The sequence below is a fragment of the Cetorhinus maximus genome, unplaced genomic scaffold (genome assembly GCF_964194155.1).
Source record: "Cetorhinus maximus unplaced genomic scaffold, sCetMax3.hap1.1 HAP1_SCAFFOLD_639, whole genome shotgun sequence".
Classification (NCBI taxonomy): domain Eukaryota; kingdom Metazoa; phylum Chordata; class Chondrichthyes; order Lamniformes; family Cetorhinidae; genus Cetorhinus; species Cetorhinus maximus.
Genome location: NW_027596581.1, coordinates 1 through 52849, shown reverse-complemented (window position 1 = coordinate 52849; position 52849 = coordinate 1). Strand labels below are relative to the sequence as shown.

The 52849-nt window shown below is 44.5% G+C and overlaps 1 protein-coding gene across 1 annotated transcript; it reads right to left on the bottom strand.

The window, feature by feature from the left end:
* Positions 1–6798: 6798 nt before the first annotated feature.
* On the bottom strand, positions 6799–29690 carry LOC144674372 (zinc-binding protein A33-like). Its single transcript, XM_078535774.1, has 6 exons — positions 29265–29690; positions 29079–29174; positions 28752–28985; positions 27672–27694; positions 23679–23797; positions 6799–7708 (listed from the first exon to the last, which is right to left on the bottom strand). The coding sequence occupies exons 1-6, from the start codon at positions 29673–29675 to the stop codon at positions 7158–7160; spliced, it is 1434 nt and encodes a 477-aa protein (XP_078391900.1). The 5' UTR covers positions 29676–29690; the 3' UTR covers positions 6799–7157.
* Positions 29691–52849: the final 23159 nt, after the last annotated feature.

The window sequence follows — 52849 nt, the reverse complement described above, 5'->3', positions numbered from 1 at the left end:
TGCATTAAACAAAATAGATCTGTGTTGCACTTTATGTGATGTCAAATTGGAACTGTCGTGTAATTTACCTTAACTTTATGAATAAAGTTTATATTTTGAAAACAATAGTATTACAGTTTCTAGTACCTATCGAACAGGAATTGACGTTTATCTCGGTGTGTGTCCCTGGGAACAGCCGGTAGAGCACAGGGTCCTGTGTCACGGAACTGCTCAGGAAGAATCTCGACAGAAACCAATGCATCTCATTCCAGACTTGCTTCGTAAAGTCACTTTGCAGCATTCAATCTGTCCTGTTTTCTATTTTATCACAGACCTTCCCTTCTGTTCATCTCCCCCCACCCACCCCACCAACCAACGCATCAACTATCTCACTAGCCACTTCTTTTATGACCCTAGGATGAAGTCCACAGGATCCGGGGATTTGTCAGCCCGCAGCTCCAACTGTTTGCTCAATACCACTTCCCTGGTGATTGCGATTTTCCTGAGTTCCTCACTCCCCTCCATTTCCTGAGATACAGTGATTTCTGGGAGGTTACTTCTATCCTCAATAATGAAGGTTAATGCAAAATATCGGTTGCATTCATCTGCCTTCTCATTATTTTCCATTATTAATTCCCAGACTCACTTTCTGTAGGATTAACGTTCATTTTGGTTAATAAAAACAAAAATTGCTGGAAAAACTCAGCAAGTCTGACAGCTTCTGTGCAGAGAAGGATAGAGTTAACGTTTCGAGTCCATGGTGACTCTTCTTCAGAACTGAAGAGAGGTAGAAATGTGGTGAAATATATACTGTTTAAGGGGGTGGGACAGATGAAGCTGGATAGTAGGTCAGTGATAGGTGGAGGCAAAGGAGATATTGCAATAGATGTCATAAACAAAAGGTCAAAGGGGTGTTGATGGTAGTGATGCTGGCTAAAGGAAGTGCTAATGGTGACATTAATGATAGAAAGCAGGATGAGCAAGTTACATTTGGCCCTAGTAGGGGTGGAGTCGGGGGAGGGAATGGTGTGGGAGAAAAGATCAAAATTGGCTAAAAGGTGGGGATAAAACAATGAATGGAAATACATTTTAAAAATAATAATAATGGGTAGGAAAAAATGTATGTTATAAATTAAAATTAAAAATTAGATATTTCAAAAAAAGGGGATTAAAATGGGTAAGGATGAAGGGGGGAGTTCATGATCTGAAGTTGTTGAACTCAATGTTAAGTCCAGCAGTCTGTAAAGTGCCTAATCAGAAGATGAGGTGCTGTTCCTCAACTTTGCGTTGAGCTTCACTGGAACATTGCAGCAGGCCAATAATGGACATGTGGGCATGAGAGTGGGATGGAGTGTTGAAATTGCAAGGGATAGGAATGTCTGGGTCATGCCTGCAGACAAACCAAATGTGTTCCACAAAGCGGTCACCCAGCCTGCCTCACTTGAAAGGAATATTTGGGCCCTTGGACGGTAAGGAGAGGGGGAAGTAAAGGGGCAGGCATTGCACCATCTGTGATTGCATGGGAAGGTGCCATGGGAGGGGTTTGAGGTGTTGGGGGTGATGGAGGATTGGACCAAGGTGTCCCGGAGGGAACAGTCCCTACGGAATGCCGACAAGGTGGGGTGGAGGGAGGATGTGTTTGGTGGTGGCATCATGCTGGAGCTGGCGGAAATGGCAGAATTTTTAAATCCTCTCTGCACCCTCCCTAGTTCCTCTATCCTTTTTAATAATAAATTGACGAGAGCCACGGCAGTTCTTTAAGTATGATCTAACCAAAGTTTGAAATAAATTTAGTTTAACTTCTCTAATTTTCAATTTGATCCCTTCAAAAAGAAGCCCTCCTGCTTGGTTTGTTTCTCTTCAGCTTTTCCCTCCTCAGTATTGACTGACTGACTGACTGTTTATTCTCACAGACACACGCACACAGATGCATATACGTATGCACACATGTACATATAAAGACACATGTCATCCATTTATAAATTGTGTTTCTGATTCTGAAGTTCAAACCATTAATGCGAATTATCAACTGCAGTGGGCCCAATACTGATCCTTGTCAAACACTATTTCTCACTTTCTGCCACTCTGAATAACTACCCTCTGCTTTCTACCTGCTAGCAATCCATTCGTCCTTTCTCCCCTGACTCCATATTTTCTCACTTTATTCGGTAGCCTATTGCAAGAGGCATTGTCAAAGGCATTTTGAAAATCCAGGTAACTTGCATCTACTACATTACCATTGTCTACTGTCTCTGTTAACTCCTCCAAAAAATTCATAACTTTGGTCAAGAAAGATTTTCCCTTTTGAAATCCACGCTAATGATTCGTTTTTTTTGTTAGAAGTTCTTCCTCTCTCTAGTGGGGATTACATTATTTCTTCTAGCACCAACATTAAGCTGACTGATCTACTATTCCCTAGGCACATTCTGTCCCGCTATCCACCAGTCCTCTAGCACTACACCTTTTCCTCAAAAAAATATTTTAAATCTGCAGTAATACCTCTGCTATCTGTTCCCTAGATTTATTTTAAATGTGTGGGTGTGAAACTTCTAGGGCAGGGTTTTATCCTCTTTGAGTTTGATTCGATACCTTTTCTCTTATTTTAATTGCACTTACCTGAAAACTTAGATCATCATTCAATATCATATCTACCTGTTCCAGCTCCCTGTTAAACACTGAAATTAAGTAATCATTTAACTTATTTAGAAAAATATACTTTATTCATAAAATATCTGAAAGGATGTTACAAAACATTTCTAAATCGCCATCACACAAAGTGCAATCAGATTAAACTTTTACACATGGATCACAAGGTGCTTCAATACAATCAATGAATATTACAATCATTTCAATCTGATCATGACAGTCAGACAGTGCAATGGTATTGGAATTATCAACCTACATCATGTTGCACTCTGAGGTGCTTCAATACAATAATGAGACATTTAGTATTCACTACATACATTCATTGTGAGCCATACAGCCAGAGGGGTCGAGTAATCATTTAATCTTTCTGCCCTGTCTCTATCCTTATCTGTGGCATTATCCTATCTATCCCTTAATGGTCCAATTTCCATTCCAGCCTCCTATTTTTATTTATGTGCCTGAAAAATATTTTATTTTTTACCTTCCTTTTCAGAGTTTGATGGTTCAGAGTGATATCAAATAGTTGAATTTACATATTAAAGTGAAAATTAAAGGAGAATGAAAGGCTATGTGAGGAGAGGGCCATGTAAGATCTAACAGGAGTGGAAAAGCATAGAAAAATAGTAGCAGGAGTAGCTCATTCGCCCATTGAGCCTCCTCCACGATTCAATATGATCATGCCTGATCCTCAATCTCAACGTCATAGTCCAGATCTCTACCCAGCCCCTTTAATGACTTTACTGTCTAGATATCTACCTATTTCCTTCTTCAACATATTCAGTGAATTGGCCTTCACAGCCCTCGGTGGCAGAGAATTCACCACCCTCTGTGCAAAGAGGTTTCTCCTCATTTCAGTACTGGATGGCCTACCCTGTATCCTAAGATTGAGACCCCTTGTTCTAGACCTCGCAGCCAGAGGAAACATCATTCCTGTATCCAGCCTGTCCAGCCCGGTCAGAATTTTACATGTTTCGATGAGATCCCCTCTCATTCTTATAACTCGTGTGAATACAGGCCTAATCGACCCAATGTCTTTTCACACGACAATCCCAGGAATCAGCCTGGTGAACCTTCGCTGCACTGCCTGTATGGCAACTTTTCTTTCTCCGCTCAGGAGATCAAATCTGCACACAATACTCCAGGTGTGGTCTCACCAAGGCCCTGTATAGCTGCAGGAATACATACTTTCCCCTTTACTCAAGTCCTTTCGCAACTGCTTGCTGCACGTGCATGCTTGCTTTCAGTGATTGGTATGCAAGGACACCCAGGTCCCCTTGTACATCAACATTTCCCAATCTGACACCATTTAAATAATAATCTGTCATTCTGTTTTTCCCACGGAAGTCGATAACTTCACACTTATCCACTTTATACTACATCTGACATGTATTTTCCCACTCACTCAACTCGTCTAAATTGCCTGGAAGCCTCTAAACATCCTACTCACTGCTCACATTCCTGCCTTCAAGAAGCCCCCGACCATTTGTGCATAAGTCTGCTATGTAAAGTAATTGAAGTTGGGCAGGCCATTTGGAATTCCATTGTCAAGTGGGTACTGTGTTAATTTGCTGGTTTTTTTTAAATTCTAAAATCTATTTTGTTCTGTTGCCTTAAAGTGGGATGTGTAGCTGGGAATCAGGTTAATATTAGGAATGTTAGGAGTTTGTATAGTAGTAAGTAATCTGTAGTCTGATTTATGTGTTTGAAATCTTTTATTTTGTTAATAAATACTCAAATTTAATTTTTAAGTCTTAGTGGACTCATTATTTCTGACCTTAGTGCACACATCTTCTCGTAATAAATACAAATTGTAAAACCATCGTGATTGAGCAACCAAATTTCCCGTGTGGATGTGGTCCGCCTGGGACACATCATCTGCCTTGTCATAACACCGACCCCTTGGAAACCACACTGTAAAACTACTCCAGCCTGAAAAATAGCCAATCACCATACCTGTTTCTGCTGCTGAGGCAAATTCATATTCATTCTGTCACTGTCCCTTTTATCCCATGGGCAACAAATTTTCGTGTTAGCCTATTATGTGACTTTTGTCAAATGCCTTTTTTGGAAGTCTGGAAATACCACATTAGCCATGTTACCCTATCAATCCTACCTGTTATCGCATTAGAAAAATCAATCAAGTTGGTTGGACACATTTCTTTTGAAATGGCTTTCCTTAAGTACTCCACACAATTGTCCACTTGTTTTTTAACTGTGCCCAAGGTTATCACTTCTAAAAGCTTTCCCAGCACAGGGGTTAAACTGTCTTAACTGGAGCTGCTGGATTTATTCTTAGACCATTTCTGAACAAGGATAAAACATTTACAATTCTCCAGTCCTCTGGCTCCTCTCCTGTACCTAAGGGGATTGGACAATTATGGCCAGTGCCTCTGCAGGGAAGTTTAATAGAAAATTTAGTAGAGAAGTACAAAATCATGGAAGGTTTTGAGAAAATATGGAGAAACTGTTTCCAGTGGCAGAGGGTTCAGCAACCAAAGGATACAGATATAAGCTTTTGCTTAAAAATATCCAGAGTGAGATTAATACAGATTTTCCCGCAGCCAGTTATTATCTGGAATGTACTGCCTGCCAGTGTGGTGGAAACAATATTCAAAACTAACTTTCAAAAAGGGATTGGTTGTGGGGGAAAAGGAACCGGACTGGGACCAGTTGAATAGCTCTATCAGAGTGCCTCTCTATACAGAGGGGGCTGACTGACCACAGTCTGTGCATTGTGATTTTATGATTTTGCATTGCTTCCCACCTGAAGCAGGCTGGCATTCCCACGGCACATCCAGGTCCCTATCCACGGTAGCGATGGCTGAAGTACCAGGGTAAACTTCAGGACCATTTACAGGCAACTGTCACTCCATTTACTCCAGCAAGAAGCTCTTCAAATCATCCAGGTGAATTTGGAATGGGGGCTGTAAGGAACCAGACTATGGACCAATGTGTAAATAAAACAAACAGCATGTTTCATTTCTGTTTCTCAGATTTAATGATGAACTGTGTCCTTTTTGAGAAAATTGCTTCTATTCCATTCATTTTCAGGTTCTTCTGGTTGAAGAACCAATTTACCAATGTAATTATGGACTCCCAATGTAAATTATAATTCTATATAAAAATGATAATATGAAAAGGTTACATGTACAGAGTTACATATTTTTAATAAAATAGGTAACTACATACTAGTGATTTAAGGACTATTTCACTGACAGGGAAAGTGGTGAGACAGAGCAGACAAACCAGAGATAAATGATAACTGTGACTCCACTTTCTTTTTTGGCAAAATATACTTTATTCCTAAAATATCTAAAAGAACATTTCAAAATGACCATCACAGAAATTGCAATGATATTCAAATGATCATGTTGCACTCGGAGGAGCTTCAGGACAAGAGAAAGCCCATGACAAACATTCTAATGCAGCAACTGAACTACTTTTCACGTGGTTAACACTGCCTGTTAATGGCATACATACCCGATCAGTTCACACATCACGTTCAATACAGACAGACTATCAAATGAGTATTCACAACAGTGTCACATCATTTACATGCTCAGTCTCAAAGCACGTTCACATTTTAACGTAAAACAAACCGGAAACACCCCTCCAATTTTATTACAGAGTACCCACTTGGATGTGACAGTCTGGGCAATATTTACAGGCGTGTACCAACCCAGTCCAGTTACTCAGTGTTATTGAAACATGGTGAGAGTTTGAAGAAAGTCAAGATGACAGTTTTATCGCGATGACAAGAAACAAACCAATTAGAGATTAACATAAACAGAAAATGATGGAAATACTCAGAAGGCCAGACAGCATGATAACGGCACTTGCTCACTGCCTGAGCCCAAATTGAAGACAGACGAGTATCACAGCAGCAGCTGGTCTCCCACCTCCCCTCCTACCGAAAGGAAATATCAGACTCACTGCTGAAAACCATGACAGCCGAAATGTCCATGACCGTGAAGAAGGGAGAGAATTCGGGAGGTTTGGGGGTGGAAATCTTGACAGCTGCTCATGCAGGAATAACACTCACTCCTGGGAATTTATACAAAGCGGGGAGTTTTGTTATTTCCCCCACTTCACTTCCTCTCCCTCTTGTGCTTTTCTCTCTCTCTCCCACCCTCTGGAGAAATTATTTCCTGGACCCCCCGGGAAAGACTCCCCGGACCCCAGTTTGAGAATCACTGAACTGATTCATCTCAAACAAGCTGATGTCCCACCACCTTCCGCCTGTGGAGCAACATTACAGGCAGGAAGGTCACCGGGTTCCTGCAGTTCACAGCTCATTCTACCCAGTAAGTTCTTCTCTACAATTGAGCTTCTATTTGTTTCTTCTCTCCCCCTCCTTCTTTCCCCCAGCCCTACAGAGGTCCTCGCTGATCTTTCAGTTCCCAGTTCCCACACAGGGTTTATAACCGGAATGTTAACCTGGCTTCTCTCTCCACCTGTGACTGAGACCCACACCCATCAGTTTACAGCTGGCAGGAGGCAGGGAGACGGTGTGAAATTATGGGATGGATCTGTTAGTGACCTTGAATCCCGCAGATTCTCAGCGGGGCCGAGTTTTTCCCGTCGTCATTCGGTCCCGGGCGGAAGATGGGAAAGATTCTCCCAGTGAAAGTGTGGGTGAAAGTGTGGAGATGGGACATGTTGTCCGCATTGTAAAATGACACCTGTCCACCCTCATAGTCCAGGAAAACCCCGATCTTCCGGGGATTCACACTCGGGGTGAGGGGGGTCCGTGAGGGGGAGGTGGCGGCTAAATAACCAAATCCGGGAAACAGCCTCACAACCCACAATCCGGACTCGGGGATCAGGGAGATTCTCCCTTTCCTGTTCACAGACTCTCGGGCCACTCCGAGCCACCACAGAGTCTCCTCCCCCACCTCCACCTCCCAGTAATGTCTCCCTGATGTGAATCCCTCTGATCCCAGGACACAGACCCAGGGATCAAACCTCTCCGGGGTTTCAGGGAGCGGCTGCCGTTTGTCTCCGAGTCTCACACTGGTCCGGTCCTCAGACAGGATGAGCCGGGGATTCGCTGTGTTCAGATCCAGAGTCAGAGAGGCTGGAGCTGGGGGAAAGTTAAAATAACACAGTCAGTGATTTAGAGAGAGGGGCTGGGGAGGGGGAGAGAGTGTGAGGAAGGGGGAGAGAGAGAGAGAGAGAGGGAGAGAGAGAGAGGGAGAGGGAGAGAGGGAGAGGGAGGGAGAGAGAGGGAGAGAGAGAGAGGGAGAGGGAGAGAGGGAGAGGGAGGGAGAGAGAGAAAGAGAGAGGGGGAGAGGGAGCTGGAAAGAGATGGAGGCGGGGGGGAGGTGAAGTTGAGGAGAGAAAATGGCAGCAGAGGAGGGAGCAGGAACGTGGAGAGGGAGAGTGTGGGTGGACTGATGGAGAGGAAGAGGTGGCAGAGAGTGAGAGCAGGAGGGTTTGAGAACATGGGAGCAGGAGAGAGAGAGACCAGCATGACAGAGATTGGGAGAGTGGGTAAGAAAGAGAGGGTGGAGTAAAGAGAGCAGGGGATGGTAGGAAGTGTGTGGGGATGTGAGAGTGAGATGAAGGGGTAGAGAGTGCAGGGGGGCAGGGAGAGTGCGAGGGTGAAAGTGAGATGGAGGGGTCTAGAGTGCAGGGTGGCTGGGAGAGAGGGTAGATGTGAGAGAGAGATGGAGGGGTAGAGAGTGCAGGGGGCAGGGAGAGTGAGATGGTGTGAGAGAGAGAACGAGATGGAGGGGTAGAGAGTGCAGGGGGGCAGGGAGAGTGTGATGGTGTGAGAGGCAGAACAAGATGGAGAGGTAGAGAGTGCAGGGGGCAGGGAGAGTTTAAAGGTGTGAGAGAGAGTGAGCAAGAACTGGAGGGTGAACGCAAATCGGGCAGAGTGAAAAAGAGAGAAGGGGAGGGCTTACAAGGGTGGGAGAGAGAATGTGAAGGTCTCAGAGAGAGTGGGAGACTGCTGAGAATGTGAACGAAAGCAGAACGGGGAGGGGCGAAAGTGCAGAAGAGGAAAGGGAGAGCGTGGGAGGAGGGGAGGGCTTGGGAGAGGTATAGCGGAATGATGAGGAAAGGGGGAAGGAGAGAGAGTGTCTGGATCGGTGGAAGAGAGGGCGAAATGGGCCTGACAGGGACAATGGGTGGGGAATGGAGGTAGAGGGCGGGAGGGACTGATATTAGATCGAGCAGGAGCATTGTTGAGAGGGTGAGTGCATGGCAGGAAGAGGGAGAGTGTGTGTGGAAGGGGAGAGAGAAAGATTGTGGGAAGGGCAGAGGTAATAATGAGAGCAGAAGTTACAGAGGCAAAGAGAAAGGGAGAGTGGGAGGTGAGTGAGAGAGTGTGGGGACAAGGGGAGTGAGAAAGTGTGGGTGGAGAGAAGGATGGGTGAGAAGAGGGAGAGCATAAGGACGGGAGAGCATGAGTGACAGGGTGTGCAAAGAGATAGTGACGCAGGGAGAGAGAGAGTATGAGAGAGGGAAGAGAGATTGTGAGAAGGAGAGCGGGAAGGGGAAAGATAAAGCTTGGGAGAAAGCGGGGAGGAAACAGCAGGCTGGAGAGAAAGAGAGCTGGAGAGAGTAGGTGGGGAGTGATACTTCTGCGAAACAGGTATGAAAGTGTCACCACACAGATTGTATACAATCTGATCCTGTAAGGTACCAAAGAAAATTAAATTACAAGAACGCTATGATTAGGAGCAGGGGTAGGCCATTCGGTCCCTCAAGCCTGCTCGACCATTCGACGAGATAATGGCTGATCTGATTGGATATATTCAATGACCCAGCCTCCACTGCTCACCGGGGAAGAGAATTCCAAACACTAACCACCCTCTGACAGAAAATAAATTCTCCTCATCTCAGTCTTAAATGGGAGACTCCTAATTTTAAAACTGCCCCCTAGTTCCAGATGTCTCTCCAAGGTAAATGTCCTCTTGGCACCCACCTTGTCAAATCCCCTCAGCGTCTTACACGTTTCAGTAAGATCACCTCTTATCCTTCTAAACTCCAATGAGTAAAGGCCAAACCTGTTCAACCTTTTATCATAAGATAATCCATTCATCCCAAGAATCAGTCGAGCAAATCTTCTCTGAACTGCGTCTTATGTAAGTATCTCATTTCTTAAGTAAGGAGAGCAAAATGGTACACAGACTTCAGATGCAGTCTCACTAAGATCCTGTACAGCTGTAGCAACAATTGCATAGTTTAATACTCGATTCCACTTGCAATAAACATGAACATTCCAGTTACCTTCCTAATCACTTGCTGTACCTGCAATTAATTTTTGTGATTCATGTACCAGATTGTCCAGATCCCTCTCTACTGTAGAGTTCTGCTGTCTCCCTTGGTACATTGCGAGGCCAGACCCCAAAATGTGTTACAGTCCCAGGCAAGACCCTCAAATTTGGTTATCATCTGCTTAGTGACCATTAACTTTTTTATGTTAGTCGACCAAATTTGAAATCCCAGTTGCTTACTAACAGGATAAATCCATAAGATTCCATGTTTTGAAACAAACAGAAGAATTTTACTAAACAAGAGTCAACAATGCAAACAGATAATATTATCTCTTATATTCTATCATAAAGAATTAACATGAGGTAAACATTAATTAACAGGAAAACTGCGGTCGAACACACCACAAACCACATGTTTAATGACAGACACGTGCAAGGCAAATCACATGAACCTGCTCATAATCTGCCCAAATGTCAATTATCACCATTAAAAACCCCCCAGAATAATGGAGGATCAAAGGACAAATATCAACAAGGAACTGCAACACAATATTTTTAGTTAAAAAAAAAGTACAAGAGAAATTAATGGGACTTAAAGGAGATAAATCCCCTGGACCTGATGATCTACATCCCAGAATGTTGAATGAGGTGGCTGTAGAGAAAGTCGGTGCATTGGTGGTCAACTTTCAAAATATGAGACACTCTGGAATTGTTCCTGCAGATTGGAAGGTGGCAAATGTAACCCCACTATTTAAGAAATGAGGAAGAGAGAAAACAGGGAATTACAGACCTGTTAGCCTAACATCAGTCGTAGGGGCAATGCTAGAGCCTAAAATAAAGGATGTGATAACAGGACACTTAGAAATAATGGGAAGCTTGGGCAGAATCAACATGGACTTGATGAAAGGGAAATCACGTTTAACAAACCCCTGTTGGAGTTTTTGGAGGATGTAACTACGAGAATAGGGAAGGGGTAACTGGAGGATGTCATTTATTCAGGTTTTCAGAAAGCTTTAGATACGGTCCCACACCAGAGGTTTGCAAACAAAATCAGAGCAAATGCAATTTGGTGGAATTTACTGGCATGGATTGAGAACTGGTTTATGAACAGAAAACACAGAGTAGAAATAAATTGGTCATTTCCAGGTGGACAGGCTGTGACTAGTGGGGTATCGCAAGGGTCAGTGCTTGGGCCCCAGATATTCACAATCCATATCAATGATTTGGATGTTGGGGTTAAATGTAATATTTCCAAGTTTGCAGATGGAAGTGTCAGTTGTGAGCAGGATGCAGAGATGATTGAAGGAGATTTGGAGAGGCTCAGTGAGTGGGTGAAACTGTGGCAGATGGAATTCAAGGTGGAGAAATGTGAGGATATCCACTTTTGTGGGAAAAACCGAAATGTAGGGTATTTCTTAAATGGAGAGAGGCTGGGAAATGTTAAGCATAAAAGGGACTTATGTGTCCATGTTCATGAGTGGACAAAAATGTGGCAGATGGAATTCAAGGTGGAGAAATGTGAGGATATCCACTTTTGTGGGAAAAACCAAAATGTAGGGTATTTCTTAAATGGAGAGAGGCTGGGAAATGTCAAGCATAATAGGGACTTTTGTGTCCATGTTCATGAGTCACTGAAAGCCGGTACAGCAAGGAATTTAGAAGGCAAATGCTATGTTCGCCTTTATTGCAAGATGATTTGGTTACAGGAGTAAAGGTGTCTTACTACAATTATATATAGCCTTGGTGAGACTGCATCTGGACTAATATGTGCAGCTTTGGTCTCCGAACATGAGGAAAGGTATATTTGCCATAGACTGAGTGAAATGAAGGTTCACAAATAAATTCCTGGAATGGAGGGATTGTCCTGAAGATGCAGAAAATTTGGATTTATTTTAAAGTGCCAGCTAGGACCAGCATCTAGGTTGCCAAAGCATACACAGACAATCACAGCCTTACATGAAAGCTAAAAACTTGTACAAAGGGTTCAGCTGTAAATTTGCAATTAGGAAATGGGAGACACACATGGGCAGGGACTCAGGATGACTCGATCAAGACATGGGGAAGGCCATTTAACACCGTCTGATAGCCTTGAACCACACCCAGTCAGCCCCCGTAAACCTTTTGTCTAGAACAAACGCACATTCTTTGTTCTCTCCCAAAAGGACAATGCCCAGTATCTGCACTGCAATTACTGTACAAGAACACAATGATCAGATTATTGTGCTGTGGCATTTGTCTAACTAGCACCATTAAGTTGTAACTGGTAGTAAAAAATATATTAACTGTGCTCAGTTGAATCTCGGTGGAGAAGCGCCTGGATTGCCCAGCGTTAGCTGCCCACATGTGTAATAAAGGAACCACTTGAATATTGCATCTGGACTCCGAGTGTTGAAATTTTGTACCAGTGTATTCCTCGGACCTTTCAGTCCTGTGAGCAAAGATTAAATAGACGGTTCCTTTGCTCTCTGGAGTTTAGAAAAATGAAAGGTGATCTCAGTCAAACATACAAAATTCTAACAGGACTTGACAGGATAAATGCAGAAAGGATGTTTCGCTGGTTGCGGTGGTGGGGCGGTCGAGAACCAGGGGACACAGTTTCAGATTAAGGGGCAGGTCATTTAAGGCCAAGATGAGGAGGAATTTCTTCACTCAGAGGGTGATGAATCTTTGTAAGTTTCTGTCCCAGACGGTTGTGGAGGCTCAGACATTGGGTAAGCGCAAGACTGAGATGGATAGTTTTCTACATATTAAAAACATCAATGGATAAGGGGATAGAGCAGGAAAATGGTGTTGAAGTAGAGAATCAGCCATGATTTCATTGAATGCCAGAGGGAGGGCTGGACGATCTACTCCTGCCAAGAGCAGTTCTACTCCAGTATCTTGAAAGGGTTAAACAATTTTAGTTAGAATTGCCTGTTAGTAACAATAAAATATAAGCAGAACAGCAGAACGGGAGAATAGCAGATGTGTTTCAGACAGAAGAAGAAAGGAGATGGGCAAGGCAGGAGAACAAAGAACAAGTTCAGGGAGTGAGTGGGCATTGAAGTCAGGAGGCACAGACTCCTGGACAATCAGCAAGAGATGGTGGTCTTGCGAGGATGAGAACAATGTCGAGTGTCTGTACACACGGGAAATAAGTGACAAAAGCCGAAGGCCTCTTTAAGCATGTGATTGTGAATTGACAAGATTAGATTACGAGTCTGTGACAAATTGTGTATAAAAACAAGATTTCGCTGTAATCTGCACAGCTCGGTCTTGGACTGCCCAACGCTGTCTCTCCCTGCATACACTTGAATCACTAATGAAAGATCTTGGCCTGTACCTGCATCTCCTGGTAGTTTGTAAGGCAAATTATAACATGCCGACAGCAGTTCCACTCCAGCATCTCAACACAGGCACGGTCCCAGCTCCTCAGCTGAGCTGCTGCACCAACTGCTGCTCCCAACTCTTTAAACTCAATACAAATGAACACAAATGGTTGTTAACTGACCTTTGAATTCTCCTGTTAACCTGTGATCTCCCAGCAGGGTTCAGCCCCCTTGCCCTGAGACAGGAACTGAATGTATCAACCCTTGGGACATTCTGAACCTTAAATGTTACAATCTCCAGACAACACAAAGGTTATTCCCACAGGTGTGAACTTACAATCGCTCCACACCGAAAATACACAGTCAGAACTCCAACAATATAGTTTTAATCATCCTCTCTATTAAAATAATACATTGCCTTGATATTCTTCCTGCCAAGTGGACAAGTTGATGAATTTGGACATTATAATCCACCCGCTAAATTAACTATCAATTAATCTATCTAAATCCTTTTGTAGACTCTTCATGTGCTCTTAACAAGTTAAATTCTTAATATCTTTGTGTCATGAACAAATTTAACTACCATACATTCGGTCCCTTCATCCAAGTCATTGATATAGATTGTAAATAGTTGAGTTCCCAGCGCTCATCCCTGTGTCACTCCACTAGTTACAGCTCAGCAACCCAAACACAAGAGCGGGATTGGGAGAGAGAGAGAGAAAAAACGTGTGAATATAGAGAGGGGAGAGGGAGGGGGAGGGGAGGGAGAAAGGGTGATGAAGGAGTGAAAGATTGGGAGGGGTAGGGGCGTGGTCAGTGAGTGGACAGAGTGGAGCCAGAGTTAGCTGGAGGGGACAGTGACAATGGTGGAAGGGGAGGGCTGAGATGGTGGAAGGGGGAGGGGAGAGAGGTTGGGAGGTGGAGCGGAGAGAGAGCATGGGATGGGGAGGGGAGAAAGAAAGCTGACGGGAAAGGAGGAGGGATTGCGAGGGACAGTGTGCGGGACAGGGAGGACAGGGAGAGTATCGGACCGAGATGAGGGAAGAAGTGCGGAATGGGGAGGGAAGACTGACTGGAGGTAAGTGAGTGAGAGAGGGGAAGGATGGGGAGTGGAGTATGTGTAGGAATGGGCGGAGGGAGAGAACAAAGTCAACGGGAAGGGAGGTGGCGGGGAGCAGGGGACCAGGAAAGTGAGATGAGAGAGAAAGCAGGAAGGAGGTTGTGAGGAAAATGTACAGGGTGGTGGTGGGGGGAGGCAGAGGGAGCATGGGAGCAAGAAATCGAGGAAGGGAGGACTGGGGGGGTGGGTAGAGGGAGTGGGTGGCGAGTATAGAGAGTGGAGGAGGGGAGAGAGCAGAGATGCGGGAGGAGCAAGTGCAGATTTGGGTGGGTGATATTAGGGAGACAGTGGGTGGTGAGCATAGAGTGTGAAGGAGCCAGGCAGCAGTGGGAGGGGGGTGGGCATTGTGTCATCCAGCGTGGACAGGAACATTGAGGAGCTGAGAAAAAGACTGCTGCCTCCCCCATCTCCATATTGTTATCAGGAAAATAAATGTGCTCAGCTTTTCACTGTCGCCCACATCCATGTCCAGGAAACCCAAGGCTCAGGGCTTGAGTCTCAGGACATCCCAATTATTGGAAAGACTCCAAAACAGCACCAACATTAGCAGATGGATGGCGCCTAACGCCTGTTTTCGTAACTGTCCTAGTCCCTTAAAAACATCCGAGCCCAATTATGAGTTGGACTAGATAACGGAATCTTCTCGCGCAGAAGGAGGCCATTCAGTCCATCGTACTTGTTCAGGCTGTCCAATTTAATCGTCTAGTCCAGCTTTTTGCCCGGAACCCTGCATATTAGTCCATTTGAGAATATGTTCAATTCATTTTTGAAAGTTCCTATGAAATCCACATTTTCAGACAATGAATTGCAGATCATGAACATAGTCTGTGAGATTTCATGTTTGCTCATTACCCCTCTAATTCTTTTGGTGATTATTTTAAATCTTAACCTTTAGTTACAGACACACTTACCAGAGTAAACAGATTCTCCTGATCTGCTCAATTAAGCCCTCATAATTGAAATTCCTGCATTAAATCTCCCTTTAAACTTCTCTGTTCTAGAGAAGCTTATCCAACTTATCCAACGTTACCAGCTTATCCAACTACCCTGTAAACTGAAGTCCCTCATCAGTGCTATTGTGCTGGTAAGTACCCCCTGCACCCTCTCCAAGGACTTGACATCCTTCCCAAAGTGTGGTGCCCAGAAATGCAGAAATTACTCCTCCAGAGGCCTATTTGAAGTGCTCATCGGTGCAAACACTGCACCTGAAACTGCTCCTTTCTATACCCGTGCACTTGCACATGAGGGACAAGTTCACTATCCTGATTTTCTAATCCAGAAGGTGATCAAGAGTCACCAACAGATGCTCCAAGGTGACATAGAGACACATGGGGTGAAATTTGTCATGGACGGTTGTGTGACTTGGACAACACTGAAGTAGCAGCTCGGAACACATTCCTCTCAATATCTGTATCCATTAACTCCGATGGAGATTGATATTGAGCACGATGTAAGCTGGGTTACTGATTTACTGTCTGATTTTCACATATTGCGTTACCATCCAAACAAGGTTTACTCTTTCTGAAACTCTTTTTCAACTGTTTAAAAATAAAGACAGTTTTAACTAAACACACAGACATTTCAGGACATGTCATTGAGGTGATGGCTCACCAACAGGCACTCCGTCTACAGCAACTTTCATAGACAATGGCCTCTCTGGATATGTGTGAATAGCTTTCTTACTGCCTTTTCAAGATACAGATATTACATCCATAGCTGGCATACACCTGGAGATATCCACTGCTGAGAGCAGAAAATGACCACATGCAGGTGGAGGGATTGATAAGGCATGAAACACAATTGGATGACCCGAATCAAGTTATTAACTTATATATCAAGGGACCAGGGTCAGAAAGGGATATAAAGCCACAGCCACAAGGACAGCCAGGAAAGCGTGATGTGGTCAGTCACAGGAAGTCGTGCAGGAGAAGTCATTCAGCAGAGTGACCACGTGGGAATGGGCTCCGACATGCGGATCTCACTGAACAACTGGTGTTGGAAGTGTATATTATTGCATGTTTGGTTAATAAATGTTTTGAGGGGTTGTTTAGGTTGGGCCTGTACTCATTAGATCTCAGGGTCGGGAGAGCATGTGGCGGTGGATCAGAATAATGCCCAGTGGAATGAAGGGAGGTTCAAGGGTGACAGAGGGGAGTGGAAAGCTGATATTGGGTGGGTTAATGTGATGGGGGGAAGTTGGTGGGTGGCAGGGGGAAGGGTAGAAGTTGGTGGATGAAGTTTGGAAGGTGACACTCACCATTCTTCAAATCTGACGTTGACCACGCAGTTAGTCAGTAAGTAAGATGCCTCGAAGTGGGAGCAAGGTCTTTTTGGTGGGTGGTGATCAAGGTCGGCAGAAATGGCCGACGAAAGGAACACCCTAATAATTATGAGGTAACTGGATGTCATCCATGTTCAGTCGTGTTCTCCCCTCTATGGTGAAGCCTACACGTCAGCAGGTTTATGCCCATCTCATCACATCGAGATCCCAGCAAGGTATGGAGCTTCCTTTCATTCTGTCCATTCGCCATCAGCTGCAGTCAGAGGCAAGGATGAATGGAGAGCGAGGGGTGGAAGCCTCCAAGGAGCACGGGTGGTGGCCAACTCATGACTCCAAAAATCCATCCCCCCAGCTGAATGGTCATGCCTGACAAGGGCTCATGTGTTTAGTCTTTCTATGTTACCAAGGCAATGGTCTCTCTGTAGGGACTCGAGGGTAGTGGAGGGTATTAAAGGAACTATCTCGGTGATTGCCGGGCAGGATCCTCAGGGACAAGGGATACCCCCAGCAAAAATGACTGATGATGCCAGTTCACCACCCGCAGAGTACTGCTGAGGAGATACAATGATGGCTATACCCCAACCAGGTCCCTGGCTGAGCAGGTGATTGAGCTCCTAAAGATGAGGTTCAGATGTTTGGATGGCTCAGGCAGTGCTTTCCCATACTGAGAATGTCTCAGATCATCATTGTCTGCTGCACCCTGCACAGCCTCGTGATACAAAAGGGGGATGTGTTGCCTGAGCGAGACATGGGGAAACAAAATGTCTGCTCCGATGAGAAGGACAATGAAGGGGATGGGAGGGCCAGGATGTGGCCAAACCACATGCAGAGGCTATAGCTGGAATATGATGTGGTAGACAGGCCCATACCAATCTGATAGTTACCAGATTCCAGGCAGAGTAAGCTTCCGGGACATTTGTTGAACTTTTTGGTTTTCTATCCTTTGGAGGCTGGAAGGCCCCAGCACCTTCTTGTTTACTGACCATAGATTTCTCAAATGTACCTTTATTTATGAGAGCAGAATTAAATTGCAGTAGTGACATCTTCCCTGCAGTTGGTTTGAGCCTTGCATGTGCTCAACTATAATAAAATGCTGAACCCTGGCGCCAAATGCGCTTATTAGGATCTGCACCATCTCCTGCAACCTCAGGCACCTGTAAGTAGAATTGTGATTTCAGCAATGCACTGACAACGTCCTGAACACGACAGATTGGAAGGAATGTCAAATCTAAACTTTCCAGAGATGCACTATCCTGATTGGGCATTCTGAATACACTTGTGTGTCACTGACTGAAAGCTGACGCATTGGTCCCAAGTGAAGCCCTAGATGGGTCCATTATTAAAGAAGTTCAAGGCGGGGGTGACCTTCAACGCCACCAGCATTGGATTCCCTCCAAGCCCTTGTGGCCGCAGCTCATTGTGGAGAAGCTGGCAGATAGATCCCGGGATCTACGAAGCCACCTCCAGCATTGCCTTTCACCCATTTGTGGATAAGAGCACCGCCTGTGATACACCTGTGGTCAGGCCAATGGCCGCCATCTTGACTTCCCTGAGGCCGGTTCTTGCTAACCCTGACACCTGCTCTCAAAGGGGAGCCGACCTAGCAGAGAGCTCTTTCAACTATAACCAGACAGGGAGGAGCAACATGAGAACGTTTGACCCCTATAAATCGCTGCTCCATGCATATTGATGAGAGATTATCATGTTCCTGCCCCCCCCCCCGGTCACCACTCACACATCATAATCGCATATCCCTTGACATGTTTATCATGCCAACAAGTTTAGGGGTTACTTTGTAGTCCACTCACTGAGTGCCTCACCTGCACTATGCATTGCTGAGGTGGAAGGCCCCTGACCCTCCAGTCACAGAGACCCCTACAAGTCTGAGTCTCAGATGGACTTTCGCTTAAGTGGAAGACCGTGATCTGTCATTGTTGCACCCACAGTCAAGGAAAACTTCTTTCCTGCATGGACCCTGCACAGGACAGTTAAAGCTGCTGATCATTCACATGGATCTCCTCACAGTCCTCAGCACAGGTCCAATCGACACTCCCTCTCCTCGTGCTCTAAACAAGCAACGATCCTTCAATGATATCCAATGCACTTTGGTTAGACACATGGCAGCATGATATCATCGCAATAACAGAAACCTGGCATACGGAGGGGCGAAAATTGCAGATTACCATCCCTGGATATAGAGTTTTCAGGCAGGGTAGAGAGGGGGATAAAAAAGGTGGGGGTATAGCATTATCGGTTAAAGAATCAATGACAGCTGAAAGGAGGGATGACATCCAAAATGAAGCATCAAATAAGGCCCTATGGGTGGAGCTCAGAAAGAAAAAAGGGGCAGGCTCACTACTAGGAGTGTACTCAGGCCCCCAAATGGTGGAATGGGACAAATATGTAGGCAAATTTCTAAGTGCAAAAACAATAGGATGGCAATATGTGGAGGCTTTAGCTACCCTAATATGAATTGGGATGCAAACAGTGTGAAGGGCACGGAGGGCACAAAATTCTTGAACTGCATTCAAGAGAACTTTCTTAGCCAGCACATAACAAGCCCAACGTGAGGGGGCGCAATTCTAGATTTAGTCTTAGCAAATGAACCTGGGCAAGTGGATGAAGTAGCAGTGGGTGACCATTTTGAAGATACTGACCATAAGACAGTTAGATTTAACACCATTATGGAAAAGGGCAAATAGAAAGCAGGGATAAAAGTTCTAAATTGGGGGGAGACAAATTTTACAAAGCTGAGAGGTTAATTGGCGAAAGTGGAATGGGTAGAGTTATTAGATGGGAAAATGTTGTCAAATCAGTGGGGGTTATTCAAAAGCAAGATTCTATGGGCACAGTGGAGACATGTCCCCATAAAACGAATGGTAATACTGACAAATCTAGAGCCCCCAGGTTACACAGAAGCAGACAGGTCAAGATGAAGCAAAAAAAGAAGTCTCATGGCAGTCACAAAAAGCAAGTCTAGAGGAGTATAGAAAGTACATGGGTGAAGTAAATATGTAAATTAGGAAAGCAAAGCGAGGATTTGCAAAAATGTTGGCAGGTAAAATCATATAAAACCCTAAGGAGATTTGCCAGTACATTAAGAGCAAAAGAATAACTAGAGGAAGGGTAGGGCCTATCAGAGATGTACATGGTAACCTGTGCGTTGATGCTGAGGACGTGGGCAGGGTTCTCAATGCGTACTTTGTCTCAGTCTTCACTAAAGAGAGGGATGATGCAAACATTCTAGTTCAAGAGGAGTAGTGTGAAATATTAGATAAAATAAGTATAGTGAGAGAGGAAGTAATGGAGGAACTGACATCCTTGAACGTGGATGTATAACCAGGACCACATGGATTGTATCCCGGGTTGTTAAAAGAAGCCAGGGAGGAAATAATGGATGCCCTGAGGATTATGTTCCAATCCTCACTAGAGACAGGTGAGGTACCAGATGGTTGGAGGTCTTTGAACATTGTACCATTATTTAAAAAGGTTGTGAGGGATTGGCAAGAAAATGATAGGCTGGTCAGCCTGACTTCAGTTGTGGGCAAATTATTGGAATCAATTCTGAGAGGCAGGATAAAGTGTCACTTAGAAAGGCATTGATTGATCTGGGATAGCCAGCATGGTTTTGTAGGGAAAGATCATGTCTTACTAACTTAATCGAAATTTTTGAGGAACCAACAAGGAGGATTGATGAGGGTAGTGGAGCAGACATTGTCCACGTGGATTTTAGTGATGCATTTGACAAGGTCCCACATGGCAGACTGGTCAGGAAAGTGAGATCATATGGGTCACAGGGAAGGAGGCGAGTTGGATCCAAAATTGGCTCAGCAACAGGAAACAAAAGGTCATGGTCGATAGATATTTTTGCAAATGGAAAATGGTTTCCAGTGGTGATTGACAGGGCTCAGTGTTGGAGTCCTTGCTGCTTGTTGCATATATTCATGGTTTGGGCGTAAATGTGGGAGGTATGATTGGGAAATTTGCTGATGACACAAACATTTTCCCTGTAGTTGGAAGTGAAGAGGGTAGCTGTTATCTCCAGAATTATATCAATGGTTTTGTTGAGTGGAAAAATTGAATTCAATCCGGATAAGTGTGAGTGATGCATTTGAGGTGGGGCTGAGGAAGTGAGAGACGTTGGCGTGCATGCCGTATATCCTGGAAGGTGGCAGTACAAGTGGGTACAGTGGTCTAGAAAGCATATGGAATGCTTTTCTTTATTGGATGAGGTATTTAAGTCCAAGGCAAGAACGTTGTGATGGAACTGTATCAGATGCTGGTTACCACAGGGCACAGATTTACAGTGAATGGTAAAAGGATTAGAGGGGAAATGAGGAAAATATTTTGCGCCCAGAGGGTGATGGGCATCTGGAAGTCTTGGCCTGGTTGGTGATTTAGGCTGAAATACTCAACTCATTTGAAAGGTACCTGGATCTGCACCTGAAGTGTTGTAAACTGCACAGCTATGTACCAGGAGCTGGAAATTGGGATTAAAATGAGCGGCTAGTTTCTTTTTTCTTTGGCTGGTGCAGGCACAATGGCCTGAATGGCCTCTTACTGTGCCGTAACTTTTCTATCATTCTATGGTTGCAAACCTTTTATGTGAGGCCTACTGCCACCTTTGATAATGGAGATAAAGTAGACGGGCACACCACCAAAATCTCCATGTGCGGTCGACAAAGGATTTAGGCAAATGCACAAACATCTCTTTAATATTACACCCAAATCCCTCTTGCAGTCAAGAATAATGTGCAGCCTCTGATTTTCTACTGTTAAGAAGACAGCGTAGAGCTTCAGTCTCTTAGCCTTAAAACTGCATCCGTGCCACTCACATAGCAGATTTAACACTGATTGAGTACTCGTGGCAACCACCACATCTCACATCAGGGCAACAGCTGCAGGAGAAACAAAAACCTTGATGATCCATCTTGGTCTCCTTCCAACGTTACCAATGTCATAGATGCCAGTCTTCAGCTGAGGCAACTGACTGCACATGATCACAAGTAAGGGATGAACTCACTGGATACAGCAAAGGCAATGGACACTAACAACATCCCAGCTGTAGTACTGAAGATTTTAACTCTGAAATTAGTGACACAAATTGTTCCAGTCGACTTACAACACAGCCATCTGCTCGACAATGTGGGAAATTGCCCAAGTATATCCTGCCGACAAAAAGCAGGACAAATACAATGCAGACAATCAATGGTCCAACAGCCTACTCTCAATCTTCAGGCAAGTTGTAGAATGTGATGTTGACAATGCCATCAAGTGGCACTTACACAGCAATAAAATGCTTATAATCCTCTGTTTGCGTTCCACCAGAGCCACTTGAAATCGAATCAGTTAGATAAAAATGAAATAAAGATGGACAGGTGATGTGTTGCAGTTGCAGCAGGTGGGGACCAGAGGCTACCCGTCTGATTCACGGCAAACACATCTGCAGTAAGTGTCTGCAGCTTGAGGAACCTCAGCTCCGAGCTGATCCACTGGAATCCGTGATTTGGACAGTGCAATGCACTGGAGAGGGGTAAAGTTACCAGCACATTTTGTTCCAGGAGGCAGTGACACCCTTAGGCATTCCGATTTGTTCAGTGGTCAGGGAAAGGGAAGAAAGTCAGGTTAGAAAGTCCAGCCTTTGCAATTGCCCAACAGATTCAAAGCCCTTGCACCTCATGTGGACGAGAGCATGAATGCAGGGAGGATGAGCAAACTGACTATGGCACAGTGGTGCAGGAAGCTATCCAAATGCAAAAAGGAATGTCATTGTAGTAGGGGACAGGTTAGTTAGGGGGATAGAAACTCTTCACTTCAGTCAAGTGCATGCATTCCAAAGGCTGTGTTGCATGTCCTGTGCCAGAGTCAAAGTAATCCTCTCAGGACTGGCGAGGAACTTGGAGTGGGAGGAAAAGCATCCAGTTCTTATAGTCCCCGTGGATACTTATATTGATAGGACTAAGAAAGAGGTTCTACTGAGAGAGTATGTGCAGTTAGGCACTAAATTCAAAGGTAATAATCTCTGCCTGAGGCATCAGCTGATTGGCATGGAGTGAATACGATCAGAGAATTGGATGTGTGGCTCAAAGATTGGTGTTGGAAAAATGTGTTTCAATTCATGGGGCACTGGCACCAACGCTGGGGAAAAAGTGAGTGAAACTATTAGAATGGCCTTCACTTGAACCACGCTGGAACCAGTGTCCTGGCAAATTGTACAACTAGGTCTGTGGAGAGGACTTTAACCTAAAGAGTGGGGGAGGGGGAGGAATTGTTCATGTGTGGAGAGGTTTTGAACATCCATGAAGGCCCTGCCTTTTCAACTTCACCCCACACCTGAGGTGTGGTGACCCTCAGGTTAAACTCAGCACCAGTCATCTATCTCTAATGAGAGTGCAGCCAATGGTCCTCTGGGACAATGTTGACTTTCACTTCACAGTTTTCATTTCCTTACTTAAGGGAGTTATATTTATGTCTTCGAAGCAGTTCAGGGAAGGTTCGCTAGGCTGATTCCTGGATGAAGGAGTTGTCTGATGAAGAAAGTTTGAGACATTTAACCCTATACTCTTGAAGTTTAGAAAAATTAGAGGTGATCTTAGTGAAACATATGTGATTCTGAGGGAGCTTAATAGTGTTGATAGTGGGAGGATGATTCCTCTTGTGGGGGTATCTAGAAGCAGTGGACATGGTTTATAAATCAGGGGTCTGTCTCCCTTTTGAGATAGAGATGAGAAGGAATTTCTTCTCTTTGAGGGATGTTAGCCTTTGGAATTCTGTTCCACATACAGCAATGGAGAAGAGACTGTTGTATAGACTCAGGGCTGAATTAGACATAATTTTGAACGACATTGGAGTTAAGGGCTATAGGGAAAAGGGAAAAAGGGCAGTTAAAGCCACAGTTAGATGAGCCATGATCTTATCAAATGGCGGGACAGGTTTAATGGGCCAAAAGGCCTCCTGCTGCTCCTATTTCTTATAATCTTATGATGATCATACGACCACAACCCCTCACTGGAGGAACGTTGGATTTCCTGTTTCCCTCACACCCCTGGAACTTTGGAGCTCATTTATTTCCTTCACAACTGGAATTATAGTTAGGAAAATTAATATAAAAGTTTTACCAGGGTCAATGGAATTGATCATTTCCCTCCAAGCTCTGTACTGTAAAGGTCCTATGAACTTTCCGATAGACAGGTCTGCAACATCTGCTACTGAGAGTTTTGGAGTGTCATCACTAATCCTGTAAATATCAAAGAATTAATGCTATAAATTGATCCCATTTGAGCATTTTAGACATGATTTAAATGGTGAAGCTACCCCAAAATGCATATCTTTCAGCATTTTTAATATTAGAACAAATGTGATAGGAAGTGAAATTTCTCTCTATAACTGAGCAAAAGATAACTTGGAAACGCAAGGGCAGAGGATGGAAACACTCATGTCCTGCAAAAGGCCCACAGCCTGATAACAAATTAGTTGCTTGTATATCACAGATCACAGGAGAAGATAAACATTTAGCCTGTCCACTTGCTCTATTACAAACAAAGCTTGTAGAATAAAAGCAAAGGTTGAAAACATCAACCCAACTCTCCGAGACACCTGCGCTCCTCTACTTCTGGCCAATTGAATATCCCTGATTTTAATCACTTCACCATTGGCAGCTGGACCTTCATCTGCCGAGGCCCTGAGCTCTGAAATTCCTTCTCTAAACCTTTCTGCCTCTCTATTTCTCTTTCTTCCTTTAAGACATTTTAAAATGTACCTCATCTTTGGTATTAATATCTCCTTTTGTTTTGGTGCAAATATTGCTGTATATCTTAAAGCACGTTTCTGCTATTGCGTTGATCTTTTTCATCATTCACAGGGTGTGGGCTTCGCTGGATAGCCCAGCATTTATTGCCAATCACTAACTGTCCCTTTAGAAGGTGGTTGTGAGCTGCCTTCTTGAACCCCTGCAGTCCAAGTGGTCTAGGTACACCCACAGTGCTGTAAGAGAGGGCGTTCCAGGAATTTGATCCAGTGGCAGTGAAGGAATAATGATATAGTTCTAAGTCAGGATGGTGAGTGGCTTGGAGGGGAGCTTCCAATTAGTGGTGCTCCCACACATCTTCTGCACGTGTCTTTCTAGATGGTAGCAGTCATGGATTTGGAAGGTGTTGTCTAAGGAGGCATGGTGAGTTCCTGCAGTGCATCTATTAGATGGTACACACTGCTGCCACTGTTTGTTGGTGGTGGAGAGAGTTAATGATTGTGGATGGGGTGTCAGTCAAGTGGGCTGCATTGTCCTGGATGATGTCAAACTTTTTGAATGTTAGCGGAGCCGCACTCATCCAGGCAAATGGAAAATTCTTCATGCTCCTGAAATGTGGCTCGTAGGTGATGGGCAGGCTGAGTTACTCATCGCAGGATTCCTAGCCTCTGACCTGTGCTTATAGCCATTGTCTTTATATGGTTAGTCCAGTTCAGTTTGTGCTCAATGGTATCCCTCAGGATGTTGATAGTGGGGGATTCTGTAATGGTAATAGCAAGCGACGGAATATCAAGTGGCGATGGTTAGATTCTCTCATGTTGGCGATAGCCATTGCCTGGCACTTGTGTGGGGAAAATGTTACTTGCCAGTTGTCAGCCCAAGCCTGGATATTGTTTAGGTCTTGCTGCATTTGGACATGGAGTGCTTCAGTATCTGAGGAGTAACAAATGGTGCTGAACATAATGCAATCATCAGCGAAAGTCCCCACTTCTGACCACTTATGATGGACGGAAGGTCAATGATGAAGCAGTTGAAGATGGTTGGGCATAAGACAGTGCCCTGAAGAACTCCTACAGTGATTTCCTGGAAATGAGATAATTGACCTCCAACAACCACTAGCATCTTCTTTTGAGATAGTTATGACTCGAACCAGTGGAGAGTTTTCCTCCGATTACTATTGACTCCAGTTTTGCTAGGGTTCCTTGATGCCACACTCGGTCAAATTATGTAATGTTCAGTCACTCTCACCTCAGCTCTGGAGTTCAGCTCTGCTGTCCATGCTTGAACCAAGATTAAAATGAGGTCAGGAGCTGAGCAACCCTGGCAGAACCCAAACTGAGCGTCAGTGAGAAGGTTATTGCTTAGTAAGTGCCATTTGATAGCAATGTTGAAGACCCCTTCCGTCACTTCACTGATGATCGAGAGTAGACCTACGAGGCAGTACTTGGCCAGGTTAGATTTGTCCTGCTTTTTGTGTACATGATATACCTGAGCAATTTTCCACATTGCCGGGTACATGCCAGTTGTACTGGAACAGCTTCGCTAGGGGTGCGATAAGTCCTGGAGCACAAGCCTTTAGTACTATTGCCAGAATATTGTCAAGCCCCATGGCCTTTGCAGTATCCAGTGCCTTCAGCCATTTCTTAATATTACGTGGAGTGAATCAAATTGGCTGAAGACAGGCATCGGTGATGCTGCGGACTTCTGGAGAAGGGCGAGATGGGTCATCCACTGGGCACATCTTGCTGAAGATGGTTGCAAATACTTCAGCCTTAATCATTTGCACTGATGCGCTGGGCTCCCCATCATTGAGGGTGGGGTATTTGTGGACTCTTCTCCTTACGTTAGTCGATTAATTGTCCACCGCCATGCAACGCTGGATGTAGCAGGACTGCAAAGCTTTGATCTGATCCATTGGTTGTGAGATCACTTATCTCTGTCTATCCATTGCTGCTTCCGCTGTTTGACATGCAAGGAGCCCTGGGTTGTAGCTTCACCATGTTGACACCTCATTTTTAGGCATGCATAGTCCTGCTTCCGGCATGCCCTCTTGCACTCTTATTCAACCAGGGTTAATTCCCTGCCTTGGAGATAATAGTCGAGTGCAGGATATGCTGAGCCATAAGGTCGCAGAGTGTGGTTTAGTACAAATCTGCTGCTGCTGATGGCCAACAGCGCCTCATGGATGCCCAGTTTTGAATGAGGGTATCATCAGTCTGAAGGCAGGAGTTCATCTCCACAAGGACTGTGCAGTGGTCCCTCCTACTGCTGCAGTCATAAACAGATGCATGTGCGGTAGGCAGATTGGTGAGGATGAGATCAAGTACGTTTTTATCCTCTTGTTGGTTACCTCATCACCTGCCACATACCCAGTCTAGCAGCTATGTCCTTTGGGACATAGCCAGCTCGGCCAGTAGTGGCGCTTTATGAAAAAATCATTCATGAGATGTGGGCATCGCTGGCTAGGCCAGCATTTACTGCCCATCACTAATTGCCCTTGAAAAGTTGGTGGTGAGCTGACTTCTTGAACTGCTGCATGCCATGTGGTGTAGGTACAGCCACAGTGCTGTTAGGGAGGGAGTTGCATTAACGAGTCACTCTTGGTGATGGTCATTGAAGTGCCCGATCCAGTGTGTATCCTGCACCCTTGCCACTCTTGGTGCTTCTTCCAAGTGGCGTTCAACATGGAAGAGTACTGATTCATCAGCCAAAGAGTATGTGAGGGAGGGGTGGGGGGAGGGTGTTGGCAAACGGGTTGCTACGTGGTCATCATCAGTATGTTTCCTTGCCCATATTTCACCCGATGCCATGAAACTTCATCGGGTTCTGAGTCGATGTTAAGTACTCCCAGGGCAACTCCCTCCAAATTTTATACCACAGTGCCGCCACCTCTGCTGGGTCTGTCTTGTCGGTGTTAAGGATACAGGTCAAAGTTCTACACTGGAATCAAAACAAAACCTGTTCCCACTTAACATGTGACTGTCTCGGTTTGGTCAGGAGCCTTGCAGGGACGTGGATGGTCGACACCATGGAAACATGGACGGTGTGGCTCTCTCGGGGTCAGTCGGAAGGCCACAGCCGCACTAACAGCAGTCTGCAGCCTGCAAGTGAGCACTTCAGGACTGCATGGCATCTTACAATTTAATACAATCATGCGGACCAGTTATAAGAAATCTAATTTAACATCTGCAATAAAACATGTCAACACAATAAAAGACTAGTGCTTAAACCATAAGCAGAGTTATTGTCGCCCGATGAACGGCACTTTAATGTTGCGATTGTAAGTAGAAAAGAAATTCATAACAAAACCTTTCTGAGTTATTTTACCAAATTGTGCAGAGTTTCAGCAGAAAACATGTCCTACCTTCTCTTCCGACAAGCTTCCTCCTGAAATAAATGAATCACGAACAGTGAGGAGAACAGTGACAGATTTAGAATCATAGAAAGTTTACGGCACAGAAAGAGGCCAGTCGGCCCATCCTGTCTGCGCCAGATGAAAAACAAGCCACCCAGCCTCATCGCACTTTGCATCATTTGATCCCCAGTCCTGCAGTTTACAGCACTTGATGTCAATATCCAGACAGCTTTTAAATGAGCTGAGGGTTTATGCCTCTACTACTCTTACAGGCAGTGAGTTCCACATCCCATAACCGTCTGGGTGTAAAGGTTTTTCATCATCTTCCCTCTCATCTTTCTATGCACTTTAAATCTGTGCCCCCTGGTCACTGACCTCTCTGCTAAGTAAATAGGCCCTTCCCCACCCACTCTATCAGGCCCCTCACAATTCGGTATATCTCAAATCTCCCCTCAGTCTCCTCTGTCCCAGGGAGAACAACCCCAGCCTTTCCAATCTTTCCTCATAGCTGCAATTTTCTAGTCCTAGTAACATCCTTGTAAATCTCCTCTGTACCCTCTCTAATTCAATTACTTTTCTGTTAAGAGGTACCCAGAACCGCACACATTTCAGGAGGACATAAACAGGGCGGCTGGTGAAATGAGCAGACTCAGAGCATGTTAGATTCAACACGGAAGTGTAAAGTGGTGCATTTTGGCAGGAAGGTTGTGGAGAGTCAAATATATGGAACTCAACATCAGTCCCGCTCACAGACACAGTGACTCTCACACACCGTACCAGACACACCCACACACTCACAACATGAACTGGAACTGGATTACAATGGGCGGTCCAGGTGAAAATTAAACTTGGCAACGCGGAAATAATCACAAAGCAAGTGTGAAGATCAAGAAAACTGATTCTCTGGAGGTTACAGGTATTCTCGGGAATCTGCAGACAATGTGGAAGCCGATTATTTCGGGGAGACCGCAGAAATGTGCTTAACTCAGTTTTTATTTATTCAGTAAATTCGATATTTATTCCACAGTTATCAGTTATTTTGTGACTGTGTGAAGTTTCATTGAACTGACCCGCAATATATTCCCTCACCTTTAAAAATATCAACTCGACCTTTTGCTCCGTCTGTTTCTGCAACTTTGAGAGCTTCTCTTCAATAGAATTTAAATTCTCCTCAATCTCTCGAAGGTTTTTCTCCATTCTTTCTAGAATCCTCTCCTCTTCTTCCCTGAGATCTCTGAGTAGTCGCTGCTCTTTCTCAGTGAGAATCTGGTGCATTTTAGTGAACTCGGATGTGATGTGGGTCTGCAGACTGCTCGACCGTTCCTACCAAATGAAATGTGAAACATAATTAATGTCTCGCGATAAAGGGAGCAAAACTGACCGAGATCCCAGAAAACCAGCACAGGGAGACCTTACCCTGACTTCGGAAATCTTCCGCTTCTGTTTCTGTTCCGTTTCTAGAACCGCCGATTTCTTCTGTGTGAGAGAATCTAAGGAAGATTTCAGCTGACCCTGGGATTGGGAGAGAAAATCACAGAATTGAAGTGTTAGACCATGAAAATATGATAAAACTATCAACTTAGAAAATATATCCCCTTTTACCTTGTAGATTTCAACAGCTTCTTTAATTGGTAGGAAGCGGTGCTCTCTGTGTTCCCGCGAATCTCTACAAATCACACAGATCAATTTCTTGTCAGTTTCACAAAACAGCTTCAGTTCTTCCTGGTGTTTCTCACAGTGAAGTTTGCTTTCCTTCTCTTTCAGATCCAGCATTAATTTTCGAACTTTCTCGGCCAGATTCGCTAAGGCCCGATTCGCCCTGAGGTTTCTTTCCGGAAACTCCTCTCTACATTCCGGGCAGGAGTTTTTCTCCTTCTTTTCCCAACACTGGGTGATACAGGAGCGGCAGAAGTTGTGTCCACACTGCAGTGTAACCGGATCAGTGAAGAAATCAAGGCCAATGGAACAAATTGCCTCCTCGGTCAAACTCTGGACCTGTTCTCTGAAAGCCATGTTCACACTCAGCACTTCCTGATTCAAACCGCTTTCAGTTTCGATGTTGCTGCCGCACACCCTCAGTACAGCTTATTTCTTATAACGTTCACTTCGATCCTCAGGCAATTATTATTCCTTCGTAGTCTAAGTCCTCGCGACTTTCACACAGGACAGTAAACATAACACGCCCAGTCTAAAGGGGGAAAAGCAGAGTTGAAGAACTGAGGGGAATAATTGAAACCTGTCGAGGGCGGGTTGGGCTCCAGGGAATGTTGACAGTGGAGAGAAAGAGAGAGAGAGGGAGGGAGAGAGGAGGGGGGAAATCGGTGGAATCGAGATTCCATTGCACTTCTCTCCAGTCTGAACTCGCTGCCGATTACAAACCCTCTGGTGAAACAAGGTGTGAGATCCAGATCCTTAAAATGCGTTCCTGATTGCAGTCGCTCACACTAAGGCAAAAAGTACCATAACTTCAAGAAAGCATATCGAGAGGTAGATACAGAGAATTTAGAGGGTTCGACCTGTCAAGTTACTTTATATTTAATAAAAGAAAATCTTATGTTTTAATAGCGCCTTTCTCAGCCGCTGGACGCCCCAACGCGCTTTGAAGCAGAGGAAGTACTTTAGAAGGGGAGTCACTGGTGTCACGTTGGAAAATACATCAGTCAACATGAGAACAAGTCTGAGTTCTGTACCGAAGCATCTGGAATGAGACGCGATCCCACCACTTTCTGATTCAGAGGTAAATAAGCTACCAACGAGCCACAGCTGACAGATGGCACTAAAATTAGATATTTTTCACTTGTTTCCGGAATGTTTCTTTGCAGCAGTGTGGAGAGATGAAGCAGCGGATTTACTGGCGAGGGGGTCTCCTCCCAGGTAACTCTGTAGCACAGGCCTCTGTACTTCATGGATCCTTCCCAGGGACACCTCAACTGATGCAGGAAAGCTTTGGGGTGACTTATTTCCCCCATACATTTGACAGTATTGAACATTGGATTTTAATGTCACTGTCTGGGTGTTAAACAGCTCCTGTGTGGGGCACAGAAATGACAATCTGGCCTGGGGGACATGAACACCCCTTACACAGCCCACCGGAATTTACTGACATTCATTTCAACGGAGGGAAAACCTGGGAAGTTCCTGTCATTGGAGACATTCCTCTCCACCGGTCGGAATTCTACTCGATTTTGGAAAATACTGTCACCCATCATCAACATGAGGAGAGTTCTGTCATCATCAATAAAATTTCACCGAGGCCATTGAGGAGTGAAATCTCGAAGCAACTTTTCACCTCCAAGTGTCGGAGAAATGTGGAATTGTCTCTCCTCTAAGGGGGAATACTAGGAATAATGTAATTTTCCAGGGTATCAAAACATACGGAGCTGAGGCGGATAAATGGAGTTGAGGGACATGTCAGTCATATCTAATCGAAAGGTGGAAGGCATTCAGGCGGCTGAACGTTCCAATCCTTTTCCTGTCCCCGTCCGACAGCCTGAGACCTTCCAATGAGATATTCAACCAAGGCCTCAAGTGGGAGTTTCAGATCCCACGGTAAAGTGGAGCAGGGGAATTCTCCCGGTGTCCTGGACAACATTCCTCCCTCAACCAACGCCACCAAGGACAGATTAACCTGTAATTCATCTAATTTCCTTTCTGTAGGGTCGTACTAGGTGTAATATGACTCATTCATTTCCCTGAAAAACGGCGGTTACTGCACTTGCGCGTAATGAATTTCGGGTGCAGTTTCTGGGATGGGTTCAGACTCTATGTGAACGTCTCTTTTATTCATACAAAGTGCAGCACTGCCACCTGCTGACAGAATATCAGTTCCGAAGAAGGGCCTTGGAAACATCGAAACATAGAAAATAGGAGCAGGAGTTGGCCATTCGACCCTTCGAGCCTGCTCCGTCATTCATTATGATCATGGCTGATCATCCAACTCAATAGCCTGCTCCCGCTTTCTCCCAATATCCTTGGATCCCTTTCGGGTATTGAGATATATCTTACTCCTTCTTGAAAACATACAATGTTTTGGCCTCAACTGCTTTCTGTGGTAGCGAATTCCACAGGCTCACCACTCCCTGAGTGAAGCAATTCATCCTCATCTCAGTCCTAAATGGTCTACCCGGTATCCTCAGACTGTGACCCCTGGTCCTGGACTCCCCCACCATCGGGAACATCCTTCCTGCATCTAGTCTGTCTCGTCCTCCATTATTTTTAAATGTATTTCCATCCATTATTTTACCTCTAACTTTTAGCCTATTTCGATCCCTTACTTCCGCCCCACCCCCACTCGGTTTTTCTGTCACTTGATCGCCCTGCTTTCTACCCTTACTTTAACCATTTTCACATTCCTTAGCTAATATCACCACCGTCAACACCCCTTTGTTCTTTTGTCTATGACATCTTTTGGTTATCTCCACCTGTCACTGGCCCTCTATCCAGCTCTACCTGTCCCACCCCTCTTCCCCCACCCCCAAACCAGCTTATATTTCACCTCTTTTCTATTTTTCCTTAGTTCTGATGAAGAGCCATGTGGACTTGAAGCGGTAACTGTGTTCCTCTCCACAGATGCTGTCAGACCTGCTGAGTTTTTGCAGGTATTTTTGTTTTTGTTTAGGAATAAAAAAATTCTTGCAGTTCACCCATGCGCTCTTTGAATGTTTGCCATTACCTATCCACCATCATCCATTTAAGTAAGTTTTCTCAATCCATCAGAGCCAACTTGCATCTCATACCAACGTAGTTTCCTTTATTGAGGTCAGGACCCTAGTCTCAGACTCAACTACATCACTCTCCACCTTGATGAGGAATTCTATCATATTATGGTCACGCATCCCCAAGGGGCATCGCACAACTAGATCGCCAATAATTCCTTTCTCATTACAGAATACCCTGCCTAGGATGGCCTGTTCTCTAGTTCGTTCCTCAACGTATTGATCTAGAAACCATCCAATATAAACGCCAGGAATTCCTCCTCTACGGAATTGTTACTAATTTGGTTTGCCCAATCTAAATGCCGATTAAAGTCATCCATAATTACAGACGTTCCTTTATTGCATGCCTCTCTAATTTCCTGTTTAATGCTATTCCCAACATCACCGCTACAATTTGGGGATCTATATAAAAACCCTACCAATGTTATTTGCCGCTTAGTGTTTCTCAGCTCTATCCATACAGGTTCCACATCGTTGAAGCAAATATCTTCCCTCACTATTGCGTTAATTTCCTCTTTAACCAGCAATGCAACTCCGCCATCTTTTTCTTCTTGTCTGTCTTTCCTAAACACTGAATACCCCTGGATGTTCAGCTCCCGTCCCTGTCCACCCTGCAGCCATGTCTCCGAAATCACGACTATATCATACCTGTTTACATCTATTAATTAATTCATCCACTTTATTGCGAATGCTTCTTGTGTTAAGGCACAAAACCTTAAGGCTTATCTTTTTAACATTACTTGTCCCGTTCCCATTATTTTTCACTGAGGCCCTGCTTGATTCTTGCCATTGATTTCTCTGCCTATCTCTTTTCTTATTCCCCTTTCTGTCTTTTGTTCTTGTCCATAATCCCCCCTCCTCTGACTCCTTGCATAGGTTCCCATCCCCTTGATATTTTAGTTTAAACACTACCCAACCACTCTTGCTAATATTCCCCCCAGGACATCAGTCCCGATCCTGCCCAGGTGCTACCTGTCCAGTTTGTACAGGTCCCACCTGCCCCAGAACCGGACCCAATGTCCCAAGAATGTGAAACACTCCTCCTCACACCATCACCTCAGCCACGTATTCATTCGAAATATCCTGCTATTTCTACTCTGACTAGCACGTGGCACTGGTAGTAATCCTAAGATCACAACCTTTGAGATCCAACTTTTCAACTTGCTTCCGAACTCCCTATATACTACTTTTAGGACCTCAACCTTTTTTTTTTACCTATGTCGTTTGTACCAATGTGTATCATGACCACTGGCTGGTCACCCTCCCCCTTCAGAATGTCCCTTAGCCATTCTGAGACATCCTTCACCCTAGGACCAGAGAGGCAACAAACCCTCCTGGAGTCTCATTTGTGGCCACAGAAACGCCTGTCCATTCCCCTTACTATTGAATCGTCTAAAATTATTGCACTCCCACACTTTTTCCTCCTCCCCTGTGCAGCAGAGCCAAGTGTGGTGCAATGAATTTGGCTGTTGCTGCTTTCCCTTGAGAGGCCATTCCCCCAACATTATCCAAATATATGTTTTGCAGAGGAATAGCCACAGGACATTCTTGCACTGCCTGCCTAATCCTCTTGCTCCGCCTGGTGGTCAACCAGTCCCTTCCTGCCTGTGGACTCTTAGCCTGCGGTGTGACCACCTCTCTATATATGCTATCCACAATACTCTCCACCTTGCGGATGCTCCAAAGTGTCCCCAGCCGCCGCTTGAGCTCCGAAACCTGGGCTTCCAGTAGCTGCAGCTGGAGACACTTCCCGCACACATGCTGGCCCCGGGCACAGGAAATGTTCCCAGCTTCCCACATGGAGAAGGAGGAGCAACCACGGCTTTGAACTCTCCTGCCATGACTTACCACTTTAAATTAAATTGTACCTTATACTTAATACCAGATATGTCAATTACTCTCGGTTACTTATTCGCTGCTCCTCGTTGTTACAGAATATAGCCCTTACAAACACTGAACCACAAAATAAGACCTTGAAAACTAAGTGTTAAATGTAGTAAATACTTACCTGAATGTACACACGGTCCTCAAAGGATCACCTCGTTCCCTTGCTCACCGCTCTCCCTCAGTCACCAAACTCCAACTTAAGCACTCTACTGCAGCCCAAAGCAGCACCCAAGTGCAATTTCGAAATGTTAACTCTCCTTCTCTCTCCACAAAGGCTGCCAAACCTGCTGAGTTTTTCCTGAAACTTTCTGTTTTTATTTTCTGACAGAATTTCAGTGCTGAATGAAAGAATTGAGCATTCAAAGTGGCCCAAGAATTGCTGAGTAAGGTTTTTGAAGGTTCATGGGTTCGAAAGGCTGAGTGGTCTCCTTCTGTGTTGTATGAGGCTGCAATTTTCAAGTATTCTTAGACTTGGATCCGATCAAATTCAGATTCACAAAGTCGATTCAATCAATCCCGTTGTTTCGTGATTTGTTCCCAGGGGTGTTAGTGGGAAAGATTAGCTGGAGAATGTCACATTAATATCCACAATTATCCGGGAAATATTTACGATTAAGATTCTGCATTAATGTGATATATGCTGCAGTATTTAGCTGGTTTTGAAATCCGCTATATAAACCAACATGATTGTCATCCTGGCATTGCTATGCTAACAGAGGGATTTAAAAACAGTAATGGTGGGAAACAAGTGATTGGAGATCTCCGGAACTGAACAACATCGGAGTCAGTCTTGATATCAAGACTCTGGTTTGTGCAGATCAACCCCAATCTACTGAACTCCTGGTTTGTCGGTTCATCTGGTGAATATCGCAATGGGATCCATTCTGCGGGATGAAATGTTGGACATTAAACTCTCTCTACGGGACTTGTTAGACTCCACAGAGGACCATTGGGTCGCTTAACCCAGTAAAATCGTCTATGAACCTCGTATTTTCCATCTAAAGTGAGTTCTTATGTAATTATTACTCCTCTTTTACTGACTCCACTGTTAACTGTTGTCTTTGTTTCTGAAATGACACCTACACGTCTCCCTTTCAAACAGCCGCAGGGAATGTAGTGTTAGTTGTTCCTGACAGGAATTAGGAATGTTGCCATCCTGCCCTTTACAGCCTTTCAGCCTCAGCATTGAATTCAGGAACTTCAGATTATAACCACCGTTCACATTCTGCTGTAACCATTAACACCTGCTCTGGAACCAGTTTATGAGCCTAAGAACACAGGAACAGGAGGAGGGCATTTGGCTCGTCGAGCCTGCTCTGCCATTCAATTAGATCATGGCTGCTCATCTATTTCAATGCCACTCCCCCGCAATAACTCCATATTCTTTGGTGACATTGGTCTCAAGAAATCTGTCGATCTCTGTCTTGCACATGCTTGATGATTGAGTTTCCACAGCCCTCTGGGGTAGAGAATTCCAAAGATTTACCACCCTCTGAATGAAGAAATTCCTCCTCATCTCAGCCTTAAATGGTCTACGCCTTATTTTCAGATTATGTCCCCTGGGTCTAGACACACCAGTTAGGTGGGGGGGGGGGGGGGGTGCATTTGATCTACATCCACCCTATCACACCTTGTAAGAATTTTGTAAGTTTCAATGAGGTCACCCCTTATTCTTTGAATCTCTAGAGAATACAGACCGTCTCCTCAATCTCTCCTCATAAAACAATCCCTCCAGGATTAATCTAGTGAAGCTCCGCTGCACTACTACTGTAGCGAGTATATTCCTCTTTAGATGAGAGGACCAAAACTGTGCACATTACTACAGGTGAAGTCTCAGCAAGGCTCTGCATGACTGCAGCAAGACATCCTTACTCCTGTATTCCTCGCGATGAAGGCCAGCATGCATTTACCTTCCCAATTTCTTGCTGCATCTGCATGCTAGATTTTTGTCAAGAGTGTGAAGGAATACTCTCCACTTGCCTGGTAAAGCGCAGCTCAAACAACACTCCCGAAACTCGGCATCATCCAGAACAACGCAGCCCGCCTTATCGGCTGCCCATCCACTATCTTAAACATTCACCCCCCTTCACCACCAGTGTTCGGTGGCAGCAGTATTTGCCATATGCACTTTGCATCTTGCTACGAGCCATTTAAGTGCTTGTTGTGAATTTATGGTGTCAGATTTTTTTATTTGCAGGATTACTGAAGATTATCATTGAGTATCGTTATCAGAGGGCATTTTGTGGGATTTTACTGTGACGGGTGAATGTGCGCTTGTGAGTAATTCACTGTGGACCGCATTAGTTTCTGGGATGGGTTGAGACCCTGAATGTTCGCAAGTTTTTCATTGATACAAAGTGCACCGCTGGCACCTGCTGACTGAAGCTCGGTGCTGCAGGAAAGAAAAAGGACCCGAGAAGTGGGGGCTGTCTTTGAAGGTTCACAGGCACCACGGATCATAGAAACATAGAAAATGGGAGCAGGAGTAGGCCATTCGGCCCTTCGAGCCTTCTTCGCCATTCATTATGATCATGGCTGATCATCCAAATATAAAGAACAGGAGTGCATTGTAATTTTGCTTTCTTCTTTTGTAGAAAGTCTGATAATGTGACTTTGCAAAGGAAGGCTACAAGTGGAGGAAAGTAAGCAAAAGCTTCAATAAAATAAAATATCCAAATTACAAGGTTAAAATACAGAAGTTAGGTCTCAGAAGGTGTAGCAGCTTTATTACTTCTAGCTTCTAGACTGTTGCTGGTATGTAATTGCAGTACAGCAGGGTTAATCCGGCCACAGTATTTTAAATTATAACAGCTCCAATTAATACAAATTGAAACTCTCTCCCAGCCAAATCGCACATATTTTTTCAGTATTATACATCAAAGTATCAGTAGAAAACTATACAAAAATTCCCTGGACAAGAAAGATGCTTTATAGGCATTTAGAATTATTTAAGGATGGGGACCTTGGTCAGAAGGCCTCAAGCTTACAAGTTTACAAAGTTGGCAAATGGAAGTGCTCGAAATTTTAATGGCAACATAGCAATAGCATAAAATTATATTAGTACCAATTTATTGGTTTGTGTGTGCGTGGAAATTATGTGCCATATCGATCGATCGATATCCTTCTGTGCTGGATCATACAATGATTAACATGTATTCTGCTACTCAAATCTAATCGATACCACCTTCTCAAATTGAATTCATCCAGTCCCCTTGTTTGGTTGTGTGTTCCATGAACATCATTGGGAAAGTTTAACTGGGCAGCCCCACACTAAAATCCACAATTATGTGGGATAGATATAATCAGCATGATTTTCCATTAATGTCAAACCTTTGATATATACTGTAGTATTTAACTGGCTTTAAATTCAGCCTCAAGAACATGGTGGACGTCAAGACGGTGTTGTTCTAACAGAACGATTTAAGTTCAGTAATGGTGGGGCCAAGTGATTGGAGAACTCAGGAAAGAGACACAATCACTGTCAGTATGGTGTCAAACCTCTGGTTTAGACGTCAGGTTCTTTAATTCAATCATGCGATGTGCGGTTCGCTGGCAAGGCCAGCATTTATTGCCCACCCCTAATTACCCTTGAGAAGATGGTGGTGGTGAACTCCCAATCTTCTACACTTCTGGTTTCTCTGATACTCAAGTGAATATCGCAATGGGGTTCACTCTACGGAGCAAATTATGTGACGGTCAGCTCTCTGTACAGACATCCTTAGACTCGACAGACAAGCACAGGAACACGTGTGCCAATAAAAGTCATTATGAGCCTCGTGTTTTCCACCTAAAGCTTTTCCTTATATTTTTTTAATCCCCCAATCAGGTCACTGTTAACTCCTGCCTTTCACTCTATTCCAAAGGGATTAGAGTATAAGGGTAAAGCAGTTTTACAGTAATTATACAGGGGCTTGGCGAGTCGTCAACTGGTACTGTGTACAGTCTTGGTCTCCTTAACTATCGTAGGATATGCTTATTATAGAGGGAGTGGAAAAAAGTTTCATGAAACTAATTGATGGGGGATTTCTATGCGGAGAGTTTGTGTAAATCTAGCATGTAATCCGTAGAGATGAGGAGAATGAAAGGTTGTCTCATTGCAGCATTTAAAATTGTTAAGAGCTTTGTCATGGTAGATGCTGGAAGGATGTTTCATCTGATTTAAGAGTTTAGAACTGGGCACCATGGTGATTCAGCTGAAAACATCTGGAAAATTCAATCTGGACGCGACAAGGAAATTAAACATGAGGATCATCGGGAAGAAGTGAAGCTGTTTTGTGAAACTGACAAGACATGTCCTGCTGGGAGAGACCAACAGAATCACGAGTCGCACCATCTCCTGCTGATCAATGAAGCTGTTGAGATCTACAAGGTACAATCAACAAGAGATTCACTCACATGTTTTCAGAAACACTTTCATTCTGTGATTGTCTTTCTCAATCCGAGGATCGGTTGAAGTCTCCATTAGAATCTCACACAAAAAAATACATCGGCCGTTCTGTAAACTGCAACAAAACAGAAAGTGAAGATTTCCGAAGTTAAATTGAGATCTCCTTGTAATAAAAACAGAAAGTGCTGGAAAAACCCAGCAGCTCTCGCAGCAGTGAAAGTGAGTAGGAGGTAACTAAAAGTGTGAGTGTAGGGTGGGAGTGGGGTTGGTTGGGAAGGTGGTGAATGCAGTGTGTCGGGGTTGTGGAAAGGTGAGGAGCAGCCAGCAGCAGGCAGGACAATTCATGCAGCCTCCCGGGCACAAATTGTCAATAAAGAGAACAAAAAGAAATAACTTTACATTTCTATAGCGCCTTTCGCGACCACATGACATCCCAGAGCACTTTACAGCCAGTGAGTTGTTTACAAAGTCTATTAACTGTTGCAATATAGGAAAAACAACAGGCAATCTATAATCTACAGATGTGATAATGACCAGATAATCTGTTTCTGTGATGTTGTTTGAGAGATAAATATTGATTGAACAGGACACTCAGCGTCATTCACTTCAACCTAGACTGTCACCCACTTTCACTGATCTGGTTTCAGTTATTTACAGTTCTTAGTTCACCAATTAAATACACATCTATCCCTGTTCTGACATTTTAAACCAATATCCCTATTGGAAAAAAGCGGCATAATTCGGATCAATCTTTTGATATTTATATTTTATTCTCACTCCACTGTTCTCTTTGCAAAGCATATTGTGACAAGTTGATATCCAATCAGAATCCGGGCTGCACAATGGAGCCCCAGTCTCCTCTCCTGCACTGTTTAAGGTTCATGCCCCTAATGGTTGTTAAAGTTTAGCTCCGGCTACAAAGCCTAAGCTACAAGGTAAATCTAGGTACAGAACACATTGTCCATCCTCTCCTCTGTCTGTTCTGCGTTTGAACCTCTGCTCTTTTCAATGGCTGGAACGCTGCTCCCATTAGATTTCCTGAACTCCGGAATCCCTGAGACATTTGGACTGTGCCGCCCTGCTGAGAAATGCTCCAGCCAGATAAATGGACTTAGGTTGGTAGTCAATACAGACCGTACCCAATTGGTTAGCTGTTCTGCTCTCCGCCCCATATTCACTTTCATTGACTTGAACAAAACATAATATCCACCCTGTCAGTGGAAGGAGGAGGGGAGGAGAGTGGAGAAGGCAGATAGGAAGGGGGTGAAAGGTGGCATCGTGGTACTGTAACTGGACTAGTATTCCAGAGACCCAGGGTTATGCTCTGGGGAGTCAGTTTCGAATCCCACCATGTCAGCTGGTGAAATTTAAATTCAATAAAAATCTGGAATTAAAAGTCTGAAGATGACTATTACATTGCCCCATTGCCGATTGTTTTAAAAACTCATCTGATTCACTAATGCCCCTTTAGGGAAGGAAATCTGCCGTCCTTACCTGGTCTGGCCTACATGTGACTCCAGACCCACATCCCATGAACAATTGAAAAAATGTGATTCTACTGTTTTGCGTCCTCACCAATTTCCAATATCACCCCCAGTGTTGACTGGCTACCGTGACTCTGCTCTTCCACTCAATCGCTTCAAGTTTAACGTCATTTGTTATAAATTCCTGGTCAGAACAATACTTCAATGCACAGCTGGTCTCTGAGCTTCACTCTGCTACTTTGCTGGGTTCTGGTCAGGAATTGGCTTTCGTCTGAGCTGAATTCCAGTTGTACTGTGATCTCTGTATTTGCTGCAGCTTTTTACTGAGATTGTATCCTCTTCTGGACCCTCCTCCGAGCTCCATTAAGCACATTCCCATTGAACTGCTGCTATCCAACTTCCCGTCCTATTCCCATGTTAGCTCACATTGTAAATGAGGGCATCTCCTCACTTCCTGTCCAGCTAATTTTCAAATTCCCCCACTTTCATAAGGCCCATTTCAAAAATACCGACCATCAATCGCTGTTCTTGCACTTGATCTCCAACCTTACCTTAACAAAGTCCTTGAATGTGTGCTCACTTCTGAAATCCATGTCCATTTTCCAGCAGTTACATGTTTAAACCAACAACAGGATTTTCATCCATCAGAGCGTCAGTGGGTCTAATAATTGTCACAAATAACATGTACTATGACAGCGACTATAGCGCATTAACCCTCATCATCCTTTTGGACCATCCTATAACCATTGACATGGCCATCATCACCATTCTCCTCCAATGTCTCTCCTCAATTGTCAGTGTGACTGTATTGATTTGGTTCCACATTTGCCAATTTGATCAACAGAAGAGTTTCTGCAGCAATCGTTTCTATTCCCCCCTCAGCACTGTATCCGGAATCTCCCCAGGATTTATTCTTTTCTTCTCTCTATTACTGATCCAGATGTTGCACAGGTCAACCTCATCCACAGAAACAGGTCAGTTTTCAGATATACACCAATGACAACCAACTCTACCTCTCCACGACCTCCCTTGGACCTTCCACCACCAGTTTGTTTTCAAGCAGCTTATTTGGAATCCAGTTATGTAGGAACCGGAATTTCTTTCAAATAAGTATTGAGAAGATTTAAGTTATTACCTTACAAAATTGTTACCGATTCCCCATGCACTCCTTGTCCACGGTGTCTGACTCTGACTCTGTCTCTGACTGAACCAGACCCTTGCTGTCCGATTCAATCTGGAATCGCGCTGCTGGTTGTGATCAACTAAGAGTGTCTGGGACATTCTCTGGAGTAAATGGTGTATCCCGTGTTTCCAATCTCCTCTGCTGAGTGTTTTTTTTTAATTTAGTTTCCTCGGTTGATTGTTGGATCTCTTCATTTCTGCATTCGTTCACCACCTCCCTTTTTCCTTTTTTTCTTCCCTTCGCTCTGATGTTGTGAATTTCTACCTCTCCTCACCTCAAAATCATTAATGAGTGACACGCTAGTCAAGCCTCCAGAGATTACAGGTTAAATTCGCCGAAGTGGTAAAGCAACATGTGCGGTCGCAAATCAGTAGCTCATTTCAGATTGCACACTCCCGGGCTCATACTTTCTTTCACCCTTCTCTATCTCAGCTGTTCCCTCTCCTCTCCACCGTTGCATTCTCCCACTCCCTGTGCACTGCCAAACATCGACCCCCGCACTCAACCATTCTCAACTCTGCTCCCCCTGCAAACTCTCCACCACCACTTTGCACCAATTCCAGCTGTGCAATCTCTCCCACCTCCCGCGCCCTGGGCACTCTACACCCCCACCTTACATATTCTACCCTGCCCCCAATGGACTTATCCCTGCACCATCCACCTTACCCCTGCTCACTCTCCCCTTGCCGCAATGTACTTTCCCCTTACCACACCATCATTCAGTTTGCCTTCCCCACTGAGCACTCTCGCTCTCCAACCACGCTCTCCAACCACACTCTCCCACACTCCGCAGCCCGCCCCTCCACCCAATGTTTCCAGTGAATTTCGTGTCTTTATCTCCAGGCACTCAGGGTGTAAACTCTCAGGTAACAGCAAATTCCAAGAATTTAGACGACAACCTGAGTGAGATATTTAAAAGGAAAGCATTCAAATAAAACAGAGCAGAAAATTAAATCACTGACTGTGTTATTTTAACTTTCCCCCAGATCCAGCCTCTCTGACTCTGGATGTGAACACAGCGAATCCCCGGCTCATCCTGTCTGAGAACCGGACCAGTGTGAGGCTTGGCGACAAACGGCAGCCCGGAGAGGTTTGACATCTGGGGCTGCATCCTGCGATTAGGGCAATTTACATAAGGGAGACATTGCTGGGAGGTGAAGGTGGGAAACAAGACTTGTTGGGTCTGGGAATGTTCCAAGGGTATGGCAGCAGTAAAAAGATGATCAACCAGAGACCTGAAACTGGATACTGGATAGTGTGGCTCGAACCAGGAACAGGTTATTCTGGCAGATCCACCCCCTCATCGACCCCCCCGAGTGTGAATCCCCGGAAGATCGGGTTTTTCCTGGGCTATGTGGGTGGACAGGTGTCGTTTTACAATGCGGGCAACATGTCCCATCTCCACACTTCCACCCACACTTTCACTAAGAGAATCTTTCCCTTCTACAATCCGGGATGGAATAACAACAGGAAAATTCTGCACCGCTGGCATTCCGTGGTATTTAAGGTCACTAACAGATCCGTCCCATAATTTCACACTGTCTCCCTGCCTCCTGCCTGCAGTAAACTGATGTCGGTCTCAGTTACAGGTGGAGAGAGAAGCCAGGTTAACATTCCGGGTGTAAACCCTGTATGGGAACTGGGAACTGAAAGATCAGCGAGGACCTCTGTAGGGCTGGGGGAAAGAAGGAGGGGAGAGAAGAAACAAATAGAATCTCAATTGTAGAGAAGAACTTACTGGGTAGAATAAGCTGTGAACTGCAGGAACCCGGTGACCTTCCTGCCTGTAATGTTGCTCCACAGGCGGAAGGTGGTGGGACATCAGCGTGTTTGAGATGAATCAGTGCAAAACCTTTGCTGCCAAGCACTGTTATTAAAATATACAGTAGAAGCAGCACTTGATCTAAAAAGAGGACTTGATGTTTAATTACATTCCAGAAGCCTCTCCAAGGCCTCACACTGATAAAGGACAGGCGTTGGGAAACTCCACCATTGAGCACTTGACCGTAATCCCTCCTTTCGTGAAAATGTATGTCAACCTCTTACGTCACATTGATGGGAAAATTATAGTTTAACATCTCTGATCTCTCTTTCCTATAGGTTTTAAAAACACATTCCACACATGAACCATTACTTTCTGATTTTCCTCATTTTGTTGTCAAATGTTTTCAACTTTCCTCATATTCCACACCCTTCATATCCGTTTCTTACTCTTTAATAACATAAGTGCAAATATTTCATGTTATACGTTTTTTTCTCTATTATCACTCAAACGTTATTTGACAAATCAGTTGTGAACATCTGTCTCTTTTAATTTTCCAGTCTTAAGCCATTTAAGAACCCACTGTGACAAGCTTAATGATTGAGATCAGTGTTTCTTATTAATGAATTGATTTGATTAGACCAGAAATACACAAGAACCATGAGCAGGGGTAGACGATCGGGCCCAGACACTGCTCCATCATTCAATATGATCATCGCTGATATTCTGCATCATCTCCACTTTCCTGCCCATTCCCCATATGCTGTGATTCCTGGAGAGATCAAAAATCTGTCCTTAGTATTAAATACATTCACTGATTCCACAACCTTCTGGTGTAGAGAATTGCAAATCATCACAATCCTATGAGCGAAGAAATTTCTCATGGTGTCGGGCGTAACATATTAGCATGGGTAGAAGATTAGATAGCTAACAGGAAGCAGAGAGCAGGCATAGTGGGTCATTTTTGAGTTGGCAAGATGTGGCGAGTGGAGTGTCATAGGGATCAGTGCTGGGGCATCAACTGTTTACAATTTATATCAATGGCTTGGATGAAACGACTGAAAGTGTGATTGCTAAATTTGCTGATAACACAAAGATGGGAAAGTGAGTTGTGAAGATGACATAATAAGCCAGCAAGGACACATAGAAGGGCTAAGTGTGTGAGCTGTTTTCTTGAACCGCTGCTGTCCATGTGGTGCAAGTACAGCCACAGTGCTTTTAGGGAGGGTGCTCTAGGATTTTGACCCACTGAGAGTTAAGGAATGGCAATATATTTCCAAGACATGATGGTGAGTGAATTGGAGGGGAACTTCCAGGTGGTGGTGTTCCAAACTATCTGCTGCCCTTGCCCTTCTAGATGGTAGTGTTCATGGGTTTGGATGGTGCAGTCTACGGAGCCTTGGTGAATTCCTGCAGAACATCTTGTAGTTGGTACTCACTGCTGCTGATGTGCATCGGTGATGGAAAGAGTGAATGTTTATGGATGCGTGGCCAATCAAGCGGGCCACTTTGTCCTGGATGGTGTCAAGCTTCTTGAGTGTTGTGAGAGCTGCACTAATCCAGGCAAGTGGGTCACACTCCATCAAACTCCTGACTTGTGCCGTGAAGATGGTGGAAAGGCTTTGGGGAGTCAGGAGGTGAGTTACTCATCGCAGGATTCCTAGTCTCTTAACTGCTCTTCTAGCCACAGTATTTATATGGCTGGTCCAATTAAGTTTCTGGTTAATGGTAAACCCCAAGGGGTTGATAGTGGGGAATTCAGTGATGGTAATGCCATTGAACGTCAAGGGGTGATGGTTCGATTCTCTCTGGTTCGAGATGGTCATTGCCTGACATTTGTGTGGTGCAAATGTTACTAGCCAGTTGTCAGCCCAAGCCTGGATATTATCCACGCCTTGCTGCATTTGGACATGGGCTTCTCCAGTGTCTGAGAAGTCACGAATGGTGCTGAACATTGTGCAATCATCAGCAAACAACCCCACTTCTGACCTTATGATGGAAGGAAATAGATTGATGAAGCTGAAGATGGTTTGGCCTAGGACACTATCCTAAGGAACTCCTGCAATGATGCCCTGGAGCTGAGATGTCAAGGGCAGTCACCCTCACCTCACCTATACCTGCTATTTGGTAGATGTGCACACTTGAGGAGTTTGTGGGTTAAATAAGTAAACAGCAAAATATCTCCACACCAGTTTTGAGAAGGTCTATTACATCACTCCATTCTCCATCCTGGGTGCATCCATTAAATGCTCCCAGTGACAGACGGTTTTCTGCTTTGATTGGCTGATAAACATTTTAACTAATTATGCAAATGTGATATATTTAATAGCAGAAACTGAAACAAACACTTCATAATGTTACTCAGTAATTTTTCGAGAACATGTCATCAGATGTACTGTCTTGGAATATACAAAATTCAAATGTTAACACATTGTAGAGTGATGGAAGTCCAAAAATAGACTCAAAAAGCTTTGATTTTCCAGCATGAAAGAGCACAAAAGTCAATAGTAAAATGATGAGCAAATTGCTGATCTCAGCTGCAAAGAACTTGAAGGGAGAGCCTTTGGGTCTTGGACAGGAGTGGACGTGAACGAATGGAAGGAAGCGATTGAAAAGCTAATTAGAAAAGCAGAGTGAATAATACAGGACTAATTGGCTAAACGGTCAGTGGACGGGCTGGTATTCAATATTGAGGGGGGAATCACTGGAGAACTGTGTCGGGGATTTTTACCAACAGACAGAGTCAGCAGGAAACAGAAATAAGTGCAGGAGGAAACCAAACACATAAAATAATAGAGGATGCACTGACAACAGGGAGAACACTTGTAAAGACACTGATAAAGCCACGACAATGGGAAGCTACAGGAACAGGAGTAGGCCTTTAAGCCTCTTGAACCTCCCCACCATTTCATTCAATCAAACACTAATGCCTAATACAGAAGATCCAGTAGATCAGAAGCCAGAGAATGTGGTTAGGACAAACATGCTGTTGGGAAGGTGCAGGGAGATTCTGGCTGTGAGTAGTGATGAGTGTGGGAATGATGATGAGTTGAGTATCTAGAGAAAGATATGTGTACGTTGAGGATGAATAAGAAAAGGTACTAGAGGAGCGGGAAGGACTAAATAACAAAGTAAGAAATGATGGAAGTTATTCCGGAAAATAGAGCCAGACCTTACAGGAGTGAAACGAGGAAATACTTCAAGATGAAAAGACTGGTAGAAGTCTGCAACTCTCTTCCCCAAATGGCAATCGATGCTAGATCAATTTTGAATTTCAAGTCAGAGATAGATTGATATTTGTCAGCCAAGGGATAAGGGAAAAGGCAGGTATATGGAGTTAGATCGAAGCTCAGCTATGATCTCACTGAATGACAGAACAGCTTCAAGAGGCTAAGTACCCCCTCTGCTGTTCCTATGTTCCTTTAGGAAAATTCTGGCCTGGACAAATGTATATTTTGATTCCCTTTGAGTTGTATGTAGTGGTATTTAGTGAAAGTTTCAGAAAGAAAACTGCAATCTTGGAAGTTTTTCTTCGCTTGTCTATTATTTAAGTTATAAGAATAACATTGCATTTAAGTGGCAAATAATCTACACATTAAACACTGAACTAATAAATAATAATGCCGATTTTAAAAAAACCTTATTCACCAAGATATTTTGAATCACATCATTTTCGATAGACAGGGTCACAAGTGAAGATAGTCTGTCCTCTCCCATATTCGATCACTAATGTCATTTTCTAAGCTACAACTGTTGACTGCTCACCACTGATGTGAGGTAACAGGGTGTTGAGTGTTATCCATGTGTTCAGAAACCAGAAATTTGTTCTATTTAACTAGCACTAGTGTTAGTTAGAAACAGATTTTGGAGTTAGCCAAATTCTTTGCAGAGGTTGATTTCAGTATTATCAGGCTCTCCCCAGGCAGTCAACCAACATTAAGACTGGCCCTGTCTAAATAAGTCCATTTAGGTTATGATGTCTCTACATCTTTCCATTATGGAAGTGCATCACTTCACACTTATCCACATTAAATCTCATTTGCCTTGAGCCTGTCCAATTCACCAGTCCATATGCTCCTGAAGTCAGCTACTCTTCTCTTCACTATTCAGCTCGCTGCCAAGTTTAGTAGCATCTGCAAACTTTAAAAGTGTAATTTTTATAACCAAGTCTAACTTATTATATACAAAATAGTTTCTTGTCAATTGCCTTGTATTTCTTAAAACAAAAACAGAATTACCTGGAAAAACTCAGCTGGTCTGGCAGCATCGGCGGAGAAGAAAAGAATTGATGTTTCGAGTCCTCATGACCCTTTTTTGTTTTTATCTTTGTTTTTGCCTTGTATTTCTCGCTGATTTTCCTGAATTTGTCTCCTCAACACCCCAACTCACCTCCTCCTCAGCCCCATACCCCTCCTCCTAAGCCACCATTCGCCCCTCCTCCTTTCCCCATCCCCCTCCTCACGCCATCCTCCCTCCACCTCAACCCATCCCACTTTTAGCCATCCCCCTCCTCCCTCCTCCTCACCACATCCCACTTTTCCCCATCTCCCCCTCCTCAGCCTCCAGATTCCCCCTCCCCCTCAGCTCCCCATCGCACCCTCCTCCTTACCCTCACCATGCCCCTTCCCCTTCATCTCTCATTCCCTTCCTTCTTACCCCATATGTCTCCTTCTCACCCACCCATCCCCATCCTCCTCACCTGCCCATTCCCCCTCCTCCTCACCCACCCATTCCCCTACCCCTCATTCACCCTCATCCTTAACCCCATCTCCCACCTTCTCAAACTCATCCCACTCTTCCTCACCACCACTCCCCCCTCTCCCCACTTTCATACCTCCTCTTCCTCACCCCATCCCCTTCCTAACACAGATACCCTTTGAAAAATCCAGGTAAATTGCATCTACTACATTACCATTGTCTACTGTCTCTGTTACCTACTCCAAAAAATTCATGACTTTGGTCAAGAAAGATTTTCCCTTTTGAAATCCTTGCTAATGATTCAGTTTTTTTGTTAGAAGTTCTTCCTCTCTCTAGTAGGGATTTCATTATTTCTTCTAGCACCAACATTAAGTTGACTGATCTACTATTTCCTGGGTACATTCTGTCCTGCCTTTTTAAGCATAGGAATTGCTATCCACCAGCCCTCTAGCACTACACCTTTTCCTAAACAAGATATTTTAAATCTGCAGTAATACCTCTGCTATCTATTCCCTAGCTTTATTTTAAATGTGTGGGTGTGAATCTACTGGGACAAGGTTTTATCCTCTTTGCGTTTGATTAGATCCCTTTTCTCTTATTTTAATTGCATTTACCTGAAGACTTAGATCATCAATCAATATCATATCTACCTGTTCTAGCTCCCTGTTAAACACTGAAATTAAGTAATCATTTAATTTTTTCAGAAAAATATACTTTATTCATAAAATATCTGAAAGGACATTATAAAACATTTCTAAATCGCCATCAGAAAAAGTGCAATTAGATTCAAATTTTACACATGGATCATGAGGTGTTTCAAAACAATCAATGAATATTACAGTCATTTCAATATGGTCATTAGAGACAGTCACACAGTGCAATGGTATTGGAGTTATCGACATACATCCTGTTGCACTCTGAGGTGTTTCAATACAATTATGATACATTTAGTATTCTCTACATGCATTCATTATGAGCTATAAAGCCCGGGGTGTCGAGTAATCATTTAATATTTCTGCCCTGTCTCTATCCTTATCTGTGGCATTATCCTATCTATACCTTAACTATACCTATCTATTTCCATCCCAGCCTTCATATTTTTATTTATGTGCCTGTAAAATATTTTATTTTTTACCTTCCTTGATAATTTACTTTTATAGGGCTCCTCTTTGCTTTTCTAATTTTTTTTTGATTTCTCTCCTAATCACTTTATATTTCCTTCTGTCATGCACCCTCTGCTGCCCATGGACTTAACATATGCCTCTTTCCTAATGCACATTTGCCCCCTTATGTCTTCATGGATCCATGGAGTCTCTCTAGTGCTGATTTAGTACTTTCGTGTCTAGCAGAATGTATCTTTCCTGTATTCTGTTGAACACTGTTCGAAATGTTTTCCATTGTTGTTTGTCAATTCTGTTGCCCATTTTATTATCCCCAAGTTCAATTCTCAGCCCCTCAAAATCAGCCTTTTTCAAATTGATTAATCTGGCTTTCATCATAATTGTGATACAAAATTGGCTGAGAAATAGGAAACAGAGAGTAATGGTCCATGGATGTAGCAGATAAAGTTCAGTGTTGAGAAGTATGAGGTGATGCACTTTGTTAGGAAGGACATGGACAGACAATATAAAATAAGGGGTGAAGCTTTGAAGGGCAGGCAGGAGCAGAAAGACCTGGGTGTATATGTGCAGAGATCATTGAAGGAGGCAGGATAGGTGGAGAGAGTTAATAAAGTATATAGTATGCTGGGTTTTATTAATAGGGGCATATTGTAAACGAGAAAGGAGTTTGTGCTGAATTTATATGAGACACTCATTAAACCTCATCTGGGATATTGTGCACAGTTCTGGGTACCACACTTTAGGAACGATGTGATCGCATTGGAGAGAGTGCAGAAGAGGTTCACAGGAATGTTTCCAGTGATGAGAAACTTCAGCTCTGAGGATAGATTTGAGATGTTGGCACTATTCTCCTTGGAGAAAAGAAGGCTGAGAGGAGATTTGATGGAGATGTTCAAAATCATGAGGGGGCTGGACAGAGTAGATAGGGAAAAGCTGTTCTCACTCGTAAAAGGATCAAGAATGAAGAGGCACAGATTAAAAGTGATTTGCAAAAGAAGCAAATGTGACTTGAGAAAAGCTTTTTCACACAGCAAGTGGTTTGGGTTTGGAATGCACTGCCTGGAAGTGTGGTGGATGCAGGTTCAATTGAAGCATTGGAGAGGGCGGTCGATGATTGTTTCTATTCAAATAATGTGCAAGGGTACAGGGAAAAGGCAGGGCAATGGCACTAGGCCATAATGCTCATTTGGAGAGCCAGTGCAGACATGATGGGGGCCTCCTTCTGTGCCGTTAAAATTCTGAGTCTGTGATTATGTCCTTCTCTATCATCATCTTATGGTCACTATTGCCTTGGTGTGTTCCCTTTCTTTTCCTTCTCTTATCTGCACTGGTTCATTCCCATTACTCGGTCCAATAGAGAATCTTCCCTGTCCCAGATCTGGTGCCAATATGCCATGAAAAGGAACCCCTCTTTCTCTTTCTAGCCCTTTAATTGTGGAGGGTGATGGAATATGGTGGAGCCACTACATAAATATTTGGAACCTTTTTCATACAGGTGGTGTGGAAATAAATGTTTAGGCATGGTCGAGAAGAATATGGAAAAAGAAATAATGGTGACAACTGTGGAAAAATACAGATTTTATAAGAAAATCATAGCAGAGCTCAAGGTGACTAAGTCACCAGATCCGATGTCATGTAACCTGGACTATGAAAGGAAGTCAGAGAGGAGCTAACAGAGGCTCTGCCTCCAATTTTCCAAATGTCCTTATATATGAAAATTGTTCCAGGGCTCTTTGGGAATGAGAGAAGAATTACTTGGGTGATTATGGACCACCCGGACGAATGAGGTGTGAGCGAATTCATAATTTTAGATAATACTTGTAAATGTCTGGAATTGCACAAGTTGACGAAGAAACACAGATTTAATGGGCGTTATTAAATCAACTCTCTGTTCTACGTCAGTCTGATATTCCATTTCATTCTCTTCACTGGAGGCTGAATTTTCTGTTTGTCGAGCGGGCGGGCCCGACCCAATCGGCAGCGGGCACGGAGACGATCGCCGCCGGGGAAACGGGCAGCACTGCCATTTTGCACGGGCGGGCCAATTAAGGCCCACCCAACACGTTTCAGACTCCCGTGTCCAGCTGGAAATTCTAATCTGCAGCGGCATGTTCAGACCACCGGTTCCAATGGGGAATCGACACTCTGTATAAAGAAAGGCCAGGCAGCCTCCTTTAGGCTGTTCACCATGGCCAGCGACCGGGCACCAGAAGGGGTGAGGGCAGGGGAGCAGGGGGGCACGCTGCAGGGTAGGCCAGCAGGGGTCAAATGTGCCACTCGGTTCTCCGATGCCTGCCTTGCTGCACTCCTGGAAGAGGTGTCAAACCGTTGGGAGGTGTTGTTTCCAGAGGATGGGAGGAAGAGAGACCCCACGTGACCAGGCAGGCATGGCAGGAGGTGGCAGAGGCTGTTAGCTCTCAAGATGCTGTGTGGCACACAGGAACACAGTGCCGCAAGTGCTTCAATGATTTGTTGTGCTCTGGAAGGGTGAGTATGGTTGAGAAATGGCCGTGGCCATTTTACCCAGCAGGTAGCCTTAGCCCTTTGAGGCCCTCCCAACCCTTGTGGTTCCCAGGCTTATCTGTCTGTTGGCCTCGGCGCCACACCTAGTTGCGCCTCCTTGCCATGGGCGCTAAGACCCGTGTGTTATTCAAAATGATGGACGCCAAATGTGTCAAAGGTGGCCGTTCGGGGAGGGGGTTGGGAGCAGCCATACTATCTACTGGTGACTGATCACCAGTAGTACGAACAGGAGCCGCTGGAGACCTCAGATGGGCCACTGTGTTTGGGGTGCATGGTGCGCGTGCAGAGTACATGAGGAATCAGCCCCAATAAATGCTCTTCTCTGCACTGCAGGCAAAAACCGAGAACAATAGCCGGGAGCGTCTGCGGACTGGTGGTGGGCACGCCGTGCTGCAGCACATCACCACTTATGAGGAGCAGGCAATGGAGCTGGGGAGGAGGCAGATGGCCAAGTCAGCAGGTGTCAGCGACGCTGGGGTTCAGCGGCCAGGTATTTGAGGGCCACAGTCCCATCCACTCTGTCTCCCCACCATCCAAAGCACTGATGGTTGCTGCAATCGTTAATGCAGCAACACTGCTCATTCACAGACTGATACAGTCAGACATGTGGGTCATACACAAAGGTCCCTCGGCCCCTTCAGGATGCGCGTCTCTAGCACCTTCCAATGTCGCCTTATCCCACTTGTGACCACTATCGCATCGCTGCTGCACATCCAAAGACTTATTGCATCTTAGGAGCGTTTGTACCTCCACCACCCTTTCAGCCAGTGCGTCCCACATTACTCTGTCCAAAAGGTCCTCAGCACCTCACCTGTCAACCTCATGGCACTCAACTTAAATAAATGCCACTGCATTAGTCGTCCCTGCGCCAAAGTGAAATGTTGCCTTCTGTCCACCTGGTCTATGCCCCTCATAACAGTATGAAGGTCAATAATGTGACCTGTCAATCTCCTGTGCTCCACAGCAAATGTCGCAAGTGTATGAAATGTTTCCGCCTCACTCCAACACTCCAGGCCAGCATGCATCCAGGTCAGGAACCTCTGCACTCTCCCCACTCAACTACCATCACCTCCCATGAAGCGCAGATCACAAGTGAATGCAGAAGTGTAGATGTGGCCTCGACAGCGTTTTCTGCACCTGCAACATGACCTCTAATTTCCTATATTCTATTCCTCGGCTAATAAAGGCAAGTTTGGCTTTGACCTTGTTAAACGCCTTAGGTTCCTCTTCTGCTACCTGAACGGTTCTGCCCAACAAGGTCCCTGTAATTGTCGTGACTTCCCACGGTCCTACCATTACTCATGTATTCCTGTACCTTGTTTGTCTTGCCCAAGTGCTTAACTGCACACTTATCCACATCACATTACATGTGGCATTCCTTAGGCCATCTGACCAGCCTGTCTGTATGTGCGTGTAATGTTTGGGCC

Coding starts and splice junctions, on each gene's coding strand:
- LOC144674372 (XM_078535774.1), bottom strand. CDS start 29,675: ATGGCTTTCAGAGAACAGGTCCAGAGTTTGACCGAGGAGGCAATTTGT. Junction 29,175..29,264: donor AAGCTGTTGAAATCTACAAG/GTAAAAGGGGAT, acceptor TCCCAATCCCAG/GGTCAGCTGAAATCTTCCTT. Junction 27,695..28,751: donor TCGAGTTGATATTTTTAAAG/GTGAGGGAATAT, acceptor CATTTATTTCAG/GAGGAAGCTTGTCGGAAGAG.